At 42.5% G+C, this 72,089-nt stretch overlaps 3 protein-coding genes across 3 annotated transcripts; all 3 read left to right on the top strand.

Annotated features, from left to right (window-relative positions):
- Window positions 1–26,407: 26,407 nt before the first annotated feature.
- LOC119726024 (glutamic acid-rich protein-like) lies at window positions 26,408–31,571 on the top strand. Its single transcript, XM_038197644.1, has 7 exons — window positions 26,408–26,492; window positions 26,745–26,879; window positions 27,088–27,348; window positions 27,603–27,762; window positions 29,093–29,229; window positions 29,709–30,772; window positions 31,506–31,571. The coding sequence occupies exons 1-7, from the start codon at window positions 26,408–26,410 to the stop codon at window positions 31,569–31,571; spliced, it is 1,908 nt and encodes a 635-aa protein (XP_038053572.1).
- Window positions 31,572–47,214: 15,643 nt separating this feature from the next.
- On the top strand, window positions 47,215–49,913 carry LOC119726023. The gene is made up of 5 exons (XM_038197643.1): window positions 47,215–47,450; window positions 48,663–48,855; window positions 49,054–49,156; window positions 49,354–49,614; window positions 49,750–49,913. The coding sequence occupies exons 1-5, from the start codon at window positions 47,215–47,217 to the stop codon at window positions 49,911–49,913; spliced, it is 957 nt and encodes a 318-aa protein (XP_038053571.1).
- Window positions 49,914–50,105: 192 nt separating this feature from the next.
- On the top strand, window positions 50,106–60,174 carry LOC119725343. The gene is made up of 3 exons (XM_038196738.1): window positions 50,106–50,249; window positions 50,544–50,643; window positions 59,818–60,174. The coding sequence occupies exons 1-3, from the start codon at window positions 50,127–50,129 to the stop codon at window positions 60,093–60,095; spliced, it is 501 nt and encodes a 166-aa protein (XP_038052666.1). The 5' UTR covers window positions 50,106–50,126; the 3' UTR covers window positions 60,096–60,174.
- Window positions 60,175–72,089: the final 11,915 nt, after the last annotated feature.

Raw genomic sequence — 72,089 nt, 5'->3', positions numbered from 1 at the left:
CAATGTATTACACGATTATTTGAATGGCCAATATCTCGCTGGTGAACAGCCAAATAGAAATACATCCTGTTGCATAATTTAATGTGTTATCGCTAATCAGCGGGTGATGTCACCGTTGAAATATCATTTTTGCACTGTGAAGATATTGCCAAAATGGAATAAATGAGAATATTAAGCCTTGGGAACAACGAGGGTATAGCATGCAATCAGCTCGAGATCTTCCAGAGAAAGTGTCATTCTCTGTATAACTTGTACATGTCTTTGTTTAAACAACTTTGTATGGGAGAAATTGAACTGAAATTTTGAAAGTGTACATATTAATGCGCGTATATGGCATTCATTCAATGAAAAAGCTCAAAATGTTCCTGTTAATGTGCCACGCGGTATATATTGTATATATATGTATATCTTGTGCATAACTTGTATATTTTTTAACCCAACATGTTTGTTTTGCCTAAAGTTGTATGAGAAATCGAACTGAAACTTTGAAGTGTATATGTTTTCTTTTTACGTTCTATGTTGTGCCATCAAATGAGCTTATCATAACCGTACATTTTATGTGACTGATTCTGAATGTCTAAGAAAAGTTTCTCATTTATTTAAACGTTTACATACCATTCAAATGGGCACAGAAAATCTGTCTTATGAGACCATAAACATGTATAGACAGACACACATACGTACCTGAACAGCCTTTCAAAAAAATGATGCAAGCAGAAACGGGCTCTGTGTCTTTGGAATATTGAAAAACGCTTCATGATGCTTATATAATGTTGAACCTGGGATATTCAGCTTTCAAATACTATTTGTTTTCCAATTTTGCTTTTGCCAAACCAGAGATATGGTCCGTTGAACACAAACACTCGAAAATCCATTTGTGCCACTTTCCACATTGTTAGGCCTACTAATGACACGACAAGACATGGCACCTGTTCAAATCCGACTTCAATTGAGGTTCGCAATTCCAGAAAATATATTTTTATTAGGACGATTTGGAGAGTGTGTTACAAATAATGAAAAGAACATTATAATATAAATAACGAAATTGTTTCTTCACCTATTCATTACTTATTGCTTTTCTGCACGATCATACATGCGTATAATACTGGCAATACTGCTGTTTATAGTATCAACTTACGGAAAGTGGCACAAATTGATTTTTGAGTGTTTGTGCTCAACATACCATATCTGTGGTTTGGCAAAAGCAAAATTGATAAAACAAATAGCATTTGAAAGCTGAATATCCCAGGTTCAACATTATATAAGCATTATGAAACATTTTCAATATTCCAAGGACACAGAGCCCGTTTCTGCTTGCAGCATTTTTTGGGGACATGCTGCACAATGCGGCCTCGTCCCACTATTCCTCTTTGGAAGATGCACATGTTATACGTACGTAGTCAACATTATGAAAGATAAACGAACATTTTATTAACGTTGGATGATGACTTGTGGAGAAAAACTACTTGTATTGCAATTTTGCCTTAAAAGGCACATGTAATGTAATTGCTTCAATGCAGTAGCTCATGAAAATTTGAATAATTCATGATCAAATGTGTGATGTCATTTCAGGCAGAAACCTTAATGTTACAGCTATTTCAGGACAAAAATTTGGCAGATTTTTTGATATTTTGCTTTCGTATATAATTATCTGTTCTTTGGTGATTCGTTGTTTCAGTAAATGACATCAGGCCATTGAGAAAAGTTTACTCACAAATGTTTTCAAGGATAAACTTTTGGGTTCACAAGTTTGACAGAAAACAGCTGAACTGAACATCGTCTTCCTGAAATGACATCACAGCAACAGCGCCTTCATTTGACAGGAAAAGCACCGGTAATTTAAAATGTTCAACGGAGTGTACTTTTCAATTGAAAAGGGGGAGGGTGCAAAATAATTGTTATACATTTAGGAGGATTAGCAAACATGTACAAAATATGTTCCCAAGTAAAGTTATTGTCATGGGCCCTTAAGACACCTAATTGGTGATACTTTTTATATAAGAAACACAAATAATTTATCGGTGTGGATTTTTGTTGCTTGTATTTTCCAAGAACTAAACCAAGCCCAATTAAAGAAAACAACATGAATTAAGACACCTAAATGGTGATACATTATATAAGAAACACAACTAATTCTTTTGTGTGGACTTTAGTTGCTTGTAGTTTCCAAGAACTAAACCAAGCCTAATTATTGAAAACAACATGAATTAAGATATCTAAATGGTGATACTTAATATAAGAACAACTAATTACTCAGTGTGGATTTTAGCTACTTGTAGTTTCCAAGAACTAAACCAAGCCTAATTATAGAAAACAACATGAATTAAGACACTTAAATGGTGATACTTTATATAACAAACACCAATAATTCTTCGGTGTTGATTTTAGTTGCTTGTAGTTTCCAAGTACTAAACCAAGCCTAATATAAAAAAACAACATGAATTAAGACACCTTATTGGTGATACTTAATATAAGAACAACAACTGATTCTTCAGTGTGGATTTTAGTTGCTTGTAGTTTCCAAGAACTAAACCATGCCTAATTATAGAAAACAGCATGATTTGTCTGGACACTCGTGTTTAAAAAAAGAAGAAATAGTCATTTGTCAGTGACTCGGTTACTCAAACTCTTGAAAGGAATCATACCGTTCACCATCCAAGGAACGCTTAAAACAGAAAATAATTTGAATTCAATCTAATTGGCAGAAAGCAATGTTTGCATTTTGAGAAAATTTGTCTTTCAGTGATGTTTAGGTTAACTGTTTTTATATTGATCATATTGGCAATAGGAGATTTGATACATTAATATTTTATGAATTCATTTTGGACTGAAATAAGTAAATTACACATACAGTGTTATTGAAGAAAAGAAATACTTTCATCTCGTTTGTATTTGCTTTAAAAAAATAATAGTAAAGGGGTATTACAGTAAAAACAAATCATATATCTATCAATTGTATCCTAATTATCCCTCTCTTTGGAAAAAAAGGACACCGCACCCCACACCACTGCAGGGAAGATAAGATATTAAATTAAAACCTGGGTTTACCCTCTTTCATTTCCTTCTTTTTTCTTATTTTTTTTTGTTTCTTTGGGGGAGTTCTTCTTAAGTTAACCTTCAATCTCAAGCTTGTCATGAAGCCCATCGCAATTTTGAAAAAAAAAACTCCACTTCTTTCCAAAACAGAGCAGCTTCAGGTCCGGCCACAGTTCTCAGACCCCTGTATATTATCATCCTAATTATCAATAATTTTGTTATCTGGTAAGGAAACCAAGAAATCTTCAATAGCACCTTAAGCACACTTGCTCCTAAAGCCTGAAGAAACGTGAAGAAAGAAGTCAATGTTTTTTCGTAGGTGGGAGGAAAACACCTTTTGATATTCTTTATCAATAGAAAAAAAAATTAACAGAATCAGGCAGGGACTGAAAACCCAATCCATATATTGGCCCGGTGGGAATCGAACCCGGGTCACTGCGGTGGAAGGCGAGGAAAGAACCCCTGAGCCAACCTTACTCCCAATTATGATTCTCCAAGAAAACAGATATTTTTTTCTGCAAAAGCAAAAAGAAATTGAGTAAAGAGGGGGCCACGTTTTCATGCCCCCCCCCCTCGGAATTGTTGTTATAAAGTAAATTGGTGTTTCAGCACGCAGAGTCTGTGTGACCACACTCCCCCCCCCCCCCCCAACTTGATATGCACAATCAAGGATACACCATGAAATATGATTATTGCCAAGCACAGCTCCAGCACACGTTGCTAAATTATTCCTTGGTGTAAATGATGATAAGAATGCTCAATATTCCTCACAAATTCTTCGTGATCAATTTCTCATCCCGGTTTTTATATTTACCAATAAGGAGGCGGATCCGGTCACAGTCTGTTGTCTGCCCTTAGCCCCGTGAGTGTGTCTCAAATACCGAACCTCCTTCGTATTGTCACCCCATTGCGATGTATGCTAAATTCCCTGAAAGTTGCGTTTCTTGAAGCAAGTCTGCTTTTCCCCACTTTGTATACACCCAGTGGCGGCGCCAGACTATAAAATGGGGGGGGGGGGGACAATTGGGGGATAGGAAATATTCGGGGGGCCGTCAAAATAAAATCTGATGATATCCAAAATCATATGTTCAAAGACGTTGGCTGCACACTATCTACGGCTGTATAAATGCATGTGTGATATATGTTTGTCTACGAAAGTACCGATGTTTATAATGCTTTCATTGGCTCAAAAATGTGTCCACATGACAGAACCGATGATTCACTCTCTATATTCAACTTGTTATGAATCTTAACAGCGAAGAAAATAAACATAATAAAATCTATTTGTAGATAAAGTATTGAGGGAAAACTGGGCGGGGGATGGGGCAAACTGCGGGAGGAAAAAACTGGGGGGGGGGATGCCCCCAAAGCCGCCACTGTGCACTGCGGAAGCTGCTCACCTGGTTGAAAGCATCCTGGAAAAAAAATCAATTCTCTACGCCTTTATGTCTAGCTATCCTGTAAAAAGAAACCAGGGAACACAACTTTTCTGAAGATTTAACATGGATATGCATGTGGCTAGTAGTGTGGGACTCTAAATACGGAGGAATTAAGCCCAGTATTGGAGAGACATTTAGGCGATATTGTCGCAGTAGCCCCATAAATAATGTGCCTTAGATAGATGAGGGCCTACAGGACTTCCTCCGCACTGTGAGCGCACTGTTGCTTCCTGAATTTGTAATCTATATTTGAAAAAGGAACACTCTGGACTTCAAATTCAGGAAACACGCTTTTCAAGGAGACCCCAACCCCCAATCCCCTGCAAAATTCCTGGATTTGCCCCTGCAATACATGGGCACTAATATATTTATTTACTCAATTTTCCGAAAGTCCAAATTTGAAGTGTTTACGTCACTTATGCAAATGTTTACAAAGTCTGATGAAGTCTGCCAGATAAAGCCAAATACCTGTGGGTTTCCAATGCACGGCTTCCGTTCCATATTGGCTTCGGGAGTTTGAGGCATAAAGCTTAGGGGGATCAAGGCTCAATCCAGGCTCTTGTTCTAATTCAGCAACATAAAATGTTATAATACGAAACCAAAGTTCTAAGAATATCTATTTGGTTTGAAATTAAGAGGTGCAAGAGTAATTGTGAAGTCAGAGACGAAGCCGTAGCCTGGGATGACGCCGTGGTTTGGAAATACCCAACAGATAAACCCTGATCTGGTGTCCTGCCTCGTCATTTACAAATCAATTGAAATAATACCAGGTCAAGTGTAGTCTGTACTACCTTGCCATGGTTCATTATCAAAACGAAAATAATTATGAGGATCACGACTTACAGATAATATCATAATTGTGTACATAATTGTACAGCCTATATAAATATAATACATCGCAGAAGGGCATCAAACGCCAGTTGAGTACGTGGACAATTAACAGTTTAGTTTACTTTCTGTGAGTGAATCTTCACATGTTTCTTCCAACGTCAAAGCGGTAAATATCAAGATGCCGCAAAAGACCATTCAGGATTTGGATGCCTATATTAAGGCAACAGCCGTCGTGTACGACCACTCCAACACCAAACTCGTCAACAGGAAGACTAAAGTCAGCAGGCGTAGGAAGGAGGCGTTTCTTTCTGTGCTTCCATACAGGAAACCGTCGTCTCCTTACCACTCCCATGAGAGAAGGACTTCATCATCCCGCAAACCAAGAAGTAAACCTGCGAAAGAAAGGTAAAAGACTTCGTAACAGATCTACCTAATAGAAAAATCGAGCTCTTCAAACACATGTATGTAAGTTTTTAGAGACCTTATCTCGATGTCACATCTCCGGGATTGGCCCTCCCCAAGAGATTGGCCTCCGGCAGTCCCACCAATGCATGAAATGACCAGCATTCGGAAACACAATAGGAGATGATGCTTTATTTCCCAATAAAGTGTTATTATTATTTCCCAATAATTAACAATATATTTACGAAATTTAAAAGCAAAGTCAAATGAAATGTATCGAAATTTAAAATGTCTGCTTGTAGACCTCTCGTCAGTGCTGTACATGTTAATGCATCTCTCTAGAAAAACAGCGCAGGTCCAACGATGAGGCATTAATCCGCTTGAAACGTCTCGTTGTTTTTGTTTTTTGTTGCAATGTTTGCCACAGTGGTCAAATGGGTGTTTAATAAAACGTGCAGTAAAATTGTTGACCAAAATGGTTGGCAACGTCTAGTTTTTTACTTTGTTTTGGTTTTTAGACCGAAAAGGTATTGATAAATGGGAATAAATATGTGTTTTGGCCTGGCAACAACGTTCAGCAAGAATACGATTTTGTTCGTTCTGTCCAACAATTTTATTGTACGGTACCTTTATTGTTGTAAAATTACAATCTAAAACTGCTTACTGCTGCTTTGCGTGGTGCGTTTTTCAGCATTTTCCGAATATCAGGACAATTGCTGGGCAATAATTCCAAAAGTACATTACTGTTAATCGGGTCAAACTGCTGTGCGTCACTCCCAGCAGAAGGCGTTAACAGTAAAAGAGAGTGACTGTCCATTAACGGACATCGTTGAGCAGTTTTATCACTTAAAGGGAATGTACAACATTTGCTTTTGTTGCAATTTTCAGAAAACACTGGATTTTGGAGGATTAGCTTGACATAGCAAATATTGTTGGACTGACTTGTTTCATGTTTTGGGCTTGTAGATGCTGGAAAAACCACGAAAACCAGTCATGTTCTTGTAGTCTGGCTCCCTGACCCCACATAAGATGAAACGGATCAATTTATAGACTTTGGGGAATTGTTAGGTCGAAGAATCAGTCTAGCAGGCTTGTACCTCTTCACAGGTGTGTAATCAATTGCAAAGAAAATGCGATATGAAAAATTAGGTACAGTTTTTGAAAAAAAGCCAGTTTTTTTCCAACGCTGGTCGGCCGACCAGCGTTGGAAAAATACACTTTTTGTTGACAACGTCAGCACACCAGGAGCCACGATTTTACAGGATGCTTTAGACTGTCATACCCTGACAATTCATTAATGTATTCCGTGATAATTTGATCATTTCGTGTTTTTATGTTTGCAAATGTATCTTCCCTTTAATGCTTCACAAAATGACTCTCCCTCATCAAATTATGTGATACCAGTCATCGAAAGTCATCACACATGCCTTCTTTTCTTTCTTTCTTTTTACCAACGGCGATAGTTTGTTTTGTTTTTTTAGATACGAGAATGATTTAAGGTTTTTGAGAGAATTGGGCTTCATAAAAAAAAATCTGTTGACGGATTGATAGAAGACTTTTCAACGTTTAGGGGACCTTAACACAATGGGTAAAGGAAGTTCTAAATTTGGAAAGATGATTTGCAGATCGAGGACTATCCACGAAGATTGAAGATCAAAAAGTGAATTTAGTATACAATGTTCAGAACTCTAACAGATTAACAGAAGGAGACCATTTTAATCAGCTAAATAAAAGGAACTTGGTATGGATTGCTTTCCTAAAGTTAAAGTATTTTAAGAAAATTAAATAAAGTGTGTTCTCTTTAGAATTAGTTCGCAAGGATTCTAAAAGGTCGTATCTGGAGGTTCGTCACGTTGGTTAGTCTAGATATAAAGTTCGAGGCCAATAAATAATATTGGAATACTTTAGCCATACTAAAGTGTTCAGAGGGCATTCTGAAACACATAATAAAGCATCAAACACCTCCATACGATAGTAGTGGACTTAGAATGTGTCTATTACATATGATTTTGTTAAGATGAAACGATTTACATATTTTCGGTTTAGTAACGCTAAAAATGATTTATTTAAGATATAACGCACCTAATAAACACGTTTATGCCTTACACTTCAGGGTGAATATTTTGAAACACTTTCTGAAGAATCTCATGATCAAAATGAATGTGTGTCAGCCAGTGTTGTAGTCGAGGCCACAACCTCCGAGGCCGAGGCCACAACCTCCGAGGCCAAGGCCGAGGCCGAGGCCACAACCGTGTAATAAAATATAAATCACTAAAACAAGGCTAAGATTATGTTGGAGTTTTAACATCTTTTTAGTTGAATTCACTGAGTTTTGGAGTGCCTAGCTTACAAATTTACAGCTTGCAATGGGTTTTCTCTTGTAGGGAGTCCGGCGAATTTAATTTTGTAAAGAAAGAAATCTCAAGTTTTGTATCACTGAAAGCAAATTACACAACAAAATTAATGGCGTTTGAATCAGGCTCATAGGTGTTTGCCCTTTGGAGATACAACAATTTAAATGGCCAAATTTCGAGTTTCTATTCGCCAAGTTCACCGTGCCATTGCCAGAGCTAAAGCTATCCCCAGAAATCTAGCTCTCACGGGAAAGGCCCCTGATGCCATGGCCAAACCCATGATTCCCTTGGTTACCACGTTTCACCCCAATCTCCCTCCCCTTCGCAAAATCACTAATGACAATCATCATATCCTCCATACTTCAGATCGCCTTGCCCGCGCCATCCCCAACGGCCCCACATTGGCCTACAGGCGTCCTCGAAATCTACGGGACTTGATTGTTCGAGCTGAAGTCCCTTCCTTAGATGCATCCCCTCCCACCCAGCATGGTACTTTCAAGTGCAGTTCCAGATGTGTTGTCTGCCAGATTCATATCCAGGAGTCTGACTCCTTTTCTGGCCACTCTTCTGTCACTACCCACAGAACCATTGGTAACATCACTTGTAACACCTCTAATGTCATATATCTCATTTCTTGCAGGGTCTGTGGAGTGCAGTATGTAGGTGAGACTAAGAATACCCTCAAGAAGCGTTTCTATGCCCACCGGTCAACACCAAGAAACTAGACACCCCTGTTGGTCATCACTTCAACCTGCCTAACCACTCCATTTCTGATATGATTTTGCAGGGCATTGAATCTCTTAGCCATCGCAAGGACTCAGTTCGCCTCAGCAGAGAGAAAGTGTGGATGAATCGTCTTCGAACTATTCAACCACATGGTCTCAACATCCTTTCCTTCCTCCATTGTCTTCTGTTACAGATAATCCATCTAGTCTTCCTTGCTTGTGTTTACCCATCTTTCATCCCTTTCCACCTCAATACTGTTTCCACCCCCACCCCCCCCCCGCATCATCCCTTCACTCTCACACTCTTTTGTCCGTTCCCACTCCCTGTGACCTTTGATCCTTCCCCTTTCTGGTCCCTCCCCTGTTTACACCAGACCCCTTGTGGTTTGCCATCTCCCTTTGTTTCTTTGTTATCTCATCCACCCTCCCTTGCATCTTTCCACACCTTTCACACCTAATCCTCCTTTTGTGTTTCTTCTTTCAGCCCTGCATGTTTGTGTGCACCCCCATGTAAATGTATGTACCTCTGTCATTTCTGGTTTAGCCTCTGAAGAAGAACTTGCTAAGATCGCAACGTCAGGCCCCATTAATTTTAAGATTTTTTTTTTCGAGTTTCTATTCTGTCAGATTTACATCATTTACTTTTAGCATGTGATATAAATCTTATTTTCAAAATCTATCAAAATGCTTAATATCATAGGAATCCCCATTGAATAAACAACAACTTGATTTGTGAATCAGGTTTTTACCACTCACCCCCCCCCCCCCGACCGTCGCACTGTCCAGGCGCGCGCCGAACAAACACCGCGATGCAACCAGACAATGCCAGACGGCCCGCCGTTACGCACGGGCAAAGCATAGTCCCAATCCCGCTCCACACAACGGGATAAGTGTCCACGCATTATCACTGTTAATACCGCGGTACCAGACAAAGTCTGGCAATGGCCAATCCCGCTCCAAACAACACGGCAACACGGAACATGCGTGCATGATATCACTCAGTTCATCAAAATGACCATGAATTCTCGGATCATCCGATTTTAATCCAATGGCTTCGAAGAATTTTAAGATCATGGCCAGAGGTAGGGAGTCCAGAGGTTTTGGCCGTATATCTGTAACCACGCAAAATTAGTCAATTTCAAACCGTGCTTATACATGTAATAAGTATCAACATGGCTCTAAAAATACAAAAAAAGTATCCTGGTAGCACGAGGAATACTGACTCTTATTATTACAACATTCATTCAGAACTTTGCATTCATTTGGATGGAAAAACTAATTCTCAAATCGTGCTTTCCATATCGACCATTTGCGCCAAACATTACCGTGTGAGCCGAACTTTCATTTAAATCACCGTGTAAAAATAAAATCTACTTGATAAATCGTAATTGTTTTTTTTTTCATATCTTTATGAGAAAATAAAATGGTACGGACTAGTTCACTCGATCGTACCCAGAAAGTTCAGACTTTTACTGAAACAGTGGCCTATAAAAAGAAATGATTAAGCTTGCCGCACCTTACCGCAAATCATTTTTAAAGGTCGAGGTACAGAGGCGAAACGAGAAAATTTTGTACAACCTGCAACCAGACTAGTCTACTACCACATGTCATTGTACGCAAATGGGATTGGTGCCAGACTTACGTAGTCTGGCACGCGGTAACAGTTACAACGCTTGCACGCACGTGGAAAGCTGAAGGGCAGGCTAAGCGAAGATGCTACGTACGTGAGTACGTTCAATGCGACCATTTCCAGTTTATTCGTGCGTACATTTTATATGCATTTGTTTCACGGAACCCACTGCGGCAGAATCTGGAGGGTTTGATACGGTAAAAAATTAAAATTAATTAGAATAGAAAACACATCAAAATGGGCGGCATCGAGCCGTCCTCGACCGATTCGCCGAGGCCGGAAGGCTCCGAGGCCGAGGCCAAGGCCGAGGCCTTGCACCTCCGAGGCCAAGGCCGAGGCCGAGGCCGAGGCCATGAAAATCGGCCTCGAGGCCGGCCTCGAGACCTCCAACACTGGTGTCAGCTATAAAAAAGAAATCAACTTTTCATCAGAGAAAGGAGGTAATACCTTTCATAAACTAAACAATAATTAACTGTAATCACTTTGGAATACGTTGACCATAGGAGCCAAGGTTTTGATATATTCGAGTACTGGATAAGCCATCCTGAGCATATGTACTAAAGAAGATGTTATCTATCATCGTAGCAGACTTTTGAGCGATTCTGGTTGTTTTTTCTAAAACTTTAGAAAAGCTGAGTGACCGAAAAGAGTTGTTGAAACGTGTTTGTCGGAGAGTTAGTGATTAAATAACTTCAAAATTAAATAATATTTCGATATAAAAATGCACAAAACGATTAATTATGAACGACCTAAATGAGCCCAAATTTCAGCCTGATGTGATTTTTCATTTAGAAATGGGAGCACAAAACCTTTCAATTCAATTATCTCCACAAGTGTTTTTTTTTGTGCCTGGGCTGCTAACGTCCTTTTCCTTGGCACACGACGTAACTGTCAACAGCGCCGAAAGATCTTTCTTCGGCTCGGGAATATACCACTTACAAAGAGTTATGTCGCACGTCAATCTGTATACGCTCAGCCAAAAGGAATTTTCGGTGGTGGTTTTAGTTGTGCTGAGCTGCCCGGCCATCACGGCGTCATGAGCCAGTTTGAGCACACTTTTTTGGGGTCTAAATTTGGGGTAATTGTTTGACAATTTTCTACAGATGGTGATTTTAATTCCCTAAATAGCATGCCATCAGATAATGAATGCTTGACTCATTTGCCCTACTATTTTTTTTTTTACTATTCCTTCTTGTACAAGTTTCGTCCATCAACTTGTCTCAAAGTTGTGTCATTCAACTAGCCCTGTTTTCTGCCTCCGGTAGTCTTCAGTAGTTGTAAGTCAGCACGTTTTACCTTCTGAGCATGCGTGCCAACTACGGCCAACACGTCGTCATCGCAAAGAAGAAACCACCTATTTTTCTCAAACAACTGACCAATGAATGAGGTCGAGCGTTGTCCCGATCCCCAACGACGTACATCGAGAATTTGTAACCACACACGGTTAATATATGGTCAAGCGGATATGTGACAAAATATCGATGAATTGTGCACTTTTGCATAAAAGCGTGAAACTTGGCACAAATGTTTATATTCATGCAAGAAAATGTTTTAGATGTGGAGCCATCGCAAATTTACCCTTTTAGGGCATCCATTGGCATCCATTTAAAAAAAAAGGGGGGGGGGGCGGGAGTTGTCGTGCCCGCAGTGAAAATAGTTTTCCCACTTGTTACAAAAGCAGGAAACTTCACAAAGACATAATTATATAGATAATTAGTGTTTTCGAGATTTGCAGCCACCACAAAAGTACCTTTTTGGGGGCGTGGCAGCCATTAAAAGAAAAAAGGGGGGGGTTATTATTATGCCCAATTTGGAAAACATTGTGCCCATATTTCATGAACGAATAAAACGTCCTACAGACGATTATATTCATGAGAAAAAATTCCAGATGTGGAGCCATCTCGAACACACCCTTTTAGGGGCGTGGCAACCATATAAGAAAAAAAGGGGGCGCGGTTTTCATTATGCCCACCCTGGAAATATTGTTCCCACACTCATAGAGAAATGGAACTTTCCACAGACATTGACATTCATGAGAAAAACAATTCCAGATGTGGAGCCATCTCGAACACACCCTTTTAGGGGCGTGGCAGCCATATTGAAAAAAAAGGGGGCGGGCGGGGTTCTTATTATGCCAAAAATGTGCCCACATCTCATAAACGAATGAAAACGAGAAAAAAAAGTCACTAGTGAAGCCATCGTAAACACACCCTTTTAGGGGCGTGGCAGCCAAAGTAAAATGGGGGGGGATAGTCATGATGCCCCTATAAAAGAAAGTCATGCCTACCTTTCATTAATGGATTAAACTCCACACGGACAATATATTCATGAAAATCTTTCCTTCTTTTTTTAATTTGAAGCCATCACAAACTTATCCTTTTAGATGCATGGCATCTATTTAAAAAAAATGGGGGGGGGGTGCTACTTATCATTTGCCCACCATCGAACATTCATAAATGACTAAACTTCACACAAACTTGGTGCAAGATAATAAATTCATATGTAGAGCCACAGCAAACTCATCCTTTCAGAGATGTGAGGGGCTTGCTCACTGTGCCCACAATTGAAATTTTTATATTTTGTTGTTGGTTTCTTATAATGTTGATTGGCCCATACCCTATATTATTTGGTAATACATTGACTTACACCAAAGAGCATGGGTAAGCACCGGTAGGCTAACCCCAGTTATAGGGTTCAATGTGTGTACTTATATATGTGTGTACTTATGTGTGCACCTATATTATCATGCACATCTAAATTCCAGAGTGATTTCATCATTACAAATACACAGCACAATGGCAGCCCTAAACTCTAACTTTTAACATTTAAGGGACATGGAAATCCTTTTTTACGGGGGGGGGGAGGAGTGTAAAATCCCCCTACCTCCTACCCGTTGCGCCGCATTGAGAGCAGATTGGGTAACAACACGTAATGTACTCGCCTCACAAAGTGGTGGACACGTCCACTATGACTTCACATTCAATGAATCTGTGTACCCCCACCACACAACACCTCTGTTCTCTTAAAAATGGTATATCAAGCTCTGATGAGTGTTTTTTTTTTTACCCCGACCAAATCCATTAAAAAATGTTATACTTTATACAGGTGCCACACTGCATATGCCTTTTGGTCTGTCAGAAAAAAAGGCAGGGAAAAAAATGTATTTGAAGAAGTAACACTAGTCCTTCCAGGACTAACTGAGGTACCCCAGTTTATACCCCAATTCAGATATTGCTGCAGTTGATATAGATGAGGCAAGAATGCATAGTGTAAGAAAACAAAGGGTTTGCCAACAGTAACTTCCAACTATAAAGGCGGCCCTACTCCAACACATTGAACAGCTATCTGAAGTGGATTTTATTATATGAAACGCGGTCAAAATTGTCCACGTTGTGATTTGAGTCCCCCCCATTTCACAAATGGATGCCGCGCCTCTAAAAGGGTAGGTTTGTGATGGCTTCACATTAAAAAAAAGAAGATTTTTATGAATATATTTTCCGAGTGGAATTTAATCCATTTATGAAAGGTAGGCACAACTTTCTTTTATAGGAGCATCATGACTACCCCCCCCCCACTTTATTATGGCTGCCACGCCCCTAAAAGGGTTTGTTTACGATGGCTCCACGTGTGATTTTTTTTGTCGTGAGTATTAATGTCTGTGGGAATAAGCTTCATTCGTTTATGAGATGTGGGCACATTTTTCCCATGTTGGGCATAATGAGAACCCCGCCCCCCTTTTTATCAATATGGCTGCCACGCCCCTAAAAGGGTGTGTTCGCGATGGCTCCACATCTGGAATTTTTTTTCTCATGAATGTCAATGTCTGAGGAAAGTTCCATTTCTCTATGAATGTGGGAACAATATTTCCAGGGTGGGCATAAAGAAAACCCCGCCCTCTTGTTTTCTGATATGGTTGCTACGCCCCTAAAAGGGTGTGTTCGAGATGGCTCCACATCTGGAAAAAATTTTCTCATGAATTTAAACGTCTGTAGGACGTTTTATTCGTTCATGAAGTATGGGCACAGTATGTTTTCCAAATTGGGCATAATAATTACCCCCCTTTTCTGTTAATGACTGCCTAGCCCCCCAAAAAGGTACTTTTGTGGTGGCTGCGAATCTGGAAAACACTAATTATCTATATAATTATGTCTTTGTGAAGTTTCCTGCTTTTGTAACAAGTGGGAAAAACCGTTTTCACTGAGGGCACGACAAGTCCCGCCCCCTTTTTTTTAAATAGATGCCACGCCCCTAAAAGGGTAAAATTGGCGATAGCTCCACATCTAAAACATTTTCTCGCATGAATATAAACATCTGTGCCAAGTTTCACGCTTGTATGCAAAAGTGCACAATTTTTTCACATATCCGCTGGACTAATAGTGTTACTTAGTTCTCAAACCCCACGGTGATGTGTACATAATTATGCACTCTGCTCTTGTTTTATTTTTTCCCCGAAACAATAATATTTGTTTTGAAGGCAATCGTTTGTTTCAATGTGGGCGTCTATTCTATTTTTTTAATGATGTCAGGCAGAATATAATTTGCAATTTGGTAAATGATTATTTCATGCTTAAACTCGGTTTTCTTTGTTAGATACGTTATGCAAAGTAAACACATTTCATTTTGCTAAAAAAAATAATTCGCCGTGAAACTAGGAAATAGCACGGGGAGAGCGACTTTGAAAAATAAAGGCGTTGAAGCATTTATTGTTTCACAAAATTTGCCCGACAAAAAGAGTGTTTTTGAGGCTGCTTTTTGGAATGATTTCATGCACAGAGTGCATGCTACTGAAAACCTGAGAGTTTGAAAGATTGTACCCAGAAATAAAAATGGGACCCTACAAGTTCCCTGACTAGAGCCTATTATCTAAAATCACGCCATGTTTCCAAGGTCCAAGAACTGAAGTGTTTACGGCTTTTGCAATATTTGCAAAGTCTGATGCCGCTGGCTAGATAAAGACAAATATAAGTGGGTTTCAAGTGCACGGATTCCGTTCCGTTTTGGCTTCGGGAGAGATTGCGAAGCCCCCAAAGATAAACCCATGATCTGGTGTCCTGCATCGTCATGTTCAAACCCTGTTAAAATAAGACCAGGTCAGGTGTAGTCTGTGCTACCGTACCTTGCAAAGGGTTCATTTAAAAACCAAGACGAAAACAATCGCATCACGAGTTACAGTTAAGTGTGTTTACTTAGAGGGGCGTACAGCTGATTTGCATACAATCCATCGCAGTAGTTCATCGAATGCCAGAATATACAGGCCCAGATTACCCAATAGGCAGAGTATGCACTTTGCCAAGGGCCTACTAAAAATGTTGGGGCCTACGAACAATTTGGGGGCCTACGGAAACTGGGGGGGGGGGGGGGGGGGGGGGGCCTACCAAAATACCGCAGTGTGCCATAAAACACATAGGCCTACCCAGACATGTTTACGTTATATACAAAGTGTGGACATTCCCTCGGTTTCGTGTAAAGAAAAAACAGTAAAACAAACTCATTTTTTTCTCAAACTGTGAAAACTCTTTCAATCCATTTTTTATGATCTCCTTTAGTGTTTCTCTTCATTTTGCCACGGATAAACCTAACCCAAAAATGCCTCTAAACCTGTTTTCCAGAAATGGGGAAACACAGTGTGGACTTGCCCAAGTCCACACTACGTCGCCTCTACCTTCTATACCTGCTTACACGGGTATAGAAATGGGGTACTTCCTTTGTTCTCGTGTTCTAACATTTTGCAATGTCGCACACTAATGTGAAATGCTCTTATTTTAACCAGAATTAATTTCCTGGGCTGAAATATCCTTTTTTTTAAAACTATTGCATTTGCGACATATCAACCCACCTTGGAAATTCCTAGTTTATGAGTAAAATCCATATATCTATTTCGTGAAAAACTTGTGGGGTACCAAAACGGTACCCCGCAAGTCGGTGGACATTCCTTGTGGGGTAGCTCCCATTGTTCCGATAACCCATAAGGCAGTGTTAATACGTTCACCCACACAATTTATTTTTTCTATGATCCCCTTTAGTATTTCTCTTAATTTTGCCACAGATAAACCTAACCCAAAAATGCTCTCAAACCTGTTTTCCAGAAATGGGGAAACACTGTGAGGACTTGCCCAAGTCCACACAACGTCGCCTCTACCTTCTATAACGTTCACCCACACGCGCAGAGAAAAGGTTTTGAAAATGTTTGAGGGTCTCTCTCAGAATTTTCGATTTCACCAACTGACGCTGTACAGCATGTATGCATTGGCCCTAGGTATACAATGTACGTGTAGAGGCTGTCGTTCTGAAGCACGGTGCCAACCTCGGCGTTGATCGGTGGGGAACGGGGGAATCGATGTCGTTCCCCAACGATTTTTGTCCCCGAATAAAAAAAAATGTAGCCTACATTTGTTTCTAAAGCTCACAGCTGATTTGACTCGAAAAACTCGAAAAAGATGTTTAAATGATGATCTTGTGCTAAAACTTTGGCAGTCGTCAGAAATTGCCTCAGATCGCACCACAGGGCGCCTAGAATCCAGGGGCCGGCCCTTCAGCGGGCCCCGAACCCAGCGCCGTTTAGGCTTCGCACTCGCACAATTAGTACTGATCAAGATACACATGTATGTACTACCCCCACTTTGAGAAGCGAATAACGCCCTCGAGAATTTGTGCCAACAGGCTGTTAGAGCTAGGACCTATACCAGTTTTGCCTGGCTTGATTTGTACAGTCCCCCCCCCCCCAACAAAAGTGTGTTCTGGATCCGTCCTTGTACCCCCATTCCCAATAGGCCTAATCTATAGCCACAGATTTTTATTATGTGTATTTTTAGACAGGGACATTTTCCGGTTCTTACTACATGATTTTCCTATTATTGATTACTCATAACATGGTTTTGGGAGACATTCCTCATTTTGCCACATTAGGTCACAAATGTACCCACTCCAGATGAAAATAAAACTGCCCTCAAACGCACATGAAAGCATTATGATGGTGTTTAAAAATGATCTCCTCTCTTGTAAAGCAAAAGTGCCCCTCAAAAACACAAATGCCCCGCGCAATAACAAGATTGTGAGCCTTCTCGAGCTGGAAAACTATCCCTCGCAAACACGAATGACCCCTCTCGCAATAAAACAAAAATTGTGCCTCTCTCAAAATGGAAAACTGGCTCGTTAAGAAATAATAGTGCTCCTCACACTTTTAAAATGTAATGCAAACATTTTTAAAAGTGTATATCAATGTTGGAAGTAAATTTTGCTATAGGTAATGTGTATTCCTTGCAATGTTAACGAAAATAGTTTCACAATTTTCTCCACTTTCACACCATCGGAAGGTGCCTTTTTCTGAGCAAATGTCTCTTTTTGGTGATGCCCCCAGTTTTAAAAACGTTCCGCCGCCGCCGATAGGCGTATTAAATGTGCAGGTGTTAGTAAAAATTATACTCGCTTGTTAAGTACACAATACGACCCCAAATTAGATCGTTCAGTCGCAAAAGGCTCATGAATTTGCTTTGTTTCATCTCAAAGGCCTTTTCATGACCGTAGATTTGAATCAAGGCGTATGGCAAACTGGACACGAAAAAAATACCATGCAAGTGGCAGGCTCGCTGGCTGCGTGCGCCGTCATCAGGGGCGTAATTCCCGTGGTGGTGGGGCGGGGTTATATACCCCAATACTTTTTGACCGGGGGATGAGCTATTGAATCCCCCACTTTTTTGTTAATAGAAAAAAAAAATGGATTTTGAGGTATTTTCCGAACGTCAAAGCAACTAAAATGTACTCAAGAGCACTGGAAAGTGGAGAAACAAAATACGAAAGCTTTAAAAAATGTAAGCACAAGTATACATAATTGATAAATAGCGTCCCAGTTAAATGTAGCAATTCAGGCGTTTCATGTGCCACCAAGAGTTTGCCACGGAGAGTTAATTTTTCCTAGTGCATTGTGCGAGATGGTCGACAATTTGCAGTGCGGGACATTTGAAATTGTTACTTTTTTTCGGTCAGTAGTTTCGCGAGCGTATAATTCGAGTATAACTTTTCTTGTCTTTGTATCAGTGTGATGTTTTTAGTAAGGCGGCAGAATGCTATACCCAAATTTAAAGCCAATTAGCTAAAGTTGTTTAATGACACTCATTCAAATGGGCCTTTTTTGTCGATCGTAATTTGAAAAACTGACTCTCCATGGCAAACTCTTGGTGGCGCGCTGCATTGTGAATCGCCCGAATTTAGTGATTTTGGTCATCCCGCATCACAACCCCTCCCCCCCCCCCCACCACACTCGCCGGCAAAGATTTACGCCACTGGACAGTGGCATCATTCCCTAGATTTAATTCCCTAGCGTTAGTTCAAGAAAAGATTAATTTCCAAGGATGAATTTAGCTAAGGGATCTGAATTAGAATCAGACAAACGAAATTCCCTCATAAATATTTGTTATCTGGTCAGTAGTTTGATAAAGATTAATTTAATGAGGAAGGGGAAACTTGCTAGAATTTCTCTCAATCAGCGCGACATGTCAGTGCCGGCCGAAAGACGCGCGACGCGAAACAATAATGATGAGACAGAATAAGAACGACTTGGTAAGGTTAATTGCTCGTAGTCATTCTGAATAGTCATCTGCTCCGTACCTAAGGGTGCACACCGGTAAATCGATCCGCCAAGCTCATGAATAAAAGTTATACCCTCAAAATATTCTATATTAGAGAGTTCTGAGCGCCGTAAAATTGGGGAATTGAAAAGATATGGTAATGAACCTCTGGCCCGGACTTGGGGCTTCCAATTCTGAGCATTTTGGATGCTATTGGGCTCGAAAGTGGCGCTATTTTGCCATGTTGTGGAGGGATCGTTTTTCAAGATGGCTACTTTTCCGCTTATGGGAAAATAGGGGTCGTCTTCTTTGGGTGAAAACATCTCGAAAAGTCAAAGGTCAACCCACCAAAAATGGAAAAGAAAACGAAAGATGACATGTTGATTATCATTTTTCTGTGCAGCTTGAATACCTGTGAGAGTTTTGAGTATTTTTTCAAAGAATTTTGAAGTATGGGCATTTAGCACTAGTGTCTATGGGAGTTTATTTGCAGGTATGCACCCTATAAAGAATAACAAAGATGGCCATTTCGCGCATGCGCTGTGCCCCGGCAGTGGTCTTTTCAGTGGGCGGAACGTACGGGGAGGGGGGAAAAGTGTTTTAAAGGTATCAACAAGGGTTTTTTCCGTAACGGATTCTCCCAAATCGTAAGGGAGCAGCAGGCTATCACCCGATTACAACAATTCCCAGTTGAAAAGGGGGGGGGGCATTTTGAGCTGAAAAGTAGCTGAAACTCAATTTATTGTCGCTGGGGGCGCTCTACAGCTTAGCAGGGGCAAAAAACCCCCACTATTTTCGGGCTTCATATCGACCTCGGATAATATTTTTCTTTCATTTTTTTCTTCAAAATATTGACTTTGGTGATATTCTGCTTGTCCTGAATGTGGTTTTGTGTTAAAATCTAAAAGTTGCCTGCTATTAAAGGGTGCACACCGGTAAATCGATCCGCCAAGCTCATGAATAAAAGTTATACCCTCAAAATATTCTATATTAGAGAGTTCTGAGCGCCGTAAAATTGGGGAATTGAAAAGATATGGTAATGAACCTCTGGCCCGGACTTGGGGCTTCCAATTCTGAGCATTTTGGATGCTATTGGGCTCGAAGCTATTGGGCTCGGCGCTATTTTGCCATGTTGTGGAGGGATCGTTTTTCAAGATGGCTACTTTTCCGCTTATGGGAAAATAGGGGTCGTCTTCTTTGGGTGAAAATATCTCGAAAAGTCAATGGTCAACCCACCAAAAATTGAAAAGAAAACGAAAGATGACATGTTGATTATCATTTTTCTGTGCAGCTTGAATACCTGTGAGAGTTTTGAGTATTTTTCAAAGAATTTTGAAGTATGGGCATTTAGCACTAGTGTCTATGGGAGTTTATTTGCAGGTATGCACCCCTAAGTGATTGTAGAAAAGAGTTACGTAACAGCATTCATGTGTATAGCGCGATGCTGATGCATCTTTCGTGCAGCTATGAAACACAAAGTAACTCCCTCAATGCAAAAATAAGAATTATGTTTTAAACGCAAACAGAAAAACACTTACTGAAACAGCCTAGTTGTTAAGCTGTCTGACAGCGGACCCAGGGTTACGGGTTCGAACCCGCTTGGTGTCATTTTTTGGGGTTTTGATTCCTGCGGTTCTGTCATTTAAGAGTATTCATTTCCCGTCGTCATTTACCAACAGCAGTTAGCTCAGTCGGTCGGTAAGCTGACTCACAAGTTGGGACTGTCTGCGAAATCCAGGCTGGCGTCTGCGTATAGGTACGGGGTTCTTTTGCTGACTCGGCAGCAAGGCTTAGGGTGCCACCTCGTTTCCTCCCTTTATGGTGCCTGACTTTCGAGTTACATGGACAGACAGGGAAGGAGGTGTGGTGGGCCGTGTACCGAGTCCCGGAAGAGTTCTATATGGAAGTCGGTAAGGGGCTCATTGAGTTAGGGTCATAAGTCCGACTCCTGAAGACTTGGCCATCGCCACATAACTTTTTGTTTTATTTTCTTTCTTTTCTATCGGAGGACAATTGCAAGAATGATTAATGTTTTATATTGAGATCTCGTACTGTAATCGTTCGAAATTTATTTTAAAATTTGCTCGAAAATACAAAATCCAGCTATATTTTTTTTTATTCCATCGTCGCAAAACTGCATGTACATGATCAGTACCTTTGCGCATACCTTGTACAGGCCTGTTTCCTGATCCCAGACAGCAAGGAGGGGGGGGGGGGTTCTTTAAATCCTATATTGTGAAATGTTTTATATGCGACCGCGAAGCCCTGAATGCGTGGGTTACGGAAACGCTTAAGAGCCCTGTGAAATTTTTGGATTGCAGATGCTCTATGGCTCAAATATCAAAATTGTAGCTTGACTCTCTATCGAAAAATGCCCTCGTTATTTTGAGTCGTCACTAAATAAGAATAAGCTCAATTCATATATGTGCGAGCGAGCACGTGCTTGTGTTTTGCACAGCTGAAGCTGTCAACCCCCTATATGAAGCGACTTGGCGCGGCAGCTTGTGCCGACATGACAGAATGTACAATCTTTTGCCATAGGTTTCAGAACCTGATTTTAGCTTCGCGCAGTTTTAAGCAGCGGTGTTTATTATTTACATTCTCCACTTTGTTCTTATTCCCTCTTCCTTTCCCCTTCCTTCTCCATTCTTCGGAACACTGGTGCCTGGTGCCTACGAAACACTTAATCTGGGCCTGAGAATATAGACAACCATGTCATGATTTGTTTTCGTTTTACTGAAAGAACACCACCCTTTTTGGTGATCCGTGGACAGAACTTTAAAACTGTGAACGTGATAAAAACTCTGCAATATCTTGAAACAGTTCCTGAAGAATCACGTGATCAAAATGGATTCGTGTGTAATCACTTTAAAAAAAAGAAATCATTTTTTTTATCAGAAGGGGAGGTAATGCATTTTCATAAACAATACTTAACTGTAATCACATTATCCCATTGGAATATTTTGACCATTAAAACTCTCATAGAAGCGATTTTTATATATACCACTTTTGATATATGCCAGAGTAAGTGAGAAGGGTTGTGACAACTTTTTTGGAATGATTAAATGCCATGAGTGCATGCTGCCGAAAACCTTGAAAGTTGAAGAGATTGTACCCATAAATAATAATGGGCCATTACAGGCTCACTGACTAGGGCATTTATCTAAAATCACGCCATGTTTCCAGGGTCCAAAAGCTAAAGTGTTTACGGCGTTTATACGAATGTTTACATAGTCTGATGCTGCTGGTTAGATAAGCCAAATATAATTGGGTATTCCCGCGCACGGCTTCCGTTCCGCGGCCGTTTGAGCTTCGGGAGAGTTCGGAGCCCCGGACTAACGGGAATCAGGCTCAGTATGCACTGGTTTTGCTTTAGCAACTTTAAATCGAAAAACAGGAAGCCAAAGTTTGAAGACTGTCCACCCGCTGGTGGCATAGGAAAGGTTAGGAGTGATTAGTGTAGTCGGAGAAGAAGCCACATCTGTAAACTTATCCGTGGTTTGAAAAAACAAAACAAAGATGAACCCATGATCTGGTGTCCCGCCTTGTCATGTACTAACCGGTTGAAACAAGACCAGATCAGGTGTAATCTGTGCTACCTTGCTAGGGCACACTTAATACCTATATTGATGAGCAAAGCTTTGATGTCATTCCGAGCAGAAATCTCAATCAGTGTGAATCAAAATGGTTAAAATATTTTCAACAGTGTGACTCAACCTATTTAATAAAAAATAACATAGAAATAAATTACATGTTATTGACTAGTAAATGTGAAAATTTCGTTTAGTTTGCATAACTCTATTTCTAAGTTATTTCTCTTAAATTAATAGAACTATCACACAATTCACCTGCCCACGACTGATTATTTACCGAAACCTACTGATGAATGGGCCTACCCTTGAACCACGCAGGTATTTCTACCTCAATTAATAGATGAAAACCTGCAAAGGTAAACAGCCAAAAATCACAATCGTCATGAAAAAAACTTGATTTGTTCCTCATTATACAAAATACAAAATCTAAGAGAAAAAAATAGTGGCTCATTCTTGACTCACATTATTAAAATCGAATTCGTATTTGAATTCCTGTAAATATAAAAAAATCGACCATATAAAGTGTTGATTACAACTACAAAGAATCGGCCATATAAAGTGTCTTTGTTAAATATAAAGAATCGGCCATATAACGAGTAGTTTACAAATAAAAAACACAAATCGGTCATACAAAGTGTAGTTGAGAAAGGAAAAAATCGGTTGTATAAAGTGTAGTTGACAAACATAAAGAAACAGCCATAAAGTGTAGTTGACAAATATAAAGAATCGGCCACATAAAGTGTCGTTGACAAATATAATGTATCGGCTATATTGCTGACGAATATAAAGAATGGGTCAGAAAGTGTAGTTGACAAATATAAAGAATCGGCCATATAAAGTGTAGTTGACATAGAATCGGCCGTGTTGAGCGAGTGAGGGCGCCATAACGACGCCATGTTCTGTGTAAAAACACTGTAAAAATACCATTAATTAAAGAAGTTTAATAGCTTCTTTCACAATAAAATAAATTAATATTATAATTAAAAAAAAACATAATTATATCCCCCGCAGTGCTTTTGTGTTTTTTAAGAGGAACCACTTTGATTTTCTCTATTGAACCTCTAAAAGCCACTGGAACAAAAATCACTTGAAAAGAAACACGGCTAAATTGTCAAAATTTTGTAATTATTCCATGACAAAATGTCACTTTTTTCTTTCGATGCGCTATATGCAATGCCTCCAATTTGAAACTTCTGTATTAATGAAAATAAGCAATGAAAACAAAATTCGGGATGGAATACCAAAACAGCACAGAAAAAGCAACATTTTAAAAGGCGTTATAAACAACCCACATTTACCCAACAAAGGGTTTTGGATTAGCTTTATATATTGGAATAACTTTCTGCTCTGAGGGCATCCTACCGTAACCTGAGAGTCTTAAAGATTGTACCCTAATAATGAATATGTGTCCCCTAGTGCTTAATGACTGTTATCTAAAATATCACGCCATGTATCGAAGGTCCAAAACTGAAGTGTTTACGGCGTTTCTGCGATTGTTTACAAAGTCTGATGCCGCTGGCTAGATAAAGCCCAATAGAGTTGGGTTTCCAGTGCTTCGGTTCTGTTTTCGCTTCGGGAGAATTCGAGGTCCCTTACTTAGGGGAATCCAACTCCGTACAGGCCCTTGTTCTGCTTCAATACAATTCAATAAAATCAAACTTTAATTAATATCCCATTGTGGACAAGTTAATGGCCTTTTTACGCAAATGTACAAACACATAAAAAAAACATGAATGTAAGAACGGCACAAATACACTTTTACAATCTTTAAGCAATTAACTCATATAATCTTTAAGCAAGTAACATATATTATTTACTGTGTACCCGTTTGTTATTTCTATATGTTTTGCATACGAAGCCAAAGTTTGAAGAATATCCGTTTGGTTGTGACATTTCAATCTCCAAGAATGAATCTGTCATTCAGAGACGAAGCCGTACCGGGGATGAATACGTGGTTTGGTAAACCACTTAATATAAGCCCATGATCTGGTGTCCCACCTCGTCATGTACAAACCAGTTGAAACAAGACCACATCAGGTGTAGTCTGTACTACGTACCTTGCTAGGCTTCATTATCAAAAAGAAATTAGGTATGCTTATCTCGAGTTACAGTTAATATTATCTAGAAGTGTGTTTACTTAGAGGGGCGTATAGCTGATTTACATACAATCCATCGCAGTAGGGCATTGAACGCCAGCAGATAATTTCCCTCTCTGCGATTGAACTTCACACCTTACTTCAACTCGGCAAATACCAAAATGCTGCGAAAGACCATTCAGGATTTGGATTCAGGAAGAGGGCGTTTTTCTCTGTGATCCTGTACAGACAACCCGCCTTCTCATTACGCAAAAACCAAAAAGTAAACCTTTGAAGGAGAGCTTTTTTGTTCTTAAAACATCTTCCTGAAAGAAAACTCTAGCCACACAAATGTAATTTAATGTGACCTCGTAGTTGTTGTGGTCAGTTTAATGTACACACTTGAGCACAAAAGGAGATATTTTACTTTGGTCGTCACGCCAAACCATTTCTAGAAACTACTGAACTATCGACGATTACTGTGCTAGACACCAGTCGTTTTTTTCTTGGGAAAAGGAGACCATCGAAACGATGGATCCAAAGACAATCAAAGCAGACACATGAAAGTCAGAGGTATACAGAAACGACAGTTATTCATTTCAAATGAGGGTCATAATTGTAACTTAATGTCGAAGGATTTGTTGAATCTTTGATTCTTTCCAGCTACTTGTGTAAAAATTGAGTGAACTTGTGCAATACTTTTCATAGACTCGTGACAGTGGACGTTACTTTGACTATAGCTGCCAAGTGAATAGTTCACAGATCCCGTTCTATTTTAGAATAACGCATTTCTAAAACTACACATGATTTCTCCCTATTTTCACAGCAATACCAAAGACGTAAAACAGAAACTGCAGGTCTTTGTCCGTACTCCCCTCCGACAAAAACCCAAGACACTTTATTTCGAACTCCATCCCGAGACATCCGTCTCATCTCTAAAAGAGGTAATCCAAAAGAAGATCGGTGTTGAGGCACGATATCAGCGTCTGTACATCAGGGAAATCTTCCAGGTAGGTATACCGTCATTAATAATACCGGTACGGATAATTTGTTCAATTTGAAATATCAACACCTAGAGTTTCGCATTGTGGTATTTTAGAAAGGGTATATGTAGAATGCAAGATCTCATATTCTTTTCACGTTTTAAACAGTACTTTCAAAAAATCACAGCCCTTCCCTCCACACTATGAAAGGCTTCAACGAACGTAATTTGCTGGAAGTTTGAATGATTAACTTCTTATATCCTCCTTGTTTCTCCTGATCAAGTAATTTACATTATTTACTTTGTTAGCTCTGTGACTTGCTCACACTTGAGGAGAATGGTGTCGACAAAAATGAAATCATCTCTCTCGAGCTGCCCATAGAAGATCCGGATGACGACGATGTACCAAAAGGTAAATGAAAGAGGTTAGGAATAAATGTTCAAGTAAACAAACAATCTAAATTTGAGCTATTATTAAAGAACAAGAGTCTAGTTTGCTGCAGCTGTAGTACATAAGTTAACTGCTACCATATAACTTAAACCGTGGTGAAAGCATTTGAAAAAAAAAAGTTGACTAAAACTTAACATTCATTTTGGCAGACAAAGCCACTATCGATGAAGCGTACCTCAAGGACTTGTCATCGATAATTGAATCATCATGGAAGGAATTGGCTAAACACCTAGAATATGAAGAAGCGGAAATTGCAGACATCCAAACCACCAACGAAGGCAGCACTGAAGAGAGCCGTCACATGCTACTCACTTGGTGGGAAAAGATGACAGATCGCGACGAAGCAGCTCAGAATCTGAGACGAGCATTGGAGGCCATCGGGTTAACTGATTTGGCCCAAAATGTACCGGGTGAGCTAAATTAATGTGAACAAACAGTTTTCAATTATTCAAAAGTGATTTCTGAGTGCATTTAACTTTAGACGATGTATTTTCAGAACAAAAAATATGGGTATGATACTCATACTTAGCTCTTTAAACAAATAAATAGGCCTGAGCAATTAAAACGGCCTCGTTGAATGTAAAACAAAACAGTAAAGACAATATGAAAAACAATTGGTAAACAATAAAATGATGGTCACTCTGTTTTCCTTCTTACATCAGTAACGAGCAAATCGAGAGACGAAGCAGCAGGACCCGAATCAGTAAGGCTTCAAGATGCAGGAGTTGACGAGGAGAACAAACAAAACGGGGCGGCATCAGCCGAAGAAGAAAATGTGAAAAACAAGGTATCAAAAGGTAAATGACCAAGTTCGGGAAACTAATTATGTTCAAGTGAACAAACGACCTGCTAGGGAGTTTTTGCTATCTTTAGTTGAGCTGTTTATAAAGAACGAAAGTATCTTTTCGTTGCGGCTGTAGTTAATAATACAGGTTAACTGCTATACGTTGACACCATATACGCCTGTGGTTTCACTAAAGGCAATATTTAAAATTCTTTTGGCAGGCAAATCCGCTATTGACGATGAGTACCTCAAGGGCTTGTCCCCGAAAATTGAATCATCGTGGAAGGAATTGGCCAAACACTTAGGATATGAAGAAGTGGAAATTGCAGACATCCAAACCACCAACGAAGGCAGCACTGAAGAGAGCCGTCACATGCTACTCACTTGGTGGAAAAAGACGACGGATCGTGACGAAGCAGCTCAGAAGCTGAGACGAGCATTGGAGGCCATCGGATTGACTGATTTTGCCCAAAATGTACCGGGTGAGCTAAAATGCAAACAAGCAGATACATTTAAGGAGTGATTAGAGATGAAACTGTACATTAGGCACTATAATTTAAGGATAAAAAATTATAGGGTACCCTGCTCTCCTATCGGACTCTTTAAACAAATAATTAACTAAAAAAAAAACCTAATTGTTAAAAACCTGTTAATTTTAGAAAACAAACCACCAAAACAGTAGAGATAGTTTTAAAAATATGGTAATATGATCACTCTTTTTCCCTTTTTACATCAGTAATGAACGAATCAAGAGACGAATCAGCTGGAGCCGAGCCAGAAAGGTGTCAAGATGCAGGAGTTGACGAGGAGAGCAAACAACAGGGGGCGGCATCAACCGAGGAAAAGAAACTGAAAAGGGAACAAGTTGACGATCAAGACAAACCTCAGCTAATCAGGTAAAACACGATTAAACGCTGGCATACGTATTGAACCTTGCGTTTGAAGAATTACACAGGCATCAAATTTCGGTGGTTTTTTAGACAACTTAACTCCCTTAGAAAACACAATTTCTTCACTTTAATAATAGCGTATAGAGTGTGGTTACAGTAATAGTTGATGGTCTTTACCTTTATTCCTTTAATATGTCAATTCAAACGATTGAGTGACCCTTAGCATGCAGTACTGTGTTTTTTTTTGATAGTCGCAGATATGTGCAAGTCTTCATCCGAAGTCTCCGTACACAAAAACCAAAGATAATGTGTTTGCAAGTGGATCCAGAGACACCTGTATTGATCTTAAAAATGATAATAAGCGAGAAAATGGGTGTGCAGCCTCAACAACAGCGACTGTTCATCCGAAGACACTTTCGTAACTTTGAGGTATAACTTGCTCCGTATTTTACAAAGTGTAACATGTTAAAAAGTACCAATATGCATTCCATCCAATTAAAGACCTTGCATTGGGGGTTTTAGTGACAACCTGTTATGATTCAATATCAGCCGTGGACATTTAAAAGGGCTGCTTTTTATGTCGGTAAAATGGAGTTCAAACACTTAAGTTCAAAAAATGATAAACGATTATGAAAAAAAAAAACCAAGTTGTTGGTGTGAGCCCTACCGATGTAGTCGTACGATAAAAATGAACCGGAAAAAGGTTAGGTGTATCCTTATTGGGCCCATGTAAGATATTGTTTTTTAATTCAGTCGTTGTAAATGCATCGTTGTGTCCCAATTAGCCTTTCTTTGTTTCTCGTTCATGTCAGACTTCTCTATACCATTTATAGATATGGTTACTAAAACAAAAATGAAATATATAAATACAAACATCAGCCGGGGGAGGGGGCAAGCTGCCCCCTCTGCGCCCCCCCCCCCCCCCCCCGCAATTGGTGCCCTTGTTCGTTTTTATTCTCATCTAAATTTGCATATTTATGAGCAAAAGTGTGATGTCATTTCAAGCAGAAACTTCACTGTTACAATCTATAAGTGTGCTTATTAGCAAACTTTTTCGCCAATGTTTTCAAAGTGCAAAGTGCACAATTATTTGAACAGAAAAAACTGAACCAGTGTCTTTCGGAAATGACATCACAACAACAGCGCCATCGTTTGTCAGGAAAAAAGGAAAGAATTTGTTTTAAATGTTTAAAGAAGTGACCTTCTCAATTAAATTAACCAAAAGGTATGTCAAATAAATGTTTATTCATATAAGAAGAAATGAATGTTTCAAAAGATATGCTCCCGAGTAAAAATCATGCCATTGGCTCTTTAAATCAATTGGACCTTTCCAAAGAGTGTTTATTATATTTAAGGATCTTGCATTTTTCCAGCTATGTAACTTGCTGACACTCAACGACTGCGGTATTCATCAGGACGAGAACATCTCACTTCGTCTGTCTACTGATGGCCTACTGGGCGGTGGACCAAAAGGTAAATGCTACATTACCTTAAAAGAATCCACGGGCGTTAGACCCTGACGATTAAGCTGGGGTTGACACATCCGCTTCTCTAACTAGATTTGCCTCACGACAATGCGACCTAAGCAAATTTTTAGAAATCTTCTTGGAAAGTGAAAGTGTTAAAACGTTATCGATGCTCAGGCGTAAAACTGTTTTTAAGTCTTGTGTGTAGCAATGACACCAATTCGTAATGGAGTCTATCTAATGTTCTGCACCGCCTCATTCCATGTAATTCCACACCAGAAAAATAAGATCCGCACTGATAGTTAAATCGTCTGAAGTAAATCCGATTAATAATTAGCTAGGCAGCAACAAGTTCATACTAATAATTACAAACTGAAGAAAAAGTTTATTTCTGTTCGGCAGACAAGCACCCTCTTGATGGTCGGCTCTTTTGCGTCTTGGCTTCGAAAATTGTATCTTTCTGGGAAGAATTGGCAAAATTACTAGGATTTGAAGAAGCAGAAATCAAGGAAATCCAAACCACCTCCCAAGAAAACAGAGAAAGGAGCCTACAGATGCTGCTTTCTTGGTGGAGAAAGCAAACAAATCGCGAGGAAGGATTTCAGAGTTTGACAGATGCGTTATATTCAACCGGTCATGCTGATCTTGCCTTAATGATTACTGAGCAACAGGAGCCGAAACAGGAGGAACAAAGAGGTAAACCTCAACCAGAGGTTAACGAGGGAGGGGCTAAAGAACAGAGCAAAGAAAAAGGAACTACATCATTTGAAGACCAAACACCAAAACAGAGGGAAGTTGGTCACCGAGACAAACGTAAGAAAACGTCACAAATGGGAGGGGCTAAGAAACGAAAACAACAGAAAGAAACTTCATCATCTGAGGGCCAGAGACAAAGACAGGAGGACGTTGCTGAGCAAAGCAAACCTCAGACACCGGGACAGGGAATAGTTGTTAAAGACCAGGACAGGCAGAAGCGGGCAAGACCGTCTAATGAGGAACATAGTCCGAGTCAGGGGCTCCTACAGAAAAAACAGAAGCTGGGGCAATTCGAGAAAACCGCTCAAAAGGGGATGACGTCATCTGGAGAACCTGAACCGAGGCATGGGCAATTAGAGTGTCTTCGAGGCAAACCTCGACCAGAGATTCAAGTGCGAGGGGCCAAACAACAGAGCAATTATGAAGAGACTACATCATCTAAAGACCAGAGACCGAAGCAGGAGGAAGTTAACTATCGAGACAAAGCTGAACTTAATGTAGAAGAGGGAGGGACCAAGGAACAGAGTAAGCAGAAAGGGACTACATCGTCGGAGGGACAAAAACAAAAACAGCAAGAGTCATCACGAAGCCAGCAAGAAGCAGCCGGAAGAGATCCGAGCGTTCAGATGTTGCAATCATCCGAGGACCAGGGACTAAAATGGTCAACACATCAGAAACAAGAGGGTGTTGCACCAAGAAATCCTTCAGAGATACAAGAGACAGTGATCATAGAAAGAACGTCACAAGACCAACAGATAATTCAGAGTCCAAGCCCAGTTCAAGATATCGCACCTGTAGGACTACAACTGCAAACCTCATCCCCATCACCTGCTGTACCCCATTGTGGACCTGTGCAACACGTATCAGTGGATTCCGTGCATATTGGCGGTGCAAATAATCCGACCTTCTTGGGACCTGTTTATGAGCCAACTTTGAACATCACTCAAAACGTTACTTTGACACAAAGTAGTCGAGGTAAATACATGTAATTTACTCAGAGTCCAAATAGTCGTATCATTCTCTCGCTTGCTAGTTTCATTCCATTGTTTTTCCCTCTCTGTCATGAAGTCTTAAATTGTGTTTTTCAATAAAGTAAATGTTTTTCTCCCAACACATTTTTAACTAAAATGCTAGGGTTTGATAATTAAAAATAATTAAAAACAAAAACTATATATATTACTTCTTGTTTCGGGCCACTGCAATCCTCCGCACTCCAGGTTTAATTTGCGTGCTATCAAATCCAGATTAGTCCCTCCATTATCGACACTTACAGGTGGCAGGAACCGATCATCTCAAGCTGGAGATGATTTTACATGGGTTGTTGGGATAAAAAGAAATTCCAATTTTGTGAAGTAAATATTCCATAAACGTGGGATTTTTCTCGATGTCTTAAATAATTTGCCATTGCAAAACAAGGCAGAAATTTGAAGTACAATTAATTTTGTCGGAGAGGGGTGAGGGCGGTGGTTTACGCCATGGTACCGGTGCAAGATACATGAGTAATGTTTCTTTTTTTTCTTTCAACAGTCGAGACGGGAAGAGCACAATCCAGTCCGAGTGATGCTGCAGCTGATCAGTGCAGGAGTGAATTAAAAGACCGGTATACTACCAAAGGTAGCTACGTTCAGTTAATACCCTGGGTCGATGACGACATGAAACATATTATGGATATATATACAGAGTTGCAATTAGAAAAGAGTGATCAGGATGACATACAGGGCGATGTTGAGGAGTATGGGGACATTTTCCTCATAAAAACAAAATACGGGAAAGTGATTAAACGCGCCATTTTGTGTGGGTCAGCTGGGATGGGGAAGTCAACCATTATTGACAAAATGGCCTACGACTGGGCTACAGGTGTTGCACTCACACAGTTTTCACTTGTGTTTGTCTTGAAAATGTCCGCTCTCAAACAAACGTCGGAGCTTGTTGAGTCAGTGTTTGGTCAACTTTTAGCAGATGATACAGCTGTAGATAAGGACGGAATGGAAGCATTCATTAAAGACAATGGTAGTAGAGTGCTCATTCTGATAGATGGTTTTGATGAATTCGGGACAACTAACATCGAACCAGAGAAATTTGGGTCCATTCTAAGAATGCTCAATCGAAAATTTGGTAAAGAATGTTTTGTAGTTGTAACAACACGCCCCTCTCACTTTGCTAAATTGAAAAGCAAATCACTCATTGAGAAACCTTTCACCCATGTGAGTGTTTTGGGATTTAGGATGGAAGATATTGGGCAGTATGTGAGAAAATTTTTCCCTGCAAAGCTTGATGAGGCTGAGAGACTTCTTGATAGGATTCAGTCATCGGATGTCCTGTCTGATTTAGCAAGGAGCCCTATGATACTCCTGCTAATATGCCTGATATGGAGGGAAGAGGAAACACTACCCGATACTCTATCAAGATTGTTCAGTGAGGCAATTAGATACATATTTCGAAGAAAAATGGCTGAATTATCAGAAGAAGCTATATCGGAAGTGGTGATTGCGAATGGCAAAGTTGCTTTAGAAGGGCTTATTTCCCCAGAGCAAAGGCTTTCATTTCAAGAGGGAGAGTTTGAGAAGAGTGCACTTGACAAAGCAATACAAGCGGGTATTCTCACCAGCCAGAGGGTCATTAAGTGGCGCGGTACGCACAATAACGTACAGTTTATTCATAAGACAATTCAAGAGTACTGCGCAGCTATGTACTGTCAGAGTCTTTTAAGCAAAGGCGGTGGGGAATTGCAAAAGATTCTTGATAAACTTGGAGATCCTTGGAATTTTGAGTACATGTTGCGCTTCTGCTGCGGCGACAATCAAGAATGCACACGGTATGTATTGCGGATGCTGCACAAGAAGAATCTGCATAGTGATAAGGCTTTCGAACGCAAGCCAGTGAAGGAATTGGCCTTAAATTGCTACTTTGAAAGTCAAGCAAGAGGTTTGTTATCAGTAGATTTCACTGAGCCTTTTTTGACTGGAGACATAGAGTTAAATGGAAACGACAGCGTAAACTCGTTTGTGTGGTTGCTGCAGCGTGTTGTTGAGCGGACAGAGTTATCGGAAGTAGATTACTTCGATAAAGTAAGTAAAATTCACTTAGAGGCGGGTAACCTGTCAAGGTCTAGTGAAGTCGTAGCTTTGCAGTTGCCAACAATGAAAAACTTGCGCGTATTGCATTTTGATGATTGCTCACTAACTGGTAGTAATGCTAATAAACTTTTGTCATCATTTCGTTATGGAGGTAACTTGACTGAAATAAGCCTTGGAGAAAATAATCTAGGCGGCTCAGCCAAAGACTGGACGGTCCACTTGCGACGGATGAAATACCTCGCGACACTTCGTTTGAATAAATGTTGCTTAGACCCTTGTGATGCAGTAGACATTGCATCATCGGTTGGGAATGTGCCAAATTTTGCCGATCTTGATCTTTTAGGCAATAAGGAATTGGGTGGTAACGCCAAGACGTGGGCGGCTAGTTTGCAGAAGATGATTCACCTTAAATCACTCAATTTATCAAAATGTGGCATAAATGAACAAGATATGCCACATATTACATCATCGGTTGGGGAGATGCCGAACTTGGCCGATCTTAATCTTTCATTCAATGAGGGATTGGGTGGTAACGCCGGAACGTGGGCGGCTAGTTTACAGAGGTTGATGCACCTGAAATCACTCGATTTATCGGAATGTGGCATAAATGAACAAGATATGCCACATATTGCTTCATCGGTGGGGGAGATGCCGAACTTGGCCGATCTTAATCTTTCATTCAATGAGGGATTGGGTGGTAACGCCGGAACGTGGGCGGCTAGTTTACAGAGGTTGATGCACCTGAAATCACTCGATTTATCGGAATGTGGCATAAATGAACAAGATATGCCACATATTGCTTCATCGGTGGGGGAGATGCCGAACTTGGCCGATCTTAATCTTTCAGGCAATAATGGATTGGGTGGTAACGCCGGAACGTGGGCGGCTACTTTGCAGCGGATGATGCACCTTAAATCACTCAATTTATCAAAATGTGGCATAAATGAACAAGATATGCCACATATTACATCATCGGTTGGGAAGATGCCAAACTTGGCCAATCTTGACCTTTCAGGCAATGAGGGGTTGGGTGGTAACGCCGGGACGTGGGCGGCTAGTTTGCAGTCGATGATTCACATAAAAAAGCTTGACATGAGATATTGTAGCATTAACAATCGCGATTTGAAATATATCGCTGAATCAGTAAGTCGCATGCGGAATCTTGTTGATTGTGAATTCGGTAGTTACCCTGAGGTGTGGAGTGTACAGTCATTGCGTAATGGCGTAAAGTTGAGCATCACGAAGTTCTCACTCATCACTGTCAAAGATTTGGCGGCTATATTACATTCATTCAATAATCGGAGAGATTTAGTCAGATTAAACATTGATGGCATTTGCGGTCTGGGTGGTTCCGCAAGTATCTGGACTCCACTCTTGCAAAACCTGACGGAACTACAGAAGTTAGATTTAAGTGATTGCTCTTTGCAAAGCGCTGACATTGAACACCTTGCTGCAGCATTTGCTCAAGTACCAAACTTGGCCTATCTCAACCTTTCAAAGAATTCGAGCTTGGGTGGTGACGTAGGAACGTGGAAGGTTAGTTTGCAGAGGATGATGCACCTTAAATCACTCGATTTATCGGAATGTGGCATAAATGAACAAGATATGCCACATATTGCTTCATCAGTGGGGGAGATGCCGAACTTGGCCTATCTTTATCTTTCAGGCAATAATGGATTGGGTGGTAACGCCGGAACGTGGGCGGCTAGTTTGCAGAGGATGATGCACCTTAAATCACTCAATTTATCAAAATGTGGCATAAATGAACAAAATATGCCACATATTACATCATCGGTTGGGGAGATGCCGAACTTGGCCGATCTTGATCTTTCAGACAATAAGGGATTGTGTGGTAACGCCGGAACGTGGGTGGCTTGTTTACAGAGGATGATGCACCTTAAATCACTCAATTTATCGGAATGTGGCATAAATGAACAAGATATGCCACATATTGCTTCATCGGTGGTGGAGATGCCGAACTTGGCCGATCTTAATCTTTCAGGCAATAACGGATTTGGTGGTAACGCCGGAACGTGGGCGGCTAGTTTGCAGAGGATGATGCACCTTAAATCACTCAATTTATCAAAATGTGGCATAAATGAACAAGATATGCCACATATTACATCATCGGTTGGGGAGATGCCAAACTTGGCCAATCTTGACCTTTCAGGCAATGAGGGGTTGGGTGGTAACGCCGGAACGTGGGCAGCTAGTTTGCAGTCGATGATTCACGTAAAGAAGCTTGACATGAGATATTGTAGCATTAACAATCGCGATTTGAAATATATCGCTGAATCAGTAAGTCACATGCGGAATCTGGTGGATTGTGATTTCGGTACTTACCCTGAGGTGTGGCGTGTACAGTCATTGCGTAATGGCATAGAGTTGAGCATCACGAAGTTCTCACTCATCACTGTCAAAGATTTGGCGGATGTATTACATTCATTCAATAATCGGAGAGATTTAGTCAGATTAAACATTGATGGCATTTGCGGTCTGGGTGGTTCCGCAAGTATCTGGACTCCACTCTTGCAAAACCTGACGGAACTACAGAAGTTAGATTTAAGGGATTGCTCATTGCAAAGCGCTGACATTGAACACCTTGCTGCAGCATTTGGTCAAGTACCAAACTTGGCCTATCTCAACCTTTCAAAGAATTCGAGCTTGGGTGGTGACGTAGGAACGTGGAAGGTTAGTTTGCAGAGGATGATGCACCTTAAATCACTCGATTTATCGGAGTGTGGCATAAATGAACAAGATATGCCACATATTGCTTCATCGGTGGTGGAGATGCCGAACTTGGCCGATCTTAATCTTTCAGGCAATAATGGATTGGGTGGTAACGCCGGAACGTGGGCGGCTAGTTTGCAGAGGATGATGCACCTTAAATCACTCAATTTATCAAAATGTGGCATAAATGAACAAGATATGCCACATATTACATCATCGGTTGGGGAGATGCCAAACTTGGCCGATCTTGATCTTTCAGGCAATGAGGGATTGGGTGGTAACGCCGGAACGTGGGTGGCTAGTTTACGGAGGATGATGCACCTGAAATCACTCAATTTATCGGAATGTGGCATAAATGAACAAGATATGCCACATATTGCTTCATCGGTGGGGGAGATGCCGAACTTGGCCGATCTTAATCTTTCAGGCAATAATGGATTTGGTGGTAACGCCGGAACGTGGGCGGCTAGTTTGCAAAGGATGATGCACCTTAAATCACTCAATTTACCAAAATGTGGCATAAATGAACAAGATATGCCACATATTACATCATCGGTTGGGGAGATGCCAAACTTGGCCAATCTTGACCTTTCAGGCAATGAGGGGTTGGGTGGTAACGCCGGGACGTGGGCGGCTAGTTTGCAGTCGATGATTTACTTAAAGAAGCTTAACATGAGATATTGTAGCATTAACAAACGCGATTTGAAATATATCGCTGAATCAGTAAGTCACATGCGGAAATTGGTGGATTGTGATTTCGGTACTTACCCTGAGGTGTGGCGTGTACAGTCATTGCGTAATGGCATAGAGTTGAGCATCACGAAGTTCTCACTCACCACTGTCAAAGATTTGGTGGATGTATTACATTCATTCAATAATCGGAGAGATTTAGTCAGATTAAACATTGATGGCATTTGCGGTTTGGGTGGTTCCGCAAGTATCTGGACTCCACTCTTGCAAAACCTGACGGAACTACAGAAGTTAGATTTAAGGGATTGCTCATTGCAAAGCGCTGACATTGAACACCTTGCTGCAGCATTTGGTCAAGTACCAAACTTGGCCTATCTCAACCTTTCAAAGAATTCGAGCTTGGGTGGTGACGTAGGAACGTGGAAGGTTAGTTTGCAGAGGATGATGCACCTTAAATCACTCGATTTATCGGAGTGTTGCATAAATGAACAAGATATGCCACATATTGCTTCATCAGTGGGGGAGATGCCGAACTTGGCCTATCTTTATCTTTCAAGCAATAATGGATTGGGTGGTAACGCCGGAACGTGGGCAGCTAGTTTGCAGAGGATGATGCACCTGAAATCACTTGATTTATCAAAATGTGGAATAAATGAACAAGATATGCCACATATTATATTATCGGTTGGGGAGATGCAAAACTTGGCCAATCTTGACCTTTCAGGCAATGAGGGGTTGGGTGGTAACGCCGGAACGTGGGCGGCTAGTTTGCAGTCGATGATTCACTTAAAGTACCTTAACATGAGTTATTGTAGCATTAACAGTCGTGATTTTAAATATATCGCTGAATCAGTAAGTCGCATGCGGAATCTGGTGGATTGTGATTTCGGTAGTTTCATTGAGAAGTGGCGTGTCGAGTCATTGAATACTGGCATAGCGTTGAGCATCAAGGAGTTGTCAGTTACTGCCAAGGATTTTGCGGATGTACTGCAGTCATTCACTAATCGCAGAAAGTTACTCAAATTGTCCCTTGTTGGCATTAACGGTCTGGGTGGTTCAGCAAGTATCTGGACCCCACTCTTGCAAAACCTGACGGAACTTCAGGAGTTAGAATTAAGGGATTGCTCACTGCAAATCGCTGACATTGAACACCTTGCTGCAGCATTAGGTCAAGTACCAAACTTGGCCGATCTCATCCTTTCAAAGAATGGTAACTTGGGTGGTCACGCAGGAACGTGGGCGGCTTGTTTGCAGAAGATGATTCACCTGAAATCACTTGATTTATGGAAATGCGACATAAATGGACAAGATCTATCACATATTGCATCATCAGTTGGGGACATGCCCAACTTGGCCCATCTTAGCCTTTCATGGAATGAGGGATTGGGTGGTCACGCAGGAACGTGGGCGGCTTGTTTGCAGAAGATGATTCACCTGAAATCACTTGATTTATGGAGATGCGACATTAATGGACAAGATCTATCACATATTGCATCATCAGTTGGGGACATGCCCAACTTGGCCCATCTTAGCCTTTCAGGCAATGAGGGATTGGGTGGTCACGCAGGAACGTGGGCGGCTTCTTTGCAGCAGATGAACCACCTGATATCACTCAATTTATGGAAATGCGACATAAATGGACAAGATCTATCACATATTGCATCATCGGTTGGGGACATGCCCAACTTGGCCCATCTTAGCCTTTCAGGCAATGAGGGATTGGGTGGTCACGCAGGAACGCGGGCGGCTTGTTTGCAGAAGATGATTCACCTGAAATCACTCGATTTATGGGAATGCGACATCAGTGAACAAGATATATCACACATTGCATCATCAGTTGGGGACATGCCCAACTTGGCCCATCTTAGCCTTTCAAGCAAGGAGGGATTGGGTGGTCACGCAGGAACGTGGGCGGCTTGTTTGCAGAAGATGATTCACCTGAAATCACTCGATTTATTTGAATGCGACATCAATGAACAAGATCTATCACACATTGCATCATCAGTTGGGGACATGCCCAACTTGGCCCATCTTAGCCTCTTATGGAATGAGGGATTGGGTGGTCACACAGGAACGTGGGCGGCTTTTTTGCAGAAGATGTTTCACCTGAAATCACTCGATTTATGGGGATGCGACATAAATGAACAAGATCTATCACACATTGCATCATCAGTTGGGGACATGCCCAATTTGGCCCATCTTAGCCTTTCATGGAATGAGGGATTGGGTGGTCACGCAGGAACGTGGGCGGCTTGTTTGCAGAAGATGATTCACCTGAAATCACTCGATTTATGGGGATGCGACATAAATGAACAAGATCTATCACATATTGCATCATCAGTTGGGGACATGCCCAACTTGACACATCTTAGCCTTTCGTATAATGAGGGATTGGGTGGTCATTCAGGAACGTGGGCGGCTTCTTTGCTGAAAATGATTCACCTTAAATCACTCGATTTATCGGAATGTGGCATAAATGAACAAGATATGCCACATATTGCTTCATCAGTGGGGGAGATGCCGAACTTGGCCTATCTTTATCTTTCAGGCAATAATGGATTGGGTGGTAACGCCGGAACGTGGGCGGCTAGTTTGCAGAGGATGATGCACCTGAAATCACTTGAGTTATCAAAATGTGGAATAAATGAACAAGATATGCCACATATTATATTATCGGTTGGGGAGATGCAAAACTTGGCCAATCTTGACCTTTCAGGCAATGAGGGGTTGGGTGGTAACGCCGGAACGTGGGCGGCTAGTTTGCAGTCGATGATTCACTTAAAGTACCTTAACATGAGTTATTGTAGCATTAACAGTCGTGATTTTAAATATATCGCTGAATCAGTAAGTCACATGCGGAATCTGGTGAATTGTGATTTCGGTAGTTTTATTGAGAAGTGGCGTGTACAGTCATTGGGTAATGGCATAGCGTTGAGCATCAAGGAGTTCTCAGTTACTGCCAAGGATTTGGCGGATGTACTGCAGTCATTCACTAATCGCAGAAAGTTATTCAGATTGTCCCTTGTTGGCATTAACGGTTTGGGTGGTTCAGCAAGTATCTGGACCCCACTCTTGCAAAACCTGACGGAACTTCAGGAGTTAGAATTAAGGGATTGCTCACTGCAAATCGCTGACATTGAACACCTTGCTGCAGCATTAGGTCAAGTACCAAACTTGGCCAATCTCAACCTTTCAAAGAATGGTAACTTGGGTGGGAACGCCGAAACGTGGGCGGCTAGTTTGCAGTCGATGATTCATTTAAAGAAGCTTGACATGAGTAATTGTAGCATTAACAGTCGCGATTTGAAATATATCGCTGAATCAGTAAGTCCCATGCGGAATCTGGTGGATTGTGATTTCAGTAGTTACCCCGAGGTGTGGCGTGTACAGTCATTGGGTAATGGCATAGAGATGAGCATCGAGAGGTTCTCACTTACTGCCAAGGATTTGGCGGATGTAGTGCAGTCATTCACTAATCGCAGAAAGTTATTCAGATTGTCCCTTGATGGCATTTACGGTCTGGATGGTTCAGCAAGTATCTGGACCCCACTCTTGCAAAACCTGACGGAACTTCAGGAGTTAGAATTAAGGGATTGCTCACTGCAAATCGCTGACATTGAACACCTTGCTGCAGCATTAGGTCAAGTACCAAACTTGGCCAATCTCAACCTTTCAAAGAATGGTAACTTGGGTGGGAACGCCGAAACGTGGGCGGCTAGTTTGCAGTCGATGATTCATTTAAAGAAGCTTGACATGAGTAATTGTAGCATTAACAGTCGCGATTTGAAATATATCGCTGAATCAGTAAGTCCCATGCGGAATCTGGTGGATTGTGATTTCAGTAGTTACCCCGAGGTGTGGCGTGTACAGTCATTGGGTAATGGCATAGAGATGAGCATCGAGAGGTTCTCACTTACTGCCAAGGATTTGGCGGATGTACTGCAGTCATTCACTAATCGCAGAAAGTTATTCAGATTGTCCCTTGATGGCATTTACGGTCTGGATGGTTCAGCAAGTATCTGGACCCCACTCTTGCAAAACCTGACGGAACTTCAGGAGTTAGAAATAAGGGATTGCTCACTGCAAATCGCTGACATTGAACACATTGCTGCAGCATTAGGTCAAGTTCCTAACTTGGCCAATCTCAACCTTCCACAGAATGGTATCTTGGGTGGTAATGTGGGAACCTGGGTGTCTGGTTTGCAGGGGATGATGCAACTTAAATCACTCGATTTATCGGAATGTTGCATAAATGAACAAGATATACCACATATTGCATCATCGGTTGGGGAGATGCCAAACTTGGCCAATCTTAACCTTTCATTCAATAAGGCATTGGGTGGTAGCGCAGGAACGTGGGCGGCTAGTTTGCAGAGGATGATTCACCTAAAATCACTCGACTTATGGGAATGCGACATAAATGAACAAGATCTATCACACATTGCATCATCAGTTGGGGACATGCCCAACTTGGCCCATCTTAGCCTTTCAGGCAATGAGAGATTGGGTTGTCGCGCAGGAACGTGGGCGGCTTTTTTGCTGAAGATGATTCACCTGAAATCACTCGATTTATGGGAATGCGACATAAATGAACAAGATCTATCACATATTGCATCATCAGTTGGGGACATGCCCAACTTGGCCCATGTAAGCCTTTCATTTAATGAGGGATTGGGTGGTCACGCAGGAACGTGGGCGGCTTCTTTGCAGAAGATGATTCACCTGAAATCACTCGATTTATGGGAATGCGACATCAATGGACAAGATCTATCACACATTGCATCATCAGTTGGGGAGATGCCCAACTTGGCTCATCTTAGCCTTTCATTCAATGAAGGATTGGGTGGTCACGCAGGAACGTGGTCGGCTTGTTTGCAGAAGATGATTCACCTGAAATCACTCGACTTATGGGAATGCGACATAAATCAACAAAATATATCACACATTGCATCATCAGTTGGGGACATGCCCAACTTGGCCCATCTTAGCCTTTCATGGAATGAGGGATTGGGTGGTCACGCAGGAACGTGGGCGGCTTGTTTGCAGAAGATGATTCACCTGAAATCACTTGATTTATGGAAATGCGACATAAATGGACAAGATCTATCACACATTGCATCATCAGTTGGGGAGATGCCAAACTTGGCCGATCTTAACCTTTCACGCAATGAGGAATTGGGTGGTAACGCCAAGACGTGGGCGGCTAGTTTGCGGAAGATGATTCACCTGAACTCACTAAATTTATCGAAATGTGCCATAAATGAACAAGATCTTCCACATATAGCTTCATCTGTTGGGGAGATGCCAAACCTGACCGATCTAAACCTTTCAAGAAAATGGGACTTGAGTCGTATCGTAAGAACGTGGCCGGCTAGTTTTCAGAGGATGATTAAAATCAGCGTTTCTTATCGTTTGATGAGAAAGTGTGGGATTTACAGTCGCGATGGGTCCGCTGAGGAGTGTCATGTTCAGCCATGCGATAATGGCATACAGCTGGGCATTCAGAGGCTCTCAGTATTAACGGGCGAGGGTATGGCGGATATTTTACAGCCATTCAGTAATCGGAGCGATTTGGTCGTGTTGACCCTTCGTGGAATTGGTCTTGGTGGTTCCTCAGAAATATGGACCCCACCCTTTCAAAACATGACGGAACTTCGGAAGCTGGAATTAATCCATTGCTCATTGCAGAGTACTGACATTGAACACCTTGCTGCAGCAGTAAGTCGAATGCCAACCCTAGAATCCCTCAGCCTTGAGGGAAATGATTCTTTGAGTGGCTCTGCACAAACATGGGCTTGCTGCCTGAAACAGATGAAGCATGTTCGCCTGAAATTGGGCTATTGTTCGTTGACAAAAGAAGATAAGAAACACATATCCGAGGCACGGGGAAGTGGAGTTGATTTTGGGTCTTCTGAAGATGACTAGATGTCCAATATATGTCTGAGCTGAGATCTATTATATGATGTGCATGCCCAAGTAGCCTATAAGATGAGTGAGCTAGAGTATATGATGTATATAATTTTGTAGTCATTTAGATCGAGTCAGTCTTTAAGTCACAATTTGTTGTGAGAAACTTGGGAAACGCAGTAATTTACTGAATCCAGGCATTTTGGTGTGAACAGAGAATTGATGCATATTTGTTCAACAACTTAAAAACAAATTAGTATTCGTAATCAAGCTAATCCATTTCTCACTTTAAAAAACAGGTAAATTTGAGACGGGTATTGTTATTGATAATACTTGTACTTTCATCGCTCCCCCGGGCTATTCACGAACCACCAGGATCAAGATTTTTTTTTCGATACGGAGTTCTTTTCAGTATTTAATTTTGGAACTCAAGCAAAATAGTTGAAATGAAGGGGCTTGGTGCAGGTTGTAAAAGAATAGATCAGTCTCTAAACTCATACAGACACACCCAGCTTTATCATGGCACACTTCAGAACTTCCCTCTGTTTCTAACAAAGCAAAGTGGCCCCCTAATAATTTCCAGGAAAAGAATCGTAAAGCGTTCTCCGCTCCCCTCTGTATACGGGCCGACTAGTTTGTACCCGCCTCACAGATTTGGGAGTAATGAATATCAAACACATATCGACATTGTGACAATTTCATACCAGTGTAATTGAAGAGTTTAGTCCAATGCAGGCTCAGTGTAAATATCATCGTAATGAAATCGAGGACAGCTTAACATCGGCTCTGTTGCTTGCCAGAAAAGTGAAACGTGAGATAAATGTTTAGCTTAAGAACTCCTTCAAGTAAAATCATTAAAATTGAAGACACTTCATTTCATATACCCTCTCTAACGACATCATCTTAGTAAACATAATAAGATACTAACAAGAGACTGCGGTTGTTTGATTGAGTAAAGCCTGGTTTTGTTGAACAGCCTATCATGCATGATTGTACCTAAGTAATTGAATACTCTAAGCACCGGTTTATGTCGCCGTTGACTTATTGTTTGTGTACGCCTGGTAAAGAATTTACTCGATATATGCGATTTTTAATAATGTGGACCAATGAGATTATGGCATGCAGTCAGTAAGAAATATCAAGATTACCAGAATGTGCCATGCTGTTTATAACTTGTACATATCTTTGATAACCTCAACTTTGTCTGAGGAATCGAACTGAAAGTTTGAAAGTGTACATATTAATACGCTTATATTGATTGTGCCACAAGAAGATCTTACCCATAACCGTTTATTTTTGTATCAAAACAGTCTCTCATGGCTTGAAGTGTTTACATACATTTGAAATTGTGTATTTGATTAATTTGGCAGAGACAATCTTTTTAATGCGACCGGTCTTCAAAGATTAAATATGTACGCATGCGTAGACAGTATACCTGTATAATGCGGCCACTACTCACCATTCCTCTTTGTGGGTGTTCATGTTATGCTTACGTTGACAACGTTAGAAAAGTTAAAGCAGAAACAATTATTGTATTAATGTTAAATGGTGTCATATGGGGGAAATACTCCAAATTGCATTATTTTGTCAAAAGCCCGAAACCTTAAGATACCATTGGTGATAGTTGATATAAAAACCAACTATTTCTGAAGTTTGGATTTTAGCGGACTGTAATTCCTGAGAAACCAATCCTAATGTCAAGCCAACTACATTGTGTATACGATTTGTGGACACTTCCGTATAAAAAAATTGTCGGTATTTTTTCATTTTATGTTCAAATTTTTAAAAAGGAATCACACTGTTGACAATCAAAGGAACGGTAAACATTTTAAAACATTTGCAACAAATGCCAGTTATCAATGTTTGCATGTTGAGAAAAAGTCTCTTTTAATAAAGTTTGGGTTAACTTTATCCACAATGAAGAGTATTTAGTATTTCTTTTAAATTTTGATCCTGATGGAAAAAAGAGATCTTTTACTTTTGTATTGGAAATTAATGTGAATCATTTTTTAGTCTTGTCTTAAATAAGGTATTGGCAAATAAAGGCCTGAATGGGAAAGGAGAACGATTTGAACTCATTTGTCATTGCTTTAAAGGCGGTCAAAAAGGGGGAAAATAGTAAAAGGGTGCATACCAGTTAATAATTTGCCACAAATACATCCGATAAATATCCAGTCTTTAAAAATCGGAACGCAATTAACCAATAACCTATGAGTGATGAATCCCACTAATAACAACGCCCTTTATAGAACTAGTCATGAAGTTATCGCCATTTGAAAACCAAAAAATAACCTCCCACTCCATAGACTTCCTACGGATAGCTGCCAGACCGGAAATGTGCAGTGGATGAATATGTTACGCTGCATTGTGGGTCATCATTGCGAAGCACAAAATACCGGTGTAGCGTGAATATCCGAATCCATCAAATGTGGACTCATTGGTAGTATTGCGCACGCGTGAGTACGATACTAAACTATTTTTAGGATCGTTTGGGGAGAGTGACCTGTCACGTGCGAGGGATTAACCAATAAAAGGGAAAATGGGGTCCGATTTTCCTAGGAGTCGGATTTTCATGTGACACCGGTACGTCTCGCAAACTGTCCCATGATGCAACGCGCACTACCTTCATTGCATATACTTCCAATCTCTCTGTGAAATGGTTCATTGCTAATCAGAGCACCTTCAGGTCCGGTTTAGAACTTCGACATTTACTGGATACAAACCCTAAAATGAAGAGACTCCATTCAAGCCATGGACGCCGGTAAACCTTCATGAATTATGTGATGTACAGCGTCACCCCCAATCCGGGAAAAGTGGTCTGGTAAAATGGTGGCGCTAAATCATAGCAATGGGACATGAATAATGCTGTATATCTGAGAACTGATTGAATAGTGCGAAGAGGGGTTTGGCACATTCTGTGTACATCTGGGAGATGTTCAGCCTAATTTACGCATTTCACGAACTGAAGTTTTTGAAATTTCTTCAACAACTGCAAATTTCAAGCCATTATGGCAAGTACACAATTTTAGATCATTAGAGCCTCTTGGACAAATGAGGGCGCTACAACAAGGCAAATTACGGGTCCAAAGCAGACAAAATCTAGGCACGTGATCATTGTACACTCATTGGGACCCCTTACATGCAACATTGTGGCATGCACCCTCAACAATACACCCAAGAGATTCTTTTTCTGTGTGTGTGTGGGTGTTTTCCCACAATTTCGTTGTCACCAGGGCCGGCGTAGGATTGCCTGATTCGGAAACGGGTGGGGGAGGGGTTAACACCCCCAAAAAGTCGACCTATTATTAAATGCTAGCGCAGAGTGCGAAGCACATACGGCTTCGATTCTAGATATCTGTTGTGCAATCTCATTCACTTCTTGGCCAATATTCCTTGATGTTTAGAGCAAAAGGCTATCAGCGAAACATTGTGAACACAATACCAAGGGGGTCATGAAAAGTGGAATTTCTAAGCGGCAAGTTTTGTTTTAATTTCTGAGCGGGACTCCTCATCAAGCGGGGTGGGGGCTGGTTCCCCAGAACCAAAACCTGCAGTACCAATTTCATAGAGCTTGTAAGCCGTGGCGACTCGCATTTCTGGGAGTCAGACTCGGGGAGTCAGGTTGGCATAGCGGTACTTTCCTCGCCCTCCACCGCTGTGACCCGGGTTCGAAGCCCGCCTGGGCCAATATGTGGATTTGGTTTTCAGTTTTCGAATTTGCAGATTTTGTGATGATCTGGACATTTTGGTGCCCCTTCATAAAGGGCTGGTGCCCCACCCCCACTCCATCCCCCTGAAATAATCCTGGCTGCGCCACTGTTTTTCATCATTTTAAAAGAAGAATTATTCAAAGAGGTGTTATTCTGAAATCCATCTCGGTGTCAAGTTGATAACTACTTGCGAGCATTGAACCCTGTAAGGTTTAGTTCTGTATACCACATGCATGCTGTCAGTGCCAGTACAGTGGCATCCTGATCAATGCCCCCGCCATTTGATCATCCAAAACCACGGGAATGACAGGTGTGACGAGGCTGTTTCGTCTTCAGAATTTTTTTTAACGGTTCAGAAAGAGCTTTTTTTTCCCAACAAATACGGGTATAGTTTCTGGTTACGATTGTATAACTGGTTGTCGTCCATGTTAAAGCAGCATACGTACGTGTGTTCTCACAATGCCAATATTCTTCATGGGGGTTTATCAAATCACGCCATGTTCCAAAAGTCCAAAACTGAAGTGTTTACGACGGTTATGCGATTGTTTACCAAGTCTGATGCCGCTGGCTAGATAAAGTCAAATATAATTGGGTTTCCAGTACACGGCTTCGGTTCCCTTTTGGCCTAGGGAGAGTTTTAGGCCTCTGACTTTAGGCGAATCCGGCTCAATCCAGGCCATTGCTCTACTGCAGCAACATTAAATCTTATTCTAAGCGAAGTCAATATTTTAAACATTTCCAACGAGGTTTGACATTATTCCAAAACAATATTTTCAAGTCACAGACGATGCAGAAACTGGAGACAAATCCGTGGTTTGGAAAACCCCCAATAGATAAAAACAGGATCTGGTGTCCTGCCTCGTCGTGTACAAATCAGTTGAAACAAGACAAGGTCAGATGTAGTCTGTGCTACCTTGCCAGGGTTCATTACCAAACCGAGAAGTATGCGCATCTGTAGCCTGGCTGTTAATATTAACAGTACTTATGGGGCGTTTAGCTGATTTACGTACAATCTATCACAGTAGGTCATTGAAGGCCAGTATATGGACAACTTCTAGATGATTTTTCTTTCGTCTGTGTGTGATTCGTCACACATTTCTTCACCATCAACTGGTTACAAAGATGCCGCAAAAGACCATTCAGCAGTTGAATGCCTATATCAAGGCAACAACCGTCGTGTACGACCACTCCAACACCAAACTCGTCAGCAGAAAGACTAAAGTCAGCAGGCGTAGGAAGGAGGCGTTTCTTTCTGTGCTTCCATACAGGAAACCGTCGTCTCATTACCACTCCCATGAGAGAAAGACATCATCATCATTGATTACCCGCAAACCAAGAAGTAAACCTGCAACAGAAAGGTAAGGGACTTCGTAAATGGGCAACTTTAAAGAAAACTCCAGCTCTCTAAACCAAGGCTTTTTGTGATTATATATTGTTTCAATTGAGTGACTGCACTAAAATCACTTAGAGGCGCAGCCTAAACATGATGTCACGTCTCCTCGATTGGCCCTCCCAAAGAAATCATTCTTCGGCAGTCCCATCAATACATGAACTGAAAAGCACTCAGAAAACAAAATGAGAGGTGATGCTGCACTTCCCACAATAATTACAAAATATTTACAAAAGTTGCGCGCACAATCAGAATGTCTTCCAAGTTTTTCTTCCACATTTCCTTTTTCAACCAAATTACTGCAAGCAGGTTGCGTGCATCATATTATAACATAACATATAATATAGTTCTTTTCAGAACCATTCTGTTTATTGTTTTCGCAAACCTTTCATTCATTAGTATCTCCACCATGCAAAGCCTGAAAAGTTACCTAGAACTGTTAATCAAAATATTCTACACTGGAAATCACATGAGAAACACATGTCTCTTCATGTTTTGTCATATGTACATCATATGATAAATAATTTTGTCTGTTATAAAATCATCTCTTTAATGAGGACTTCATTTTGGGGATGAAAGTGAAAACCCCCACTTTTCTAGTCCATGTTACGTCCCACGGAATTATACAAAATTTACTGACCCTTTAGACAGTTTTGCTCCAAATAAACTTAAAGAATTTGGATGGACCCGTGGCTTATTTCAATGGGTAGAAGTACAGGTTACAATCCAAAATTCATCAATCCAAATTCCTTGAAACATGAAACAAATATTGCAGCGATGCCCTGCACACCTTCGAGTCTAATAATAAATGAGGATTCAAATTATTCAATATACATATGTTCGCAAAGTAAACACGTAAAACTAATTAAACTAAACTCGGCAGGAGTCAATCGGAGTCAACTTGGATGATATATTATAGTTTCTGGAAATGGTTAGTCGAAGCGACGAAGGAGCAATAAATATATATTTTTTTCTCAATTTTAATGCCACAAAATGAACTTTGTTTGTAAGTCTTGATTTCAAGAATAATTTCGGTTGAAATAAAACCACTCCTATACAATCGATCTTTGAGACAGAATTAGGAATACTTATACAGTCTATATTTCACTCTTGCTGGAACCAAATTCATAAACTTACTGAATAGAAGCTAAAATATAAACTCCAAACCTTTTTATCACAGTGTCATAAGTAACCTGCAACAGAAGCTGAACATATCTGTCAAGACTCCAGAAAATGATAACAACAATGCAACACAGACGCTCAGCTTCCAACTGCATCCAGGGACATCCGTTCAATCTTTAAAAGAGCTCATAGAGAAGCTGATTGGTATTGAGGCGCGGCACCAGCGTCTTTACATCCGACGGAACGTTCAGGTCGGTATGTTTCAATTGTACAGACACTCAAATTTGAAAGATCCAAAACTGAGATTTTCGCATAGGGGAGTTGTGAAAATGTATATGCAAGAAACACAATCTCACATTTCCCTTTGTTATTCAAGAATTTGTCCAAAAGTTGCTATATAATAATTTGTAACAGTTATTCATGTACTCTTGAAATCTATCTACTGTCAGCTTTGTGACTTACTCACACTGGAGGAGAATGGTGTTGACAGGGATGAAATCATATATCTCCATCAATCAATACAAGACCTAGATGAAAACGATGTGCCAAAAGGTAAATGACAGTGGTTATTAATAAATGTTAATGTGAACAAAGTACCTCATACGAAGATTTTGCTATCTTTAGCGGAACCTTTAGTAAGAACACGTGATTCTCTTTGTTGGTTTTGTAATATACGTTAATAACTTAAACGGTTTTGGCCGCACTAGAAATGGTTTCATTGACGGCTCAGTTAATAGTTCTTTTGGCAGACAAAGCCAGCGTCGATGATGAATACCTCAAGGACTTGTCCTCAAAAACTGAATCATCTTGGAAGGAATTGGCTAAAGACCTAGGATATGAAGAAGCGGAAATTGCAAACATCCAAACCACCAACGAAGGCACCACTAAACAGAGCCGTCACATGTTACTCACTTGGTGGAAAAAGACGACAGATCGCGACGAAGCAGCTCAGAAGCTGAGACGAGCATTGGAGGCCATCGGGTTGACTGATTTGGCTGAAAATGTACCGGGTGAGCTAACATGTGACCAAGGAGATTTCTTATATTCACATGTTATTAAAAACATAAATATGAAAACAATTAGAGATAGTTTAAACAATTGGTAAACAATAAAATTATGATCACCCTGTTTCCCTCTTGTATCAGCAACGAATGAATTGAGAGACGAAGCAGATGGACCCGAGCCAGAAAGGCGTCAAGATGCAGGAGTTGACGAGGAGAGCAAACAAAACGGGGCGGCATCAGCCGAAGATGAGAATCTGAAAAAAGAACAAGTGTGTCATCAAGACAAGCCTCAGCTTAAGTGGTAAAACACGGCTATTCGTATTCCTTTTGAAAACAATCATCTTTCCTTACTTTGAAAAAATAGTTTCAAGAACAATTGAATTTTCCATGATTTATTTCAAAATGTATGTTCAAAGTATTTATATGGCGTTATAATGCAAGTCCACCATTCTAACAGTTTCAGATATGTGGCACTACAGGTCTTCATCAGAAGTCACCTGACACATAGACCGACGACAATGTGTTTACAAATGGATCCAGAGACATCTGTCTCGACTCTTAAACAGATAATTTGCGAGAAAATCAGTGTCCGGCCTCAACAGCAGCGACTGTACATCCGAAGAAACTTTCGGAACTTTGAGGTAAAGAAGGCTTTACAGATAATTCTGCTTCTGATGTCGATGCAATGGAGATTAGAGACTGAAGATCGTACCTACTGAAAAAAATAAACCCAATAAACCATTATGAAAATTAATAATTTTGGTTTTAGCCCTACCAATCTAGTCTCACGATAAAAATGCACCACGGTGAAAAGTTAAATTTATGTTTCATTGCCTTTTTTTTTACACTGTTGTGTAACCTAAACCGCAAACTGTCGTCGTTAAATCTTCGCTCAAAAAGTGTGTGTTATATCAGGATCTTAATTACTTTACCAGCTCCATAACTTGCTGACACTTCAGGACTGTGGAATTCATCAGGACGAGAACATCTCACTCCGTCTGTGTACTGATGGCTTACTGGGCGGTGGACGGAAAGGTAAATGCTTACTGGAAACGTTACCATCCAGAATAAAATCACCCTAACTTACTACATTAAAGTCATGAAAAAGACCGCTTTGAAAGTGCAGTTGTGCAACTGTTATGATCGATGGTTTAGTTTTTGTTAAGCTCCTCTCTAGGACTCTCGGAGTTTAGCATCTGTAGTTAAAGAGATATTTAAATTAATTGCACCCATCATCAACCACTATAATTTCCGTACCGTCAAAAAAGTATACATGAATTTGTATCGAAAAAAAAAACATCTTTCAACATGTCAACTTTACCGGAAACGCACACTATATTTAATTCAGTAAACAATGACAAAGATAAAAGCACGGACATCTGGCTTCTTTTTCTTCTCTTTGATTTTAATTCAAAAATCAATCCCAAAGAGGTATCACCTTGTACTGACGAAAATGCTTCAAACACCCTGTTGATGATCAGTTCTTTCGGGAATTGGCTTCGAAAACTGAATCATCCTGGGAGGCCATATGGCCAAATTCCTGGGATATGAAGAAGCCAACGAAAAAATCTTTCCAATCGGGTAAATATTTATCGAGTTATGGCCAATGGAATACAAGAGTGCAGGTTTGTCGTTTTGTCCATGGCGACTGATATTTTGACCGCGGCAATAAGAACACGGTCCGAAACTTGCATCCGTGGAAAAGGCTACACCGAAGAAGTTAACATAACAGTCCTTTTCAGGACTACCATTACCGCTGCTTATATTCCGAAAATTACGGTACGTCCAAAAGGATAAATGACCTTTTTTGCAAAAAAGGAGAGCCAAATAAAAAAAATTAAGATTAAAACATTAAAGAAAGAAAAACTACCCTCACCCCAAATCCAATTCCTAATCAATGACAATTATTGAGACCATGGACGGATAGAAAAGTCGGCACTTATTTGGAATTGGCCATATAATCAGTGGCGTAGCCAGGAATTTTTCAGTGGTGGGCGCTGGGGGGGGGGGGGGGGGGCTGGAACATTTCATGGGGGGAGGGGGCGTGATGTTATTACTAATGATAATATTGTAGCGTAGACCTAGGTGGGTTCTTGTCCCCCAATTTAGCAAAACGCCAGAAAAAAGGGACGCAGTTGACTCAAGGCTTGAAGCAAAACTCAACTTGTTTCGTTTTAATTCTCTAAAGACCGGCTACCTGCCGCTGCTTCCAAAAACACAACTGAACATTCTCAGCATACAAAACGCACTGTCTGAAAAAGTATACATTTGTAACAACTTAACCCAGCCCTGGAACTTATCCAAACCCTTCCCGCGTACCCAAACAAAAGAACCCAATTGAAGTGATCTATTTACAACAACCTATTTCCGGAGCGCGCGCCGGCCCAGACCCAGGCCAGGTGCGCGCCGCCGGAGGCACTCCGCCGGCGGCGGTGGCACCGTCTACTACTGGTAACTACGGAAAACAAACTGTCCACTACAATATTTTTAGAAACTCAAAATCTCAGTGGGGGCGACTGGGGGCGACTACCATGGTCCCTCTCCCAGGCCGTCACGGTGCCATGTCCGCCACCAGATGTCCCCCGGTTCCCGGAATCCAACGGCCTCAGTTTCTCTGTATACCTGGGTGCCGTCTGGTTCCGTCTTTGTCTCCCCGGTGGAAGTGGAGAACTCCTCCGTCATCAGCACCGGCTCTGTCTGGGCGGCGGCCTCCGAAGTCTTCACCTCTGCACGCTGTAACTCTCTTGGTGGTGAGCACCTACTCAAGCCTGCTGTCTCCACCCGGTCTGCCTGGTACCATCGCCCTTGAAGATACAGCCTTGCCTCGGACGAGTGATTCATCGGAGAAATTCTCCTCACCGGGGCCGGCGCGGCAACGCCCCCAACAGCTGCTCCCTCGCCCGCCATCCCTCCACCAGTTGCTGCCTCATGGGATCTGGCGTGTCGAGCCAGGTAGTCGGCCCGCCGGTAGGTCTGGGGGCATTGTACACAACGAAAAGACCGCCCTTCATGCGCCGCCTTCTCGTGCCTGCGTCTATTGTAAGACGACGCATACTGTTGTCCGCAAACTCTGCAGTTGTACATTGTACGTTCCTCCATCACTGTCTGTTCCTGTCCCAGCTCGCTATGCGTAAGACGATGGTCGTTAGCGCCCTCTGCCGGCTCGCTAGTGTTAGGGTAAGGGTACACTTGCTGCAAGTATCGCGGGGGCTTGCGAACTGCTCTGCCCCGGCGTGTTCGTGGTGTGCTTGTCTTTTGTTCTGAGCAAGTCGTTGTATGCTGTTGATTGCCCGCTCCGCCGGCGGGGCCACCCGCTCCGGCGGCGGGGCCACCCGCGCCGCCGGCGGGGCTGCCCGTGCCGGCGGCGGGGCTACCCGCGCCGAGAACGGGGCTACCCGCGCCGAGAACGGGGTTACCCGTTCCGGCGGAGGAGCCACCCGCGCCGGCGGCTTGGCTGCCCGCGCCGGCGGCGGGGCTACCCGCTCCGGCGGAGGAGCCACCCGCGCCGGCGGCTGGGCTGCCCGCGCCGGCGGGGGTGCTTGGTTGGCCTGAGGACGATACCAGCTCAAACTCTTTGAATCCACAGTCCTCTGCACTAACTCCTTCGCTAATTTTCAACCTGTCTGCGTGAACCACCTGCGGGCTAGAGCGAGGGGTTTTCCGAATCCTGTACACCACATCAGACAGTCTTTCCAGTACGACAAAGGGACCAGTCCTGCTCAGGCTCAGCTTCGGGCAAACTCCCTTCTTCCTTGCCTTGCAATGGAGCCACACCACATCTCCCCTGTTGTAGACCATCCGCACTGCGTTCCTGTCATAATGCTTCTTCCGGGCCCTCATTTGTGTACTGCTAGCCTTACTGGCAACCTCGTGGGCCAACTTCAACTTCTCTTGAAGATTTTGGGCGTACTCACATGAGTTAATACGCGCCTCCTCTGGGGTGGCAGCCAACAGTAGTTCAACCGGCATCCTCACCTCGCGGCCCAACATCATTGCGTTTGGCGTCTCCTTTGTAGTGTCATGCTCTGCCGACCGGTATGCCATGGCAAGGGGGGCTAAATGCTCGTCCCAGTCAGTTTGGGATTTGTTCACCCACAGGCTTAGCATGGCTTTAATCGTCCGGTTGAACCGCTCGATCATTCCGTCGGACCTTGGGTGATACGGAGTGGTGCGGGTCTTTCTGAGGCCGAGGATTGAGCACATTCTTGTGAAGACCTCAGACTCAAACTCTCTTCCTTGGTCAGAGTGGACTTCCAGGGGAACACCGAACCGGGCGACGAACTTGACGAGTTTGGTTGCGACGGTCTTGGCAGTGTGATCTGGGACTGCATAACATTCGGTCCACTTGGTGAAATAGTCTCCCACCACAATGATGTACCGGTTACCTCTGTCGGTGGGAGGGAGGGGCCCCATGACTTCAACCGCTATTCTTTCCATAGGTGAGCCCACCTGGTAGTGCTTCATCTCTGCTCTCTTGGCCCTAGCTGGTGGTTTCCGTCTCTGACACTGTTGGCACCGCTGGACCAAGCGACGAGCGGACTGACGCATAGAAGACCAGTAGAAGTTGCTTCTACACAGTTTAGCAAAGGTTTTTGCAACACCGAGATGTCCTCCGGTTTTTTCGTCATGATACTGCTTCAGTATGGCAGGTTGCAGTTCCCGGGGTACCAAAATTCTTCGTCGGGGCTTATCAGTTGGTCGACATGGCTCCCACCGGATACACAGGGCTTCCTGCTCCACCACCAACTGTTCAAAGCGAGCCCACCAGAATTTGATTTCTTTGCTCAAGGGTGCTAAACTCTCCCAGGACGGCCGTTGACCATGCGCCACCCACTGCGGCACTTCCTTCAAGTCATCATCGCATTGCTGTGACCTGGTCAGCTGCTCTTGACTTAGCTCTGTGGCGTTGGCATTTGGAAGTGATCTGGAACCCCCTGGCTCTGCATCTTCCCCTGGTTGATGTACTGCTTTCAGTGTTGGTTTGGGCAGTGAGGCTACTAGCTCCGGGTGTTGGGCTGTTTCCACCTGTGGAGAGGCTACTAGACCACCACGCTGCTTCCTACATGTTTCATTTGGGGCTGCCGCAAGTCTTCAATGTTCACCATGGTGCCAGGGCTGATTTCCTCCTTCGAAATGTGGTCACAGTTAGGGAAGCATTTCCTGGACAATGCATCAGCGTTTCCGTGGCGTCTACCAGACCGATGCTCAATGGCAAAGTCATAGATGCTGAGCTTCTGCATCCATCTGGCAAGCTGTCCCTGGGGATCTCGAACACCAAACATCCATTTCAGGGGCCGGGGATCTGTACGAATCCTGAAGCGAGTCCCATAGAGATAATGATGGTACTTCTTCACAAACTGCACAATGGCCAGGAGTTCCTTTCTTGTCACGCAATAGTTCCTTTCCTGCTTGGTCAAAGCTCTGCTTCCGTAGGGAAGGACACGTTCCCTATCCTCCTGCACCTGTGACAGCACAGCACCAATTGCGAACCCGCTGGTATCAGTGTAGAGGATGAACTCCTTTCCTAGGATTGGATAGGCCAGTATAGGAGACGACAGGAGGCGATGCTTCAGCGCTTCAAACGCTTCCTGGCATTCCGCCGTCCACCGGAATGGCCTACCCTTCTCGGTGATTTGGTGCAAGGGTCGAGCAATCTGAGCGAAGCCCTCAATAAACCGCCTGTAGTAGGAAACAAGTCCAAGGAAGCTTCGGACATCAGCAACAGTGGCCGGGTGAGGCCTGTCCCGCACAGCACGAACCTTTTCAGGGTCAGTAGCAACCCCCACAGGTGATACCACATTACAGAGGAACTCCACCTGCCTCTGAAGAAGCCAGCACTTTTTGGGTTTCAACTTCAGGTTGGCTGCATGAAGCCTCTGCAAAACTAGGCAAAGTCTTTGCACCTGTTCATCAAACGACCGTCCAAATACGATGACGTCATCGAGGTATAAAACAGCCACTTGCCATTGCAATCCCGCGAGGACACGCTCCATCAAGCGCTCAAAAATGGAGGGCGCGTTGCACAACCCGAAAGGCATGGTAATAAACTGGTATAGCCCACCTCTCCCCGTACTAAATGCAGTCTTTGGCCTATCTTCCTCAGCCACCTCTACCTGCCAGTACCCAGAAGCAAGGTCCAGGGTCGAGAAGAATTGGGACCCTGCCAGTGAGTCAAGGTTGTCCTCTATGCGCGGGAGTGGGTGTGCGTCCTTCACTGTAACCTCGTTCAGCCTTCGGTAATCAATGCACACTCGGACAGACCCGTCCTTCTTCCTCACCAGGACAAGCGGTGAACTCCATGGACACCCTGCGAGAGCATTATTGCTATTTCCTTGTCCGCCACCTCCCGTTGGGTTAAGGGTACTCTCCTCGGTCTTTGTCGAATGGGTGGGGCTGTCCCGGTCTCGATGCGGTGCTGGGTCATGTTAGTTCGGCCAATGTCTCCATCCCCAGTAGAGAACACGTCACTGAACCGTCTCAGTAAGGCTGCAAGTCTAGCTCGCTCATCAACCGTTAACCCTCCACAGCTGTACTCAAACAGTGAAGACAGGTGTTCAGGTACTCCCAGCTCTTCACTCTCCCTTGTCTCTTGTTTTTCCTGTTCTTTGTGTTTCAGTACTGCAACACTATCCACTGGCTCCAGGATGGCGGCAGCAGTCCCCTTTCTGAGCATGAGTGCTTCAGGCGATAGGTTTAAGAGTCTCACTTGTACACGGTTGTCCTGGGTATGCACAAGGGCACTGGCCACGAGAACCTCGCGATTCTCGACAACCGTCTCTCTATTCTGCAGCACAACCCATGTCGGCAGCTCACCTCCATCGCTGAAAACTTGGCACTCCAGTAGCATTTCAGAAGAAGGGGGCACAACGACATTCTCAGTAATCCGTACCCGACAGACTGCAGGCATCTGTGGATACTTCTGCAGAGGGACCCTATAGTTACCGACGGTGAGACACTCCTCCCAGATTAGCTGGCATTTGTTTTCCCGCAAGAAGTACAGTCCCAGGATGGCATCGTCACTCACGTCTGCCACCCAAACGCAGTGTAGGATCTGACTTCACCCTATCTTCATAGGCAGTTTCACTCGCCCAGCGATGCGCAGCTCACTTCCATCAGCCTGCCGAAATCTGCGATCTGCATGCATGAGTGTGGGCCTCACCTTGGGGTCCGTCCTTTGAAACAACCGGGTAGAGATGAAACTCTCCGTTGCACCCGTGTCAATCAGGAAACTCACAGCCATGTCCATAATCTCCCCTCTGACATAGAGTCCCAGTTCACGAGAGGATGTCGGTCGTATTGCAACACCGGGCGGCGGTGGGACTTTCAACACCGGAGATGGGGCTGCCTGCGCCGGCGGCGGGGCTACCCGCTCCGGCGGAGGGGCCGCCGGCGGCGGCGCCTGCGCCGGCGGCGGCGCCTGCGCCGGCGGCGGGGCTGCCTGCGCCGGGGGCGGGACTTCCTGCACTTTAGGTACACTAGGCCTCTGGACATCTACGGCTGGGCTTTTGGCCCCAAGACCAGCCTTACCTGGTTTATTGGATGCTGGTCGTCCTTTAGGAGGGGACTTTGGGCCCGGAAATGGTCCAGGCTACCGCACTTCCAGCATCCTGGCTTCCAGTCGTCGGCCTTCTTTGTTCCTTGTCCACGGCGCTGTTTTTCCAACAGTTCACGCACCATTGTTGCCACCTCATCAGTCTGCGCAGGCTCCTCAGATTTCACCGCGTTTGCGTCGGGTATCACTATGCCCTTGATCGTCCAGCTTTCTCCGTCTTGAACCATGCTTCAGCCTCTGCAACAATCTCCACAGCTTCGTCAAGCGTAGATGGCTTCCCTTGGAATAGTGCCCGTTTGAGGTCGATGTCGTCCAGGGCGTTCTTAAACTGTTCAATTGCAAAGTCCTCCATAAACTTTGAGCTGCTGTCGGGGTAGGCTCGGCGGACCAATTTTCTGATGGCTTGACCCAACTCAGCAACAGTCTCCCCTGCACGCCTTCTCCGTGAAGTCAGTTCAACGCGGTGGCGAATGCGATGCTTTTCAGTCCCAAATCGCCGCTCAAGGGCCTTGACTAACTCATGGAAGGACGACCGAGACTCCTTGGGCAAGGAACATGCAACTTCCAGCGCTGGGCCTTTCATTGCAACCATCAGATAGTCTGCCCTCTGCTCTTGATTCCAGCAGTTGATCTTGCTGACTCGTTCGAAGTGCACCAGGCAGTCCTCGATGCATGACGACCCGTCGTACTCCCGAGCCTTTACCCGCGGTACTGCTGCGGTGCGTTCCACGTTTGCGTGCTGGCCTACCGCATTTGCAGCACTGTATCCACTAGTAGTGGTATCAGTATGCAATGCCGTGTGCCTGCCCGCATGGCGAGGTTTGCAACCGCTGAATGCCTCAGTTGGGTGGACTGGAGATTGGGGATAGCCAGAACGGTGATCATCACTGTCAGACTCGCTGCACGCTGCCCGCCACTGTGCACGAAGATCCTGCACCAGTTTCTTCTGCGAGCTTCGTGTTTTCCGTCGCCTGCTGTATCATCCTGGGAAAAGGGGCCCGGTGTCTCTGGTACGTAGTGTTGCCGTCTTCCGGCTCGGGATGAGGATCCACGAGTAGCTCGACAGCTGTCCAAAAATGACCGCTCTAACCGGTTGATCTCAGTGGAAATGTCGCTAATGGCTTCCGCGATATTTCGTGCGGGCTGCATCGTATGGCTCGCCATAAAAACTTCTCCGTTGAAAAGACACGAAAATTATCCCACCGCTGCCACCAATTGTAGCGTAGACCTAGTTGGGTTCTTGTCCCCCAATTTAGCAAAACGCCAGAAAAAAAGGGACGCAGTTGACTCAAGGCTTGAAGCAAAACTCAACTTGTTTCGTTTTAATTCTCTAAAGACCGGCTACCTGCCGCAATGCTTCCAAAAACACAACTGAACATTCTCAGCATACAAAACGCACTGTCTGAAAAAGTATACATTTGTAACAACTTAACCCAGCCCTGGAACTTATCCAAATCCTTCCCGCATACCCAAACAAAAGAACCCAATTGAAGTGATCTATTTACAACAACCTTTTTCCGGAGCGCGCGCCGGCCCAGACCCAAAACTAGGCCAGGTGCTCGCCGCCGGAGGCACTCCGCCGGCGGCGGTAGCGCCGTCTACTACTGGTAACTACGGAAAACAAACTGTCCGCTACAATATTTTTAGAAACTCAAAATCTCAGTGGGGGCGACTGGGGGCGACAAGGTTTCGGGGGGGGGGCGCCCCCCCCCTCCCCACGCCCCCCGTGGCTACGCCACTGCATATAATTCAATAATTATTTACCCAATTTGATTTTGTTTCGGTGTGGAAAAGCTAATGAAATATACACTGAAACATTGCATGGGTTAATTTGACCCAGGCAAGGGTGAAAAACTGCAACTACTTAAAATTGGGTTACGCTTTACCCAATTGTTTAAGTTATAATTTCGTTTAAATTCAACCAAAATTTAATTTGGTCTTGTATGACCACAAGTTTTGGTTGAATTTAACCGATATAGATATTTGCAATGTATTTTTTAAAAAGTTGTGAAAAAGACGGTTCGGTTTTTGTGGGTTATCGCGTTTAAACCATGCAACGCCTTGCCCCTATAGGATCGAGTCGGCAAGGGGGTGAGTTTGTAAGGGGAAAGTCAGTCAGGGGCGAGTTGACCTACAATCTTGCTAATTGACTTTACTTTAAATATTTGAAGCAGATTTTTTTTATAAATAGATAAATGGCATATTTTCGATATCCCATGAAAAAGTTGATAGTAAAATTAAACATATCATTTTTCATCGCTAGAAAAATAGAAATTCGAAAATAAAATTCATCAAACTAGAATATATATAGAACTAGAGAATATGACCGACATGACACCTAAAAAAGGAGACCCAATGTGTGCCACGAACTGATCATATAAGGTGAAAACTAACGATCGAAGAATATTTCCATTTGAAAATGTAATACAATGCAGTGCCATAACATAGAGATAAAGAACAACTATCTAAAATTAAGCTTTGTGACTCTTATTTTACTATGCATATCTCTTGTTATACAGTTGGAACGTAATAACCTGTTTATCTTTGGGGATATCCATATACTCGCAGTCGTTCCCAATGTAAACATTCTAACAACATTAATTATCACATGTATGCGCTTCATTCATGCTGCAATGACATTTTGTATTCATTTTTAGATGCGCCGCCTGACAGCAAATCCATTTTGAGTCTTTCTGTAGACATTGGAACAGACTGGGAAAAATTGGCCATAAACTTGAACTTTTCTGAAGGAGTTCTTAATACAATTAGGAGTAATCGTCCCAACAACAGTGAAATGCAGTGCTTTGAAATGTTAAACAAATGGTGGAACAAGCAGGAAAATTACCCAGAAGCATGGCAGACGTTGGAGAAGGCTCTGATTGATTCGGGCAGGAACGACTTGGCTCGGCGCTTATCAGGTATGCTTAGTAACTGAAGAAAGTTTTGCAAATCGTGCACTTACATTTCAAAACAAGGTGATCCGCGGATTGCACGTGTCACCTTTTTCCGCGGTCGATCCCTGTTTGCTTTGTGTTCTTATTCCTGCAGAAGCTGTTAATTTTCGGTTCAAGAAAATAATGATTGGCTCCTGAAAAGTATTTTTTTATGAAAGGGCACGGCCTTAGTTTCATCAAAATCCATGAAGGCATGCAAAAGCGATACATTGTTTTTTCTTCAAAACTTAATCTAAACTTTAACATACATGTACAAACAGGGATACAGTCGTACGGGGGTTAAGGGATACATAATTTGGGACTGGTGAAGTGTGTCCCCCCCCCCCCCCCTCCCACACTATTCGATTTTACGAAGGGCAAGTGTCCGGGGAAAAAAATGTACCTACATTTCAGGACGGTTGTGCAAGTGCCCTTTGTTACAACTGATAATGTAGTAACCAACGGATAACGTATCACCAACCGAAATTGTATCACAAATTGACCGCTATTGTATCACTAACCGATAATGTAGCAAAAATTGACTGATAGTGTAGTAAAATTTGTATCCGCTAATGTATCACGTGTCGACGGATAATGTAACTACAAAATAACTGTATCCGATAATGTATCACCACGGAACGGATACTGTATCAACCGATAATGTATCAAAAATCAACCGATAATGTATCAGTATATTTAGAAAAGGTGGAAATATTGCAAATTAATTAAAGTCTAATCAGTGTCTTTACTATGATAAGTCCCCACTCGGGAAAGTTTGTCATTTTTGTTTTAAATTTGGAAGGGAGTTGCTCTGGTTTGGAGACGCCCTACTTCCAAGTGGGCCGAAGCTAGTGGCGTATCCAGCTTTTGATGTGGGGGGGGGGGGGGGGTAACCGCACTCGCACATCCGCGCCGAAATGTGGACAAGTTCTTTTCTCCGGACACTTGGCCTCCGTATGGGCTCCGTGCTCCAACCCAAGAAGGCGCGTTTTACCACTTTTGAGAGCACCATGCATGGACGCACGGGACCATTGATCTCCAACCTCGTCCCCAGTGCTTACTTTATTTCCAACCGCGTTTCAATAGTAAACCCTGGATAGGAAACTTTCTTCCTGTACCCTGATTGGATACCGCAATTGGCTAGTAATGGATTTTTAGCGTGTACTTGATGCTATTATTCACAACGTGCAGTACGTGTTTTCGCGATCATTCGTCCACGCCTTCTCGAAAATACTAATTTCCTTTCCAATTTGCTCATATTAATATGATATATGATACTGCATGTTGTTTCGATAAGATCGTAACAGTTTGATTTCAAAAATCGTGTTTTCGTAACTCACGCCGTGCTCGCGCTGCTACGAATTGACTCTGTTTTTACCTCAGACACCGCATACAAAAACAAACGCTAATGTGTAACGCATATCCAGGCACCAGACTGTTCCTCATTAGCATACGTGTTCAAAAATCTTGCACATGCAACTGATCCAATACCAGGGTGAGAGAGCAGGTAGTGGTGGGCGCGTACTGCTCAACACCCTGGGGACGAGGTTGATTGATCTCCGTATGGAGATCAATGGACGGGACACAGCATGTGCGAACTGTACTGTACTGGTTTGCGCGCAAAGTTCAACGCCACTTCCAGAATGTGCCAAGGCTATTAGCCGCAGCGTCTTCGCATGATTGTCAGGCAAAGTCGGCGCGCATACGTTCAATTTAACTTGCGATGGTCTCACAGACTTTTCCCTCCCCCAATAACCTTGCATCATTCAAAATACGCAGTGAATGGACCGGGACCAGAGTCCCCCAACTCTCCGTTTCTGGCCGTTGAAGGGGCACTTGTGCATGGAGCCCATAGCTCCATGGTAAAATCAAAAACTGAGGCGGGGGGGGGGGCTGGAGACCACATGACACTGGGGGCGCTGTTCATGATACAGATGTATCAGCGCATTTCAAGCTTTTTGTGTTTTTTCTCCCTTTCTCAGTATTATTTAATACATTTCGGCGGTTGGAAAGTTTGAAAAACACCTCAAAATCTGCCCTTTTTTCTCTAAATACAAAATAATGGGGGTGGGGTGATCCAATAGCCCACACCCCCTTCCGCGGTCAAAAGTGGGGCGGGATATAGGACATAAAACAAACATTTGTGTACACCTTTTCCCCGTACTGATACATTATCGGTTGATTTTTGATACATTATCGGTTGATTTTTGGTACTTTATCGGTTGATACAGTATCCGTTCCGTGGTGATACATTATCGGATACAGTTATTTTGTAGTTACATTATCCGTCGACACGTGATACATTATCGATACAAATTCTACTACACTATCAGTCAATTTTTGCTACATTATCGGTTAGTGATACAGTATCAGTCAATTTGTGATACATTATCGGTTGGTGATACATTATCGGTTGGTTACTACATTATCAGTTGTAACACCCTTTTCTGGGGCAGACGCCTATTGTATCAGGCTTTCTGGCCCAACTGGGCCAACTGGCAGGCGGAAGAACCTCGGTCAACGGCTGGCAGTTTCCAGGCATAGTTAGTTTTCCACTGCGGGGTAGCCCATCATCCTTCTAGTCGTCCTGCTTCGGCAGTCCACTAGGGTTAAGTATGACTAGGCCCAGAGGAGAGTGTCTCACCTGGGCAACCATTCACTCTCTATCCATTGCGTCGGCGCACGACGTTACGTGCAAACCATGAAATGGAATCTCAACGATGTATACAGCGACTGGCAATTTGGCAGCCCGCTACAAGGAGGGCTGTCAATGCCCGGCAGAGTGGGTGTTCCAGGCAGGCACCGCTCGGTCGTCATCCTGCTACTGCTTACATTAACTTTAGTTCTTGGAACGTCCGCTCCTTGGGTGTCTACTCTGACCGTTCTGTTCCTACTCCCCGCAAGTCCGCCATCATTGACCTGGAATTGGCACGTCTCAATGTGGACATTGCAGCTCTTGGTGAAACATGGCTTACTGGTATGGTAGTGGATCTGTCTGCGAGGAGAGGTACACCCTGTTCTGGCATGGCTATCCAGATGGCGAGAGACCCCATCATGTCTTGCTATCCGTAACTCTTTGAAAGGTCATGACTTTCACCCCCGTCTCAGTTTCACCCAAGCTTTTGACTGCAAAGCTTCAACTGTATAACTTCCAGTTCAAAATCATTAGCTGCTATGCCCCAACCATGTGCTCATCCCCTGAGGAGAAAGACTCATTCTATGCCGCGCTGAAAGCCTTGATCAAAGACACATCGGCGGGCGATTGCCTGGTGTTGCTTGGAGACTTCAATGTCCGGACAGGGTCTAACTACACTGCCTGGGAAGGTGTCCTTGGCCCCCATGGCATTGGAAGAATGAATGAAAATGGTCAGAGACTGCTTGGATTGTGCGCTCGTCACAACCTCTGCATACCCTCATCCTTCTTCACTGGTTCGGAAAGGGCAAAGGTCACCTGGAAGCACCCAAGATCTGGCCACTGGCACAAGCTGGACCACATACTTGTGAGGCAGTCTGCAGAGTAGAGAAGAAAAGAATGCACCATGCCAAGCCACCTCCACCACCGCGCCCGGACCTCTCCAACCTGGCTGATATGGATCGCTGTAAACAGCTCCAATCTAACAATTCACAAGGTTTAGCTAAGAAGACGCCATCACATGACCCAACCGAGTGCTGGGAATCCCTCAAGCATGTCATCAGATCTTCTGCCATGAAATCACTTGGGAAGCAAGTGCGGAAACAGCCGGACTGGTTTCGCCACAGTGTCGATGTGCTCGTTCCTGCTATTGCGTCCAAGCGCAGTACCCGACTGGCATTCCTTAACAAGCCTTCTCCCAGTAACAGAGCCTTTTATCAGTCCGCTAAGGCTGAAGTTCAGCGCTGCACAAGACAAGCCCTGCATCGCTACTGGCTTGACCTGAGTGAGCGTATCAGCAGGTGCTCTGATGCAGGGAATCTGCATGGAATGTACAGAGGCATTGAGGAAGCACTGGGGCCTGTCCCAAAGAAGACGGCTCCACTGCGTGCATCTGATGGTACGCTTCTAACCGACATGCAGGCACAACTAGACCGTTGGGTCGAACATTACAGCTCCTTGTATGGCACTTCAGTAAATGCTAATCCAACAGCCATCGCAATGCATTGCAATGGCAATTCCACAGTTGCCTACAAAACTTGAGCTGGACCGGGAAATCACCGCCTTCGAGGTGAAGCAAGCGATTGGTGCAATACAGAATGGAAAATCACCGGGTGCAGATGGGATTCCACCAGAACTTCTCAAGCATGGCGGTGATGATCTGACAAAGGAACTGCTGCACCTCTTCCGTACCTGCTGGCACACCCGTACATTGCCAGATGAACTCCGGGACGCAAGCATAATCACACTGTACAAGAATAAGGGCGACCGTCATGACTGTAACAGCTACAGGGGCATTTCCTTGCTGAGCACAGTCGGCAAAGTGCTTGCCCATGTCATCCCACCACGCCTCCGCTGTCTTGCTAATCAAATATTACCAGAGAATCAGGCCGGTTTTAGACCAAACCGCTCCACACTGGACATGATTTTCTCTTTTCGTCAACTGCAAGACAAATGCGTCGAACAGCGACGCCTCCTCTACACTGTCTTTGTGGACCTGACTACGTGAGCCGCACAGGCTTATCTGCAGCATTGGAGCGCCTGGGATGTCCACTAACTTTACTGGCTATCATCAGAGCTCTCCATAGTGGAATGCAGGCCACTGTTTAGAATGACGGGTCGGTGTCTCACGGCTTCAGTGTAAATTGTGGAGTGAAGCAGGGCTGTGTTTTGGCTCCTACGCTGTTTTGGGATCTACTTCTCTGTCTTCCTTCGCAGCGCTTTTCCGTTTGATCAGCCTGTTGACCTTGAAAGATTGACACGACGGTAGGCCGATTGACGTTTGTTAATGAGCAATTTGAGATGAGGAGAAAACCAAGGCTTGTCATCATTATGTGTTGATTTTGTCTTAAAGTTGGAAAATACTTGTCGATGACATCTGACATCGTGGTGTCGGCCGTTGCCTTGGAGTTAGGTGAAGTAGCTGTTCTAATGTCCGACAAAAATTCATTGTCCAAAGGCTCTTTTGTCCGAGTCCTTATGAGCCGAACTACCTTTTTATGGATGTAGTTCGTCTTGTTTCCAGGGATAGGGGTCTCCAGATAAGGGGTCTCCAGAAGTTTGTGGTCGCTCAGAGTTTACTTCTTTCTATGTTTATTATATTGTGTTGGTTGTAGTCTGGGTCCTTTTCTATCCTTTGATATACCCAGTCTACAACCAACATAATTTTGGGGACCCATACTCGACAAGCCCCTCCATTTCCAAGCTTTGTCATCTTTTAAATTATTTTCTCATTTCCACTGCATTATGTATACTCTTATCCATACTCTCTGTATACATTGCTCACATTCTTGTTTGGAATTGGAAATTAAGCTAAGTTATTGTAAGGATTTTACCAGGGGTGGCCTGACACCTGGTAGGGATGTTTGCAACTTGCACCAGGCAGGAAAGAATGCCAGTGTCCAATCTGTTAAAATCACCAACAACTACTGTGCCCGCACAGAGACTCATCCACATCACGTTGCAGGGTACCAGTTGTACCAATGTCATTGTCCACCGTTAGTAAAATGGAATACAATACGTGTGATTAGCTGCACAAAAGAAAACATGGCGACAACAACAGAGCACGTCTTTAATTGACAAATTGGAAGTGAAAGTTTTCACAATTCAAAGAAACTGTTAGGACTAAAAAGTTGCACTGTTTGGAACATCCACATAGTGAATTATGAGACGATCACTAACTGACAAAAACAACAGTAAACACGATAAAACAGGGAGAAAAATAAAGGGCTGATACCCTCTGTAGATGGGGGGGGGGCGCTTCTTCAAAATCCACGATTAGGCACAATTATGTTGTCTTAATGCGCAAAAAAGGCACCCGTAACGGCCGATGGGGCAAAAAAAAAGGCACAATTGATTTTCTTTACATGCAGGTCACTTTTTTTCGGGAGAAAGGACACTTTTTTTGGAAAAAAGGGCACTTGTTAAGAAAAAAAGAAAAAGGCAGAAAAAGAGGGCACTCTTTACAAAAACATGGGGGGGGGGTAGACGCTGGTAAAAAAAAAAAGGCATTTGAATGGAAAAGGGCAGTCTTTTCAAAATATTGGGCGGTTGGTAAATACCACCTAACCACCCCCTCCCCGCTTAATTACTACGCCTATGAGATATCATTCATATAACACCATACTAAGTTATACGACAAAGGACCGGTTAGTAAGGTGTTAAGGACCTAATCGAGGTTGGAATCATAGCCACATTCGGAACACATATCATTAGAGTGTTCAACTGGATGGTCATAAAGGGTGCAAAATTCAATATAAAATTTTCCTGTCCAGAAAAAACTCTGCCAGGACTCAAAGTTGTTATTTTATTCAGTAACGTTATCTTTTGTTTTCAGAGTTTCAAAAGCCAGCAGAAAACACGGACGTCACTCAGATGGGGACAAAGGGCGATTTCGGGACCAAATTCTTAAGGAAACTGCTGGTTGACTTACGACGAACTCACGGAGAAGATTACGTGATAGACGAAATCATTAGTGAGTGATTTTTTCTGTGTGAATAAATTTGAAATTCGACAGTCTTAGGCCAAAAAAAAAAGTATCCGGTTTCTGGTATGGAGCTTGCCCCAAAAGTGGTGCGGCGACGCGGCTTTTTTTTTTTTTTTACCTGTTTTTTTTTTTTTTTTTTGGGGGGGGCTTCAAATGTCGGCTGATGACTGCAGATGGTGCCCGACTAAACTTAGTGCAGAGTCCAGAGTCTATGGGAGTCCAGGGAGGCCACATAAAGCTTATTCTTGATCAAAACCCCATCTGAAAACACGTTAAAATTGTGGAGCAGCAGGATTCCAGTCAAACCAGTGAGTTTGGCGGTTTTGAGACATCATCTTGTATTGAAAAAAAAAACCTTTTTCATTTTGCCGACGCGCATGGCTGCGGCGACGCGCGCGCATACCAGAAACCGGAGACTTTTTTTTGGCCTTATATATCCTTCCCATTAAAATGTCAGGTGAATTCATGAAAGGTTTACGTGTCCGTACACGCTGAGTTTCTCATGCAGATATTATCATTCATATAACGTCATGCTAAAGTTTACGATAAAGGACCGGTTGGTAAGGTGTTTAGCACTTAATCGACGTCGGAATCATAGCCACATTCGGAACACATATCATTAGAGTGTTCAACTGGATGGTTGAAGAGTGTAAAAATTCAAAGTTTTACTGTCCAGAAAAAAAGTCTGAAAGGACTCATAGTTGTTCCTTTAATCAGTAACGTTATATTTTGTTTTCAGAGTTTCCACAGCTAGCAGTAAGCACGGACGTCACACAGAAGGGGACAAAGGATGATGTCAAGACCAAGACCTTAAGGAAAAAGCTTGCTGTCATGCGACGAACTCACGGAGAAGATTACGTGATAAATGAATTGATTAGTTTTATTAATTCATGTGACGGAGAGCTTGTGGAAATAAAACCAGGGTGTGTGATATTTGTTGTTCGTATCATGAGTCGTGAGGGTCTGAACAGACTCTGGAGTATGTACAACACTGGACAACTCGCCAGGAAACTGTCGGAGATTCTTATCACAGATGACCTGACAACAGAAGATAAGAGTGGCTTGGCTATCCAGGCCACTATACTGCAAAACGACTTCGAACAGGCTTGCAGATTCTTTGACGAGTTGGAAAGAGACCAGCTGAAAGGTAGCCAAATATGCTGTTTAAAGAATAATTGCAATCAACTTCTTTTTTAAAGTTCTTAAAAAAAGAGTTTTCGTTGTTGATTTTTTCCTCTCTCTTTTTTTACAGATGAAAAAGACTCAAGCGACATTACAGAGATACAGCATGAACCACTTAGAGAAAGCAGCATATCAACCAAGGCTTACAGTAGCGATCCAATCGAACACGCTGCTGAAAGAAGTAAAGAAACATTTTTAAATATGTATCAGAAACATAATTCGCAAATAGTTAAATGGGTAGATGGTGACACCAAGAAGGTTATAATGCCAAAGCTATAGGTTAAGGCTATGAGGCAGATAACAGGGTAATATCGCCTTGATGGTGTCTTCCTCGTGAAAAAAAACGAAAGGACGATCCAATTCAACTGGCCATTCTTACTGGACCAGATGATGAGCAAAAGTCCATTCTTTTGGAAAACATTGCGTACGATTGGGCAACCGGCAGTCCCACACTCGATAACTTCGAACTTGTGATTGTCCTCAAATATACGCTCAACTGTTGCGTCAAGACTCAGATATCGACATGAATTAGGTGCTGTTTTAATAGTATAAGGTGGCTTTCAATAATTATGAATAGCACCCGCTAAAGTTTCCATGACAACAACATATTCCTCGAAAGAGCTATTCATGAAGATTGTTTTAAAACGATTGTTTTAAGTTTGATTAAGATCGGGTGCTCTCGTGTTATGGCTTGTGTTTCTTCCCCTTCCAACCCAAGTGCTAAAAAAGGCATGTAAGCTCAATCAGAGGCTGTATAAATAAGTGGCCTTCCAAGAGAGTGCGTCCCTAATTATAAATTGTCACTGTTAACATCTTGTTTTACCTATTGGAGACATGTTAAGGATTACAAAATACCGGCGGCAGTGGCTTCTGTGGGAGTGGGTGAGCTGGGACCACCCATAGTGTAATTTCTCACCAGAGAAATAGAGATCGGCACTGATATTAATAGCGTATGGAGGATCAGGAAATCAAAGTAAATGTGCTCCTTTTCCAACCAAATGACATGTAATGTCTCTTTTTATTAAAGAGTAAAATTCACAGTTGTATTCGAATTAAAATTCACTCACAGTGACTGAAACTAGCGACCAGTCATGATATTCATTCAATCGAATGGATCGAATTATAGACAGGTCGAGTTTCCACTAGAATACATTTTTTAATAGCCTGTCAGTCTAAAATTAGATTAATTTTCAGTCTAATCCTCTTGTTTCCACTAGTTTCACTCTCTGGAAGTTAGAGGTTTTAATTGCCTTTCAATCCGAACAGGGAGCAACCAATTACATAATTGATTTGCTATACTGACAACAGGATCTCTCTCTTTGTTGCAGATAAACATCATGTTGATGTCCAGTTCTTTCAGAAGTTGGCTTCGAAAACTGAATCATCCTGGGAAAAGTTGGCCAAATTCCTGGGATATGCAGAATCAGAAATCAAGCAAATCCAAACCAACTTCCAAGAAAACAAAGAAAGGAGCCTACACATGCTGCTTTCTTGGTGGAGAAAGCAAACAAATCGCGAAGAAGTATATCAGAGTTTGAGAGATGCGTTAAATTCAATCGGGCCTGCTGAGCTGGCGTTAATGATACCATCAGATGAGCAACAGAGGATGAAACAGGAGGAACTTGGTCATCAAGAGGAACCTAGTCCATCGGTACAATCAAGAAGGGCTAAAGAACAAAACAAGCAGAAAGGCACTACATCATCTGAGAGAAAGAGACCGCGTCAGGAGGAAGTTTCTCCTGGAAATAAACCTCAACCATCGGTACAAGAGGGAGAAGCTAAAGAACAAAGTAAGCAGAAAGGCACTACATCATCTGAGGGAAAGAGACCGCGTCAGGAGGAAGTTGCTCATGGAGATAAACCTCAACCATCGGCACAAGAGGGAGGAGCTAAAGAACAAAGCAAGCAGAAATGGACTTCATTATCTGAGGGACAGAGACCGCGTCAGGAGGAAGTTTCTCGTGGAGATAAACCTCAACCATCGGTACAAGAGGGAGGAGCTAAAGAACAAAGCAAACAGAAAGGGACTACATCATCTGAGGGAAAGAGACCGCGTCAGGAGGAAGTTTCTCATGGAGATAAACCGCAACCATCGGCACAAGAGGGAGGAGCTAAAGAACAAAGCAAGCAGAAATGGACTACATCATCTGAGGGAAAGAGACCGCGTCGGGAGGAAGTTGCTCATGGAGATAAACCTCAACCATCGGCACAAGAGGGAGGAGCTAAAGAACAAAGCAAGCAGAAAGACACTACTTTATCTGAGAGAAAGAGACCGCGTCAGGAGGAAGTTTCTCGTGGAGATAAACCTCAAACATCGGCACAAGAGGGAGGAGCTAAAGAACAAAGCAAGCAGAAAGGGACTTCATCATCCGAAGGACAAAGATCCAGACAGGAAGAAGTTGCTTATCAAGACATACCTCAACCAGAAGGAAGGGTTACAGAAAAGAGCACGCAGAAAGGGACTACATCATCTGAGGCACATAGACCAAGTCAGGAGGAAGTTGGTTATCGAGACAAACCTCAACCAGAGGTACAAGTAGGAGGATCTAAAGAAAAGAGCAATGTGGAAGGGACTACATCATCTGAGGGACAGAGACCGAGTCAGGAGGAAGTTGCTCATGGACAAAAACTTCAACCAGAGTTTCAAGTGGGAAGGGCTAAAGAAAAGAGCAAGGCGAAACAAACTCCATCATCTGAGGACCAGAGGCCGAGTCAGGAGGAAGGTGCACATCGAGACAAACCTGAACTAGAGGTACAAGTGGGAGCGATTGAGACCGAAAGCAGTCAAGGTACATATTACCCTGTTCAGTTAAAGGGTTTTCTGTTCAAATTGTGAACCCACGATTTGCTCATTTAAAACATTTTGTGAAAAAGGTTTGCTCATTGGCTTACTGCCATGAACTGACACAACAATGAATCACTAAAGCGAAGAAAATTTACAACAGCAAAATATCAAAAATTGTAGTAACGTTTTGTGCTGAAACAGTTTGCTCATGAAATAATATGGAAATACCCATTAGCATAAAAAACAAATCAAAATGTCTTTGAACATGGCAAAACGAACATTGTAAAAAAAAGCTTAATGGGACACAAATGTGCATTTTCAAGGACTGTTAAAAAAATACATTGCATGGGCCCATTTAAATAAACAGGATATTTATTTTAACTAGTCCTTTTTAATCTTTCACCTTTTTGGGTGATGGGTATCCCCCGCGACACCAATGACCCAGTATTACGGGGTACCCTCTGTCCCTATAAAGGACAAAAGCCCCAAATGATACACAAAGTTCGTTTCATACGATCACATTCCTGGGAATGGTTTCTTTGACGGCGTCTTTTCCGCGGGAAAAATTGTCGTTATTTACAGCGATTTGGAAACAATTACATCTTTAGAAATGACCTTTTTTCATTGTTTTTTTAAAACAACAGCATGCCACAAAAAATAATTTCACAGGGATTTTCAATAGTGCCATTATTATCTTTAAACCAAGTATGCTTTTCAACAGTAATTCGATCAGTTACTTTTTGGATATCTTCAAATTATGTACTTCACTTTTTATGGATAAACTAAACAGAACCTTTGCGTAGCAGCCATTTTGGAGGTGCATTAATTTCTTGCTTAGCAATGCGCATGGGTATAAACCTATTGGTGATTGTTACTGAAGTAAAACAGACTGACAAGTGAGTGCACGTTTCAATCGATTATTTTTGCTACTCTCCTGTTATTGAAAATGTTGTAGATGATACCCAATTGAGGACCCTCACCCAATCGTGGAGCCTATGGTCCTTTAATGTTCACGGCCCGCTACTCAGTACGTATACTTTACAAGATGGTTGTTATGCAAAAGGTCTATATACATAGTTGCTTGCAGGTGACCAAAACGCCAGTGTTCTTTCATTTTTTACCACGTAGAAGACAAAGTTCTATAGTAGACCACCTTTCTACGGTATTTCGTAAAACCTTGCTAAATTGACATGCACGGTTTCTTATTAGAATGAAATAGTTACCAAGAGCATTTCTCGGAATAAAACACAGTTAAGAAACTTTCATATGAAGTTTTTATGAACCCCTTTCTACAACGTTTCCGCTGCAAAATACACACCTGATGTTGCCTCTTTTCTTTAACAGCCGAGATGGGAAGAGCGCAATCCAGTCCGAGTGATGCTGCTGCTCAGTGCAGGAGTGAATTAAAAGAC

Source organism: Patiria miniata, unplaced genomic scaffold (genome assembly GCF_015706575.1).
Source record: "Patiria miniata isolate m_02_andy unplaced genomic scaffold, ASM1570657v1 HiC_scaffold_19, whole genome shotgun sequence".
NCBI lineage: Eukaryota > Metazoa > Echinodermata > Asteroidea > Valvatida > Asterinidae > Patiria > Patiria miniata.
The sequence above is the reverse complement of the archived record's forward strand: the minus strand, read 5'-3'. Positions and strand labels throughout refer to the sequence as shown.

Excerpts from the sequence above, each read along its gene's own strand:
- LOC119726024 (XM_038197644.1), top strand. The coding sequence starts at position 26,408 with ATGACAGATCGCGACGAAGCAGCTCAGAATCTGAGACGAGCATTGGAG. Across the intron at positions 26,880-27,087 it reads GAAAAACAAGGTATCAAAAG|GCAAATCCGCTATTGACGAT; the intron begins GTAAATGACCAA and ends TTCTTTTGGCAG. Across the intron at positions 27,349-27,602 it reads TTTTGCCCAAAATGTACCGG|TAATGAACGAATCAAGAGAC; the intron begins GTGAGCTAAAAT and ends TTTTTACATCAG.
- LOC119725343 (XM_038196738.1), top strand. The coding sequence starts at position 50,127 with ATGTGTTTACAAATGGATCCAGAGACATCTGTCTCGACTCTTAAACAG. Across the intron at positions 50,250-50,543 it reads GAAACTTTCGGAACTTTGAG|CTCCATAACTTGCTGACACT; the intron begins GTAAAGAAGGCT and ends TTACTTTACCAG. Across the intron at positions 50,644-59,817 it reads ACTGGGCGGTGGACGGAAAG|ATGCGCCGCCTGACAGCAAA; the intron begins GTAAATGCTTAC and ends ATTCATTTTTAG.
- LOC119726023 (XM_038197643.1), top strand. The coding sequence starts at position 47,215 with ATGCCGCAAAAGACCATTCAGCAGTTGAATGCCTATATCAAGGCAACA. Across the intron at positions 48,856-49,053 it reads ACATCCGACGGAACGTTCAG|CTTTGTGACTTACTCACACT; the intron begins GTCGGTATGTTT and ends ATCTACTGTCAG. Across the intron at positions 49,157-49,353 it reads TGAAAACGATGTGCCAAAAG|ACAAAGCCAGCGTCGATGAT; the intron begins GTAAATGACAGT and ends TTCTTTTGGCAG.